The sequence below is a fragment of the Schistocerca piceifrons genome, chromosome 3 (genome assembly GCF_021461385.2).
Source record: "Schistocerca piceifrons isolate TAMUIC-IGC-003096 chromosome 3, iqSchPice1.1, whole genome shotgun sequence".
In the NCBI taxonomy this organism is placed as follows: Eukaryota; Metazoa; Arthropoda; class Insecta; order Orthoptera; family Acrididae; genus Schistocerca; species Schistocerca piceifrons.
Window position 1 is genome coordinate 915821822 of NC_060140.1, and position 72089 is coordinate 915893910.

The 72089-nt window shown below is 42.5% G+C and overlaps 3 protein-coding genes across 4 annotated transcripts; 2 read left to right on the forward strand and 1 right to left on the reverse strand.

Annotated features, from left to right (window-relative positions):
- Nucleotides 1-11963: 11963 nt before the first annotated feature.
- LOC124789809 (cuticle protein 16.5-like) lies at nt 11964-14706 on the forward strand. The gene is made up of 2 exons (XM_047257289.1): nt 11964-12029; nt 14127-14706. Exons 1-2 carry the CDS (start codon nt 12018-12020, stop codon nt 14553-14555), a joined length of 441 nt encoding a protein of 146 aa, XP_047113245.1. The 5' UTR covers nt 11964-12017; the 3' UTR covers nt 14556-14706.
- Nucleotides 14707-36007: 21301 nt separating this feature from the next.
- On the forward strand, nt 36008-39825 carry LOC124790065 (elastin-like). Its single transcript, XM_047257629.1, has 2 exons — nt 36008-36077; nt 39229-39825. Exons 1-2 carry the CDS (start codon nt 36066-36068, stop codon nt 39685-39687), a joined length of 471 nt encoding a protein of 156 aa, XP_047113585.1. The 5' UTR covers nt 36008-36065; the 3' UTR covers nt 39688-39825.
- Nucleotides 39826-47401: 7576 nt separating this feature from the next.
- LOC124789795 (cuticle protein 16.5-like) lies at nt 47402-68861 on the reverse strand. 2 transcript variants are annotated; one of them, XM_047257272.1, is made up of 2 exons: nt 68810-68861; nt 47402-47991 (listed from the first exon to the last, which is right to left on the reverse strand). In XM_047257272.1, exons 1-2 carry the CDS (start codon nt 68819-68821, stop codon nt 47548-47550), a joined length of 456 nt encoding a protein of 151 aa, XP_047113228.1. In that variant the 5' UTR covers nt 68822-68861; the 3' UTR covers nt 47402-47547. The 2 variants fall into 2 exon arrangements, with proteins under 2 accessions (XP_047113228.1, XP_047113227.1); XM_047257271.1 differs by lacking the exon at nt 68810-68861 and adding an exon at nt 50029-50100.
- Nucleotides 68862-72089: the final 3228 nt, after the last annotated feature.

Here is a 72089-nt window from a genome sequence, read left to right on the forward strand (position 1 = left end):
ATGTGACCTGGAGATTGTAACCTACATAGCTGTTTGTGGATGTTGCACACTACGTGATGGAGGTTTAATTATGGGATTAATTAAGCCCAGACACAAAATAACATCTAGTGTTTACTCACGAAGTATGCTGTGCAAAGAGCACACGGATAATATAGTCCGCATATGCCGTATAACGTCAATGAAGTAACTATTGCTGGTAGTAGCACATAGTTCCGCCTGATGTTCTTTGTAAAATTCCATTCGCACATCCCGAGTTATTTTCTTAATCGCATCAATTAATTCGGTCCTGAATTTGGTTACTGTTTCACACGCTTCCTGCAACACATAATTAATTCTGATTTTTCGAGAACGTTTCCTCAGTTTCGTGATTAGTATTTTCATACAGTTCTTGCTTTTTGCGATCATTTCGTTCAGTGCTAGCTAAGATTCTGAACAGTGCCTAATTACCCTTTGCACTTTATACATTCATTTATTGTTGATGTGACTACTGAATCTGGATCGTTTCCTTTGATCCTCGTTGACTCCGTACCTAGAGCAACCTTCTTTGACAATGTGCTACTGTCAATTCGGGAACATGGAGAGTATGTCTTCTTTGGTGTCCGCAGAACGGTGTGTTCCGAAACACTTGTGCTGCATCTGACGTCAGACCTGTCACAGACGGCCTCTGATGCTGCTTTATAGAGCGGGTAAGCCTCTGTCCTCCACATTCTGCGATCAGGTGCGAATGTCTACATTATCGCCTACTTATGGTTTCAGCGTGCGTACGCGATAAATAAAACAGCAGGTGAATAGACGTCCGGCTTCGTCACTAGCCTGATGCAAATTAAATTCACAGTGACCGGGCAATAACAACTTGCGACTTTTCAAAGTCATTTGTGTCAGTGGATTTTCTTGTTTGCGGCACTATATTGTCTGCTCTGCTTATAAACGTTCGTTATTGCCACATGTGCCCCAAAGGCTACCTGACGGCACTGAATCTGGTGTCATGTAGCGGTATAATGCTTTTCCTTATGTGTAATCCGTGATATTGGACGGCTAACCCCCTGGCGTATAAGCCTTTTCGCACACGGTATCCCACGAAAAGAGATTTTCCGTTTGCCCGTGACGAGGTGAACTGGAAACCATAGTGACACCATGAGATCGATAACAATCCCATGTGTTAGGATCATACGATGTACCTCGGAGAAAAGGCGTGTTACGTTACCATTTCATTGGGCTTGACTAAATCACAGCCGAAAAGCTCTATTCGTCATTGCTCCAGTTCTAATTCAAGTACAGCCAAATCCGCTATAATTTCGTATTATTTGCTTTATTATCGTCGTCGTTCGTCAGGCGAAAAATATTTTCCTATCTTCGCTGCCCTAAGAGGTTCCTGTCCCCTGATAGGTAAAACTAGTAATGACATAATTATATCTACCCTGTGGCAGTTTTGTCTGTACGTTATTGTCTAACAGCCGCTGCGTCCCTCGAAGGCGATTCCACGATTTCTTAATCTAATTTTTATTCAGTTGCTCGAAATAGCTATTTTGCGAGCCTCAGGACTTGTCACACATCAAGATTGTCAAATAAAAGTTTCAACTGGTTAAGCCTCCTGACGTACTATACGGTGAGGAGTATTAGCGATTGAAGCAAAATGTCTTTCGGTGATTTACAATATTACTTCAGTTTCTTGGAGTACTTAAACAAACTAAATATATTTCAAAGATTTGCTGAAAGTCTTTGAGCACTAACAAATGAAACATCGATTCCGCTCTATCTTTCAGGCCAATGTATTAGATTATACGAAGGCTTTAAAACTTAGTAGTGACAATATAATAAGAATATTACTTGCTCCTTCCCTAGCAGTCTGTTATCAGGTACACACTGAAGAAAGGTTAGCAGGCCTAGCTTGAACATCGATACTCAGGTGAGAGAGGCATTAGAGATTTTAGTTGCAAAAGAAAACGTTACCTAATTCCGTAGTCTCACTGTTCATATAGCTTGTACTAGCCGCTGCTCATGAAAAGACGTAATGAAACCAGTAACAAGGCAAGATGTTTTAGAATTATTTGTAACAATTTTTTATAAACTTCTAAAGTACTATAATAAAAAGCCCAAAGAAATGCATACCAGTTTTTCATGATGACTAAAATACTGAGAAGCTAAACGATTCCTGGCACTAACAGTCATGTTCAGGATAAAATATTCGTGGAGATACTTACGTTCACTCCGACTGTCATTTTCAGAAGAGTAAATGGGATATCCCATACATAAGGAATTAATTATTACCTCATGTACTTCGTCATTAGAATGGACAAGAGACAATATGGAAAACAACATATAGATGTGAAGAATTCCTATCTTATATTGTGCTTAAGCAATAAAATTATACCTTTCTCGTACACACTAAAACGATACAGCCATCCATTACAAAGGCACTTAATACATCAGTGTGAAATGCTATATTTATAAAATAATCCTTGTGTTCGGGCTTATGTTGCAATAAACAGCCATTCCAACAACTAACAATTTGAAACACACTTCTATTGATTTGTTCAATGTCATTTAAATGTCATACACATGATATCTCCCTGTCAAACCAGATACAAATATACAACATAGAAGACAGCTCTTTCAGAAACTATAACATGAAATGAGAGTTAATATAACTACTTAGCATATTTACCAAAAATAAGGAAACATTTTAAGCGAGTAATGGGTTGGAGCTAAAACAGAACAGGAGAAATGTAGATGGTACTCTTCTTATCTTTATAAGCTCAGTTTCATTTTCTAACCTTTTGAGTAACGAGGAATCGTTCTTCTGAAACGCTCTGCGTGAAATTACGCTACGTAGTATTTCAACCACAAAAGTTTAAGAGCGATAGATGTAGACGGTGTAATGGTTAAGGAACTGAGACAACATTCGGCAAAAGCGGAAATCAAATTTCATGAGCTTACGTTTCAGAAGTAGCATGGCTCAGTGTAACGCCATGTTCATTAGAAGGACTTCCCTTCCTGCTCTAATTAGCTGAATCTAAGGTACATCAGAAACTGGTCTTTCCGCTAATCGAGGTAGCCTAGATAACTCAAGAGTTTGAATATGCGCGCCGATACTACGTGGAATTAATCTACAGTGATCAAAAGTAACCGGACACCTCGTTGTGACCTAGTGTCCCATCCTCGTCTTTATAACGACTCGAACTCTATTGGGCACACTTCTAACGAGATGTCTGAATGTTAGTGGAGGAATGACAGTCCGTTATTCCTTAACAGCCGAATTCAGAAAAGGTTCTGATGCTGGACGCTGGACTCTGGAGCGAAGTCAAAGTTCTAACTCATCACCAAGGTGTTTCATTGCTTTCAGATACGGACACTGAGAAGGCCAGTCCTCTTGATGAATGTTATTGTCCACAATCCACAGCCTCACACTTGGTGTTTTATGACTGCATGCATTGTATTTTTGATACAGTTCTTATCTCCGAAATGTTCCTCTACTTTACGCACTAAACCACATTGTAAAGTATGTTCATATACCTCCTTGTTTAGCGGTTTCTTAACCACAGTGAAGGGACCACATTATAACCACGAAAATTATCACCATATCCTAACACAAACTCCTCCGTACATCATTAATCTACATCTACATATATACTCCGCTAGCCACCAAGCGGTGTGTGGCGGAGGGCACAATTCACGCCAAAATCATATTCCCCCCTCCCCCCCCCCCCTCCGTTCCATCGCGGATCACGCGAGGGAAAACGACTGTCTGAACGCCTCAATACGAGCTCTTATTCGCCGTATCATTGAATGATGATCATTGGGCGATTTGAAAGTTGGTGGTAATAATATATGCTCTACATCCTAGGCGAAGATCGGATTTCGGAATTTAGTGAGCAGCCCCTTCTGTTTAGCGCACCGTCTATCTGCAAGTGTGTCCCACTTCAAACTTTCTATGAGATTTGTAACGCTCTCGCGATGGCTAAATCTACCACTCACGAATCTTGCTGCTCTTCTTTGGACCTTCTCAATCTCTTGAATCACACTCAACTGGTAATGGTCCGATACAGACGAAGAATACTCCAAGATTGGACAAACTAACGTATTGCAAGCTATTTCCTATGTTGAAGACTGATCGCTTCAGGATTCTACGAATAAACCGCAATCTAGAGTGTGCCTTACGCCGTTACTTGTGTAATCTGATCATTCCATTTGTGATCATTTCGAACAGTCACACCCAGATATTTGACGGACGTTACCGCTTCCAAGGACTGGGCATTTATTCGGTACTCATACATTAATGAGGATTTTCGGCTTGTTATACGCAGTAGGTTACACTTACTTATATTGAGAGACAACTGCCAGTCATTACACCACGCATTTATGCATTTATTTTCTGCAAATCCTCATTGATTTGTTCACAACTTTCGTGTGATACTACTTTCCTGTAGACTACAGCATCATCGGCAAACAGTCTAAGGCCGCTGTCAATACCATCAACTAGATCGTTTATGTAAATCGTAAAAAGCAGAGGACCTATTACGTTGCCCTGCGGCACACCTGAATTTACGCTTGTTTCTGTTGAAATCACCCCGTTCAGGACGACATACTGCTCCCTATCTGTTACAAAACTTTCTATCCAACCGCGTATGTCATCGGACAGAACTTAAGCGCGCACTTTTTGTAGTAAGCGACAGTGCGGAACTGAGTTGAACGCCTTTCGAAAGTCGAGAATTATGGCATCAACCTCGGAGCCGGTATCAAGAGCCTGTTGTATATCATGCACAAAGAGGGCCAGCTGTGTGTCGCATGACCGCTGTTTCCTAAAACCTTGCTGGTTTCTGCAGATGACCTTCTCAGAGTCTAGAAAGGTCATTGTGTCTGAACACAAAATATGTTCCATGATTCTACAACAAATCGATGTCAGTGAAATTGGCCGGAAATTGTGCGCATTCGATTTTCTACCCTTTTTAATAGATTGCTATTACCTGGGCCTTCTTCCAGTCCCGGAACTTTCCACTGTCCCAATGATCTCTGATAGATGATGGATAACAATGGTGCTATATTTGTAACATAGTCAACATTGTATGTTACGGGGATACCGTCTGTGCCAGATGCCTTCCTGGCGTCTAAGGATCTCACCTGTTTTACAATCACAGATACACTAAACACTATGTCAACCATCCTTTCGTTTGTTCAATAATTAAAAGGGGGAATGGTGCCGCAGTCCTCCACAGTAAACAAGTTTTTGAAACCTAGGTTTAGAATTTCGGCCTTCTGTTTATTATTATCCGTTACATTATACGTACTGTCAGCAAGAGAAGGTATTGAATTATTTGTAGCGTTCATAGATTTTGCGTGCGACCAAAATTTTTTAGGGTTATTTTTAGAATCTGCAGATAAAATATTGCTTTCAAATTCGTTAAAAGGATTTCTCATTGTCCTCCTGACAGCTGCTTTCATTTCCCATAATTTAGGTTTGTCAACTGGGCAGTGACTACGTTTAAAACGACTGTGCAAAATTCTCTGCTTTCTCAGCAACTTCCTAATATGTTAGTTGTACCAAGGTGGATCCTTTCCCTCCCCTATACTTTTGCTAGGAACATAACTTTTCTAGCACATTGGTGACAATACCTTCAAATTCCGACCAAAGATGCTCAATATCTTTGTGTCCTGCGGTGAACGCTTGGAGCTGACTATCGAGATATTCGTTAATGACACTTTTATTTGCTTTCGCAAACAAGAAAACTCTACGCTGTTTCTTTGGTTTTTTTGCAACTTCCACTGACATAGAAGCCACAACGACATTATGGTCGCTAATACCTTCTTCTAAATTAACTTCCTTAAAGAGATCAGGTCTGTTTGTCGGCAATATATCTAATATGTTTCCATCTCCAGTTGGTTTTCTAACCAATTGCTCGAGGTTGTATGTTGAGATGGTGCTAGACGTGATGGCAGGTAATGCTCTCCAGGAATTTGTAAAACCCAGTCCCTTCGATCGGATTACCACAGGGTGTAGCTTGATTCATCACTCCAAATAACTAGTTTCCAGTCATCCAGTGTCCAATGGCGTCGCTCTTTGCACCACCTCTAGCGTCGCTTAACAATGAACACAAATGTGTGGCTTGTGAAGACCAGCGCAACCATTATAGACATTTTTATTTTAACTCCCTACGCAGAGTCATTGTTCTAGTTGGGTCTCGGGTATGACTTTGGAATCCACGAGTGACGTTTACTGCTGATTTCATGCAGCTCTTTACACCCACCCTCCGCTACATTCAGCTGTCCCGTTCGTCAATGCATGAGGTCCGCCTGGTCTTAATTATCTGTGGTTTTTTCTTCGCGTTTCCACTTCACAGTCACATCACCAACAGTCGACTTGTGCAGCTTTAGAAGGCTTGAAGTGTCTCTGACGGCTGTGTTACTCAGGTGACGTCCACTGCGTAGTCCACCTTCGAAGTCACTACTTTCTCCTGAGCGACTAATTCTTATGTTACTGCGTTTATACTGACGTTATAGAAACATGCCTCCTTTTCTGCTGTCGGGTCTACATCTGGTGACATCTAGTGTATAATTCCGCAATGCTCAGAGTTGTTCGGAACTTTTGATCTTATAGTGAATTTGCAGGAAGTTACTGTACATTGAAATGTCGGATGTGTTTACAGGGAACTGACAAAATCCTGACCGTAAAAATTCAGCAAAGATAATAGAGTTTTCGCGATCAGAAACATCAGCACACCATAGGCATAAACTCACGTTCTGCTTACCAGCTATCACCTAATGACACAACACAGGAGGACATTTGTATAACATTAATTTCACACAATCCGTTTTTACTTCGGCAATGCCCAGTGACCGATCCGTATATCAGAACTACATGTCGTGGTATGACGCTTTTGTGTGCAAATGGGTTAGGAAAAGTATGTTGTGTATGAAATTCGGATATTTTTGGTAGGCCTAAGGACTATGGGACCAAACTGCTGAGGTCATCGGTCCCTAGGCTTACGCACTACTTAATCTAACTTAAACTAACTTACACTAAAGAAAACCCACACACCTTTGCCCGAGGGAGGACTCGAACGTCCGACGGGGGGTTGTGGTGGGGAGGGGTGGGAGGGGTGAGGGAGGAGCCGCCGCACGAACCGTAACAAGGCGCCTCAGACAGCATGGCTACCCGGGCAGCGTTGTGTATGAATTCAATCAGTAAACAAATAAATTTCGTTCACGCACAACATCAATCTGGTCACGGTTGCCGACTGCGAAAGCCAGTAATTATGGGGAACTATTAGACCAATACATTCACTATTCATGCTGCTAAGTTTATAAAAATACTGTTTTTATTAGGCTTTGAGACAGTTCTGAGGAATGAATACTAGAGAATACGTTAACAGTGTACTTACGGCTAATCACCAGAGTTTGTATTGCCGGTTTAACCAAAGCATCCGAGAGTACACTATCAATCAATCATGCCGAGAAAACCTGAGAAATTAGAAAGTAAATTTAAATACACACCCATCCCAGATCCTAATTCTCCGTAAAATTTCTCAGTTATAATGCTAAGTTCACGCGAATCGAATTACGTAATGATCACTACGAGGAAGTTTCAAGATACAATATTTCTATTTAGATCTGAGAGATAATGCTTTTCATGTACATGTATGTAGATCCAGATGCCGGATTTGGCCACAGCCGAGACGGTAAACAAAGCTGTGATGGAAAAGGAAGTGTTAAAAAAACAGCCTTCATTTGAGCTGTAATGATTTTCTGAAGTCTGTTGAAGTGTGGTGGAGACTTTAATCAGTGGGTTTTGATCAGTGCTACTTTGGTAGGGATAACGAGAGGTGACTTCGATATGTTTCTGCGGCATCTATCATGTAAGAGTGGTAGGTAACGGCTCACCATTGTTCCATATCTCCATATCCCACGTCACTGGTTCCAAATAACATCCCTTATTTCCTAGAGCTTGTGTCAGTATTCTTCGGATATTATTGCTGCTAACGGTACCAAACAACAAAAACACACAATTCTCGTACCAGATTTTATGATCGCCACAGGTAGTAAACAGAATGCGTGCAAAGTCAATCCTTATAATTCAGTGATATTTTTAGATTTCCAGAAAGATTTCGACACCGTTCCTAGCAAGCGTCTTCTAATCAAACAGTGTGCCTTTGGAATATCGCTTCAGTTGTGCGTCTGGAGTCGTGATTTCCTGTCAGAAGGGTCACATTTCAAGTCATCGAGTAAAACAAAAGTAATATCCGGCGTCCCCCAAGAAAGGCCCTCTATTTTTCCTGATCTATACTAACGTGATAAGAGACAATCTGAGTAGCCCTCATAGATTGTTTGCAGATGTTGCTGTCATTTACCGTCTTGTAAAGACAACAGATGACCAAAACGAATTGCAAAATGATTTTGATAAGGTATCTGTATGGTGCGAAAAGTGGCAAATTACCCTGAATAAGGAAAAGTGTGAAGTTATTCACATGAGTACTAAAAGAAACTGAAACTGAAGAAACTGCAAAAAGGTGGGAATTTAAGGAGATGGGACCTGGATAAACTGAAAGAACCAGAGGTTGTAGAGAGTTTCAGGGAGAGCATAGGGGAACAATTGACAGGAATGGGGGAAAGAAATACAGTAGAAGAAGGATGGGTAGCTCTGAGGGATGAAGTAGTGAAGGTAGCAGAGGATCAAGTAGGTAAAAAGACGAGGGCTAATAGAAATCCTTGAGTAACACAAGAAATATTGAATTTAACTGATGAAAGGAGAAAATATAAAAATGCAGTAAATGAAGCAGGCAAAAATGGAATACAAACGTCTCAAAAATGAGATCGACAGGAAGTGCAAAATGGCTAAGCAGGGATGGCTAGAGGACAAATGTAAAGATGTAGAGGCTTGTCTCACTACGGGTAAGATAGATACTGCCTACAGAAAAATTAAACATTGGAGAGAAGAGAACCACTTGTATGAATATCAAGAGCTCAGATGGTAACCAAGTTCTAAGCAAAGAAGGGAAGGCACAAAGGTGGAAAGAGTATATAGAGGGTTTATACAAGGGCGATGTACTTGAGGACAATATTATGGAAATGGAAGAGGATGTAGATGAAGATGAAATGGGAGATAAGATACTGCGGGAAGAGTTTGACAGAGCACTGAAAGACCTGAGTCGAAACAAGGCCCCGGGAGTAGACAACATTCCATTAGAACGACTGATGGCCTTGGGAGACCCAGTCATGACAAAACTCTACCATCTGGTGAGCAAGATGTATGAGACAGGCGAAATACCCACAGACTTCAAGAAGAATATAATAATTCCAATCCCAAAGAAAGAAGGTGTTGACAGATATGAAAATTACCGAACTATCAGTTTAATAAGTCACAGCTGCGAAATACTAACGCGAATTCTTTACAGACGAATGGAAAAACTGGTAGAAGCGGACCTCGGGGAAGATCAGTTTGGATTCTGTAGAAATGTTGGAACACGTGAGGCAATACTAACCTTACGACTTATCTTAGAAGAAAGATTAAGAAAAGGCAAACCTACGTTTCTATTATTTGTAGACTTAGAGAAAGCTTTTGACAACATTAACTGGAATACTCTCTTTCAAATTCTGAAGGTGGCAGGGGTAAAATACAGGGAGCGAAAGGCTATTTACAATTTGTACAGAAACCAGATGGCAGTTTTGAGTCGAGGGGCATGAAAGGGAAGCAGTGGTTGGGAAAGGAGTTAGACAGCGTTGTAGCCTCTCCCCGATGTTATTCAATCTGTATATTGAGCAAGCAGTAAAGGAAACAAAAGAAAAGTTCGGAGTAGGTATTAAAACCTATAGAGAAGAAGTAAAAACTTTGAGGTTCGCCGATGGCATTGTAATTCTGTCAGAGACAGCAAAGGACTTGGAAGAGCAGTTGAACGGAATGGACAGTGTCTTGAAAGGAGGATATAAGATGAACATCAACAAAAGCAAAACGAGGATAATGGAATGAAGTCAAATTAAATCGGGTGATGCTGAGGGGATTAGATTAGGAAATGAGACACTTAAAGTAGTAAAGGAGTTTTGCTATTTAGGGAGCAAAATAACTGATGACGGTCGAAGTAGAGAGGATATAAAATGTAGACTGGCAATGGCAAAGAAATCGTTTCTGAAGAAGAGAAATTTGTTAACATCGAGTATAGATTTAAGTGTCAGGAAGTCGTTTCTGAAAGTATTTGTATGGAGTGTAGCCATGTAATGAAGTGATACATGGACGATAACCAGTTTGGACAAGAAGAGAATAGAAGCTTTCGAAATGTGGTGCTACAGAAGAATGCTGAAGATTAGATGGGTAGATCACGTAACTAATGAGGAGGTATTGAATAGGATTTGGGGGAAGAGAAGTTTGTGGCACAACTTGACTAGAAGAAGGGATCGGTTGGTAGGACATGTTTTGAGGCATCAAGGGATCACAAATTTAGCGTTGGAGGGCAGCGTGGAGGGTAAAAATCGTAGAGGGAGACCAAGAGATCAATACACTAAGCAGATTCAGAAGGATCTGGGTAGCAGTGGGTACTGGGAGATGAAGAAACTTGCACAGGATAGATTAGCATGGAGAGCTGCATCAAACCAGTCTCAGGACTGAAGACCACAACAACAACAACTAAAAGAAATCAGCTAAATTTCGATTACAGGATACGTCACACAAACCTGAACGCTGTAAATTCAACTATATACTTAGAAATTACAATTACAAATACCCTAAATTGGAATTATCATATAGATAATGTTGTGGGTACAGCAAACCAAAGACTGTGATTCATTGGCAGAACACTTAAAAGGTGCAACATGTCTGCTAATGAGACTGCTTACACCACGCTTGTCCATCCTGATAAGGAATATTCCTATGTGGTGTGGGATCCGCATCAGATGTAACTGACGGATGACATCAAAAAATTTCAAAGGAGGGCAGGTCGTTTTGTATTATCGTGAAACAGGGGAGATAGTGCCACCCGACATGATAGGTGAATTGGAGTGGCAATCATTAAAACAAAGGCGCTTTTCGTTGCGACGGGACCTTCTCAAGAAATTTCAGTCACCAGTTTTCTCTTCCGATTGCGAAAACATTCTGTTGGCACCCATCTACGTAAGGAGAAATGATCATCACGATAAAATAAGAGAAATGAGGGCTCGCACAGAAAAATTTAAGTGCTCGTTTTTCCCGCGGTCCGTTAGAGAGCTGACCTGTAGAGAGACAGCTTGAAGGTGAAACTTCTGGCAGATTAAAACTGTGTGCCGGACCGAGACTCGAACTCGGGCCCTCAGTCGGTAGAGCACTTGCCCGTGAAGGCAAAGGTCCCGGGTTCGAGTCTCGGTCCGGCAAACAGTTTTAATCTGTCAGGAAGTTTCATATCAGCGCACATTCCGCTGTAGAGTGAAAATTTCATTCTAGCTCGAAGGTGGTTCATTGATCCTTCTGTCAGGTACTTTGTTGTGAATAGCAGAGTAATCACGTAGATGTAGATAGGATCTCTCTAGCAAGCTGAGTACAGTTGTTTAAGGGCAAATGTTTCATAACTTCACGTGTAAGTCAGTAGTGACAGAGAAATGCGTGATATTGAACAAGAGTGATAGTCAACTGACTAGGAAAGGCGTCCTAGGAGCAATGTGCAAAGTATATCAGTAGTGCACGGACACTCCGTTTTAATGCGTGAGCGAATCAAAGACTCCCGGGGCAGTTCACGATGTCAGGCACTCAGCTCTGTTGCGTAGGCGTAGCGTCCGTCTTGCGGTCAGTTAGAAAATGCAAAGGTCACCACAAATTGTAGGAGAACATTGCGAAACCTCTAGTAGCTAGGCTCCGTAGACTACTGTGCTGTGAAGTAACGGAAATGCGCTGCTCTAGCAACTGGCGTGTCCAAGTCCACGCCCATCGGGGACGCGGCAGAAGGACAGCCACACCACTTTCACCGCCATGCCGCCCGTCTATATAAACTGAACATCAGTGATCGGGCGGCACAGTCCAGCAGCAGAAGCAGCAGCAGCAGCGGACATCCACCACCGACACCACCATGAAGTGCCTGGTGAGTGTGATAGCGGGACGGACAGTCTTGAACGTGAACGTTAGGCTTTACACTAGGCTTCCTATCATGTGCTAAGTACTCTATCCGTCCCATTACACAGGTCATCCAAGCCACCATCATTTGCAGCAAGACTGACTATATCGCGTACAAACGATAATATTGGATTGGCTACTCCTGATTCTTTATCCACCTTTTAAATTTTAACGCGTCCATCATTTGTTCTTCGACATACAAGTTAAGAAACAGGCTATACGCTAAAACTTGATGCTTCAGTTTTGTTTCTAAAGAGCTTTTGTTTTCGACCTTCCACCTACGTTTACCTCACTTCACAGATCACTTGTACGGCTTTCTCCAAGGTTAACTTTGGCTTCCCATTAACAAGAAATTCTTCAGATAATGAATACTGACCAATCGAAAAAAAGAAGGTTGTCAAAGGAACCATACTCATAGAAGGGGGCATTATATAGGCATGCAATGATGCTAGGATTGAACTGGACCAATATACGAACGTTTCACTGAGCGTCTAGGAACAAGATTTGTTTCCTGTCGGGTACAAGAGGCTGAAAGTGGGCGCTGCTATTGCTGTGTTCCTCGATTAAAAGAAAACCACTCATCTGAGTCACACAGCAGTAGTTCACTGTGCATATGAGTATCAGACCCAAGGTATGCTGCAATTTACACAGCAAACATTCGGTCACTGTGAACTCTTCACTGAGTCTTGACTAATATTCTTTGGCAGTCGAATTATTGATATATTTCTAAGAATTAATGAAGGACGCTCACCACTGCTATCACAATGCCAGCGCTTACTGATTAAATGATTTAACGTAAGAGTTCAGTGATAGCAGTATATAGAACTTTACTTCATGTCGAAAGAACACTGCAACTTCAATGTTCTTCACATGACTATTACAAAAAATGAAAACTACGAGTTTGTTGTCAAAAGTCCATAAAACTGTTCCCAACTTACAATCCAGACACTTCAGCCAGTTCCCCTATAATGCTAAGATTTATTTTGAATGAAACTGACTCTCGTAGATTTTCACAGTAAGTTGTTAGACAAGAAGATAATGGATATCCAGCAAAATCAGTTCATAACAGGACAACACTTGTCTTGATCAGTTTGATGTAGGAAACAGCACAAGTTGCGAAATTCAGTGTTTTTTATTTAACTGATGGCTTGTTTCGGTCGATTTGACAATGGGTTCTGATACCTGAAACCGATCATCAGTTAAATAAAAAGAACAGAGTTTCGCAACATTGGCTGATTTCTACATCGACAATAATGTCTACCTTGCACCATCAGTATGAGTTCCAGTTCCATGTCCTTAGACTGATAAACAGTTTTAGTTATTCTAGCCCCTCCCTGCAATATTTAGATCTACTGGTCTATCCACTGACGATATGAACGTTCGTGAATGTCCAAAAAAGTGTCCTACATTCTATCTGTTGTTCTACTGACCCTCTTGCATGAACTTCAGTTATATTATGTAGTGCAGTGAAGGTATTCATCGTTTTTACTAAGCGAGAATCATATTGGTTCATTCAGTTCTCTCTTCATTCTCTGCCCCTTTCTATACAGTCATTTCCTACTGTATATTTGATAAATTGCACAGTTTAGAAGACTTAGTTGTCACTTTGATAAAAAAAAGGTTGCAGATAATAGATCTCATTTGTTACAAAACCCAGATAGTTCGTGGACTATTTTAAAATCAACAGCAGCTCCTAGTTTCCTGACTACTGCAGTTAACAGTACATTTATTCATAACATATCCCTAAAAAAACATTTTGATGATTTCAAATACAAATCAAGTCTTGAAAATACCCTCGTATATGCATAATTAACAGTGATTCTTTCTTGTTGTTGGTAATTTATCGTGAGGTATTAGGCTGCTCCAGATTCCTAGTCAAACTCAAGGTTTCGACCCGCCGTCTGAGATGATTTCCGGGAGTCTTGTAATGTGTCCAGGTGGCTCTACAACTGACAAATATTGGAGGAGTTTGAAGAATATGATTTGACCTAGCAACTATTACTTTACCATCAATGACAACGACTTAGTAAGCCTACTGACGCATGTTTTGTTGATGTATTTGTAGATCGTCCTGAGTGCTCTCGTGGCTGTGGCCCTGGCCAAGCCCGGCTTCCTGGGGGCGGGCGTCGCCGCCCCCGCCTACGCGGCAGGCCTCGCTGCTGCCGTCCAGCCCGCTCCTGTCTATGTGGGCGGCATCCACCCTGGTCTCGCTGCCTACGGCCCGGCCAACATCGTCGTCGGACCTGGCGGCTACAACTTGGACACCCCTGACGTGGCCGCCGCCAGGGGCGCCCACCTGGCCGCCGTCGCCCAGACGAGGGCCCGCGACGCCGCCATCAATGGCGCCGCCCTCGCCGCCGCCTCCGCCGCCGCCTACGGCGCCTACGCCGCCCCCGCTGTGGTCGCTGCTCCTGCTGTTGCTGCCGTCGCCCCTGCTGTCTATGGTGGACCTGGCGCTGCCTTCCTGGCTGCCAAGGCTGCTTACCATGGTTAACTTGACTCCGCTGGACAACCATTCCGTTTTATATGACACTGGAACAGATTTATATTGGCATCCGAGATTCCACAGCACAGACAAGAGGCTAATATATACTGGTTTCTGTACATAATAAATTAAAACTAGTAAATTATTTTTTTACAAGTAACACTGTGTTATTTTTCTAGCAAGATCTAATGAATCCCACCCTCAAGATCCTCAAAATGGTTCAAATGCCTCTGAGCACTATGGGACTTAATATCTGGGGTCATTAGTCCCCTAGAACTTTGAGCTACTTAAGCCTAACTAACCTAAGGACATCACACACATCCACACCCGAGGCAGAATTCGAACCTGCGACCGTAGTGGTGGCGCGGTTCTAGACTGAAGTGCCTAGAACCACTCGGACACATCGGCCGGCTCAAGATCCACCAAATCCTGTTTGCATTCATAAGGATATTATACATTCTCATATATTTTGTACTTTGTTGCATTACAGTGTCTTTTAGTATTTGTTCAAAAACACTAGAACCTAACGAAATTGAAAAAAAAAACGTACGTCGTATAGGTATTAATGTCTAAAACCCCGCGAAAAATATTCAGTGGGCATTGATTTTTATTTTGTATGCAAGTATAGGTATTTATTAGCTGGTCGAGTATGTCAGTAGCCCATTTAAATCTATTGTACTGCAGAACCGTTTCTTTGTCGTCACCATTACCGTCGTGATTCATCAAATTCAAAATTCACAAATCTGATACCGTTTTTTTTTTTTTGTTTTGTTTTTTTTTTGTTGAGGGGTGGCATATAACTGACTACAATAGCATCTTGTGTGTAATAAAATTACAATTTCTCTGCTGCTTATTTGCTACGGAATTTCTGACCTGCTTTGCTGGTGTAGTTGGAATACACAGTCAGAAGGAACATAGATAGCTCAAGAATTCATGCTATACAATTGCAGGTTCTACATGACCGTCATCTTTCTATAGAGAAGATCGTCAGGAACACGTATTAAATGTTCTTCTGCGGCGACCTCTTACATAACAATTTGAAATGAAATTATGATGAACACAGAAGGCGAGTGAGAGTTTGGCTAACAGTACCTAAATACTGACGTAATGTTGCTTTAAATACATCTCAAGTTCTTGTTTCTTGCTGTGTGTATCGGGGGTATAGTGATTCAACAAAAAGCTTGTGTGTAAGAAAAGAGGCCAGAATGCATGTCGAGCAACAAGTCTAGTCGAAACATTTAATAAAATATCTAGTGCTACGTTCTGAGAGCTAATCAACCGGAGAAGTAAAATCGCTTAAAGACCAAGTCCCTACAGTATTAGTGAAGAACGGGTGGATGGCAGTTCCAAATACAATCCTGCAATAAACGTAATCGTTGATGAACAGTTACGACTCTTACGATGTGTCAGCAATAAAGCTAAACAATTCCATTGTTAATATGAATCTAAATAATGAAAGAATATTGGTTTCGGGTAATATAGACCCAACAGAACTTTAGGGCTAATAAAAATTGTTAATAAACTAATAAAAATATATAATATGAATTTTATGGGCACAACAAATTTCTGTACACCCGTAATGTCCATTCCATCGTACGCCAGATCAATAACACAAAAGCAAAAAGATGTGGAATGTAGATTATATAACTGCAGCACCTTTATAGAGGCACAGAATGCACGGCACTTTCTCGTGGTGTTACGGATATCAACGTGGAACGTACAGCGTCACATATATACCACTATCAATCCCATTTTTTCTCCCAATACATGCTTCAGTATTTAAGTCAAATGTCACGAGCCAGTATTTTTACTTCCGCAAATGTGTCCAAGATGAACGTTACGAATGGCATTATTAAAATCAGAATACTATTCGCCCTACAGAAATTAGCTGCAAAAAATGAGTTTTGCTACATCAATTCCGTGACAGAAAGCGTGTTTTGGAATCACGGAAAACATTTGGTAGCTTTTTTTGCTTTTGTGTGCGTGATAGTAAATGCAAACCTAGGAATGTGAACTGACAACCTAAATATGCTGCTTAGCTCAAAGCCACGTCATTTACATGAAATTGAAATGAATCCTTCTTGTGTGAAAACTGAACTCATTGATAAATAAATGAGCAAACCAATAATATCACGCTCAGCAGACTCGGTCAGTGCGAACTGTTTGAAAAACTTAATTCTATAAAAGAAAACAAGCTGTAATGTCGACCTGTGGAAGAATATAACCTGAAACACACGAAAATTCCTGCACTGGCATATGGCCCTGGTAAAATAAAGACACTGACACAACGTACATTTGGCAAAAGAAAAGAAGAAACAATCACATATTATGAATTCACCTGCAAAATGAAGTACTGGCAGAAACTGAAACACAGAAATTCTCCGCAACAGCTAAAAAAGTACTGCTAAAAACCAACTACAGTTGGTCCAGGGAAAATGGGTTCATAATCTTGACACAGAATGCCAATGAAACTCATGACTCAGTTTATCAAAGAAAACAATTGTAGGCTCTAATATGAAAATTAATTTAATCTAATAACTTCCATGGTACAGTAAATGAACTCAGAAGATCATCCAATAGAATATTTACCATAAACTCGACTGTAACGAGGGTGAAGTGGATCAATAATACAAGTCTACAAAAATAAAATAAACTTTTTACCTCATCAAATAATTTCTTGTTTTCGTTTCAAAACCTTTTCATGTCCGTATGCTATCGAACAATTGTTCTGAGTCACCATTCCTCCTCGTAATATATCTGCAACTCAAATAGTTCCAGCAGTTCGTTAACGCATTACACTGCACGCTCCACGCCCGTCTTCTGTACACCGCAGCTATCCACTACTGATTGTCAAGAATTCTATGACATCACAGTGCTGCCATGGGAGGCACAGACACTATTGCCTAACAACTGTTTCTCTGACTACAAATCTTAAGAAATCCTATTTTCCTCCACAAATATTAACACATCGAATAACCTCATTAAAAACAGCCGTCTTATAGCTTCTAATCCTGGAAGTAGTGGAGTTTAAAAAGCTGATTTATGAATAAGAAAGGTGGCTAGCTCAAGCAATATACGTCGCAAAAAAATCACATTTTGGCCACTTTTGCATAAGCGAGTCCTGAAAAAACGGACATCAGTTGTAGTTAGAACCAAGATTTGAATACAGCAAGAAAGTTCAACAGCATGTAGGTAGCAGTAGCTATGTAGAAACTAATATTCTTCCACAAGATAGACTAACATGTTGAGCTGCATCAAACCAGTCTTTTCCATTATAATTCGCTTTTTAGTTCTGCTTCTAGGTATTTAATAGTCGTGACTGCTTCCAATAACACACTTCCAACTATGAAATTAAACAACAGTGGCACTGCATTCGTGCCAAATACTTCACGTTTGTTTGAGTAGTTGGCAAACGCTTAATATACTTTAAGCGTGTATTCTGTGCACATCTTCCTATATCTAGCTCTAATGTTCTGGGGACTTACCTTAATAGAACAGAATCATCCCTGAACCACATAGGAAGTTTTTTTTTCATCAAGTAATTTTTATATATCGTTCATACTAGTGGTTCTAAAGACTATCTTTTGGATACGTTTAAAGCTACTTTCAGATCTGATGGTCTGTCTCCATTAAGAAGGAAGCAATAAACTATCCCTAGTGATTTTGTTGAATGGGCACATACTGCAGGGAACGGTGCCTGAGGGGGTAAGGACTTAAACCGGTAGTACTGTGTATGGTTGTGGTACAACCCTTATGATGAATTTCTACAATTAATTGTTAGATGACATTTCACACTGATGTGTGATTCCATGTAGCAGTTACAAGATGTCAGCAAGTGGTACAAGTGTGTTTTTGTAACTTTAACTGAGAATACGACTTCGTGAGAAGCTGTCGAAACAAGTTTGAGCATGCTGAGGCTTGTGTTATCCCCACACACCACTCTAGTCCTACAAGAGGAAGTTGTCAACATATAGCTGTTTTATTGCAATTTTGTATGTCAGATATGATATGTGATCATACAGTTAATAGCAAATATTGTTATACATGGACTGTTATGGGCCACAAGGGGACAAAGTGCGGGCATTGATTCATCAAGTACTTGATGAGGGGCGAATTGATTACGATGATGGAGATGAAGAGGATGCTGTTATTGTCAGTGATCGCGACACATCATCAGAACTGGGAAAAGATGAAAACGTTGAAATAAGGTCAGTGATATTTATTACCTGGGAACAGATGGAACGACCAAATGGGGAAAAGAATTTTCACGACGTAATATTAGAACAAGGTCGCATATTATTACCCATCTTCCAGGAGTCGTTAGTGATACGCTATCTCTTTATACTTTCTTGTATTATAGATGGAATTGTTTTGTTTACAAATAATAGCATAGAGAGTCAGATGTTTCATGAAGAAACGTAATAAAAGCTTTAACCAAACACGAAATCATTGCAGTGGATTCGTGTATTTAAACAAGAACCTACAAGACAACTAGATTGCATTTCGAAGACCTTAAGGCGTCTGAAGGAACTAGAAAAAAGATATTTTGGTCTATTATGGCCCCTGTAATCGCCCCCCTCCTTCTTAACTCCAGCTGTCGCCCACAATAAGCAAAGTGTTTTATGAAAAATTTGAAAGTAGCGATAATTACAAAATACTTTGTAGTTTACTTATCTTTTTGTGTAGAGTTGGCTCCAGTTCTTCTTGTCTAGGGGCCTGATTCTTGAAACTGAAATTCTCCCTTTTTAGGTCATCATCATTGAACTGATCTAAATATATTTGAATATTGTTGTTGCAGAATTTTTGTTGTTACATTAATATGTTTTGTCACTTTTTAATATATCATACAGTCTTTCGAATCTTCACAGTAACAAAGCCGAAGTTACATTGTCCGCCTAAAGCACAGAAATACGTTCGATCACATCAGAGGCATGCTTACTACTCCTTCACTCTGCGTTGCTGACCATATTCCAAAGGGTTTACAATTATTCTTGACAAATGAATTTCTATTATTATTTCGTAAATGAATCCAGAAATAAATATAGTATACAGTACGAGATTGCGTAATTAATAATAGAAATTTTGAGTTTGCCAAATAATTCGTATTTTCAAATGTTTCTAAAAAAATAATTTTTAGCGTAGTTTCAAAGCTATTGTCGATTGTGAACTCGAAAAGAAAGTAATTCCTTCTCATAAATTTTAGCTTGAAATAAAACATATTCTGTATAAAGTTATACGAAAGTCTTCAGAAAAGCTGCTGAGATAATATTGACCTGTCCAAAATTCGAAAAATAATACTGGTATCGACAACTACTTTCGAAGAAAAGTAATGCTAGAGGAGGATGTCCCGTTACACTCCGCACCCTAAAGATCGCGCAGTGCTAGTTTTGACGACCAAGATACTCGAGCAGTTAGGAAGGAAGTAGAAACAGTGGTTTCAATGACAGACATTGTTGACCAGTTTCTGAGTAACTGCAACAAACATTTCTGTCACTGAATGTGTTCCAATGGATGAGAAATCAGAAGCAAAAGACTCAAAATTTGCAACTGTTATGCGACTAATCATTAATAAATAATAATCAGTTTTATTGTTATCGCTGTGTATTAATATTGTAGAATAGTATTGATCCATAGTAACAGTAAATATTCAAAATATGCGAAAAACTGGATGGGGTGTTCTACACCCCACACACCACTAGCGTTAGAATTCCAGGCCACACCACAGCCGGGTTAGGGAACGAAACAGTCGTATGGTCACAAGACCGGGCACTCATTCCAATGGAGGTACATCTACTTGATGGCGGAGTTAAAGATTTGTAACAGTCACTCTGTTATCAGCGCGAAGCAGGTGCCCCACCAGCATGGTGTAATACAGAATATGTTGCGGAGCATTCTCCACGACAACTTCAATTAGCTCTATTACGTACTTACAACGGGCGCGGGCCTCATTACCTATGGACTTTCCCCCAAGTTGACAGTTCTGTCACTTGTTCGTCGCATAGGCCACCAGGGTGCTGAGATTACTGTCATTCATCCTATTCACAGGAGATGCTATCTTTACACACCACGGTGTCGTCGACTTTCCCAAGCCCACCTAGTGGCTACAGAGAATGCCCATGTTTTGATGGCATCAACAATCATTACCAGTTCAGTCTCAAAAGTGCGGGAGGCGGTTATGGCGACCTCCTCGTGGGACTACTCAACCTTCCACAACGCCTCACAGATGAGGAGTATCTGCAGTCCCTGCGTGTGATCCTGTTGCCGGTGTGGGAAGACCTCCCTGTTGTGACACGGCGGTTAACGTGGCTTCTACATGAGGTTACTCCGGCTCATAGTCTTCATGATTATGGAGTAAAACACTGTCAGAGACCATTTATAGCCGCTTTCAAGGAGACGTTACGCGTTTGGAACGGAGTCCCAGCCATATGTCCATATGATCACTTTTTTTCAATTGTATGCACTGCATATAACGACTCATGACATTCAACAAACACAGAAACAAACAGATCACCACTGTACACTGCCTAATGGTTCTTATGGAGTAATACAGCGAGGTCCACAGGATTACTATTGTGGAATTCTATGGAGAGACCGTCAGTGAGAGAGCACTTCGATTTCCTGCTGCTAATAAGGCGAGTACACCGTTCGCTTGTTACACATTTTTACGAGCTTCAAACAGGTACAACTTATTTTCAGTTATCTGGGTAGTTACTATTTTATTTTTGTAATTTCTTGCGTGTTTGAGTGCCTACTAGACACAACCGTTTATTTTAATAACAGTGTAGTGTACAGTATCGCCGTTGCTACTGACCCTCGTATCGTACAGGCTTTTGTTTGTTTGGTTAGAACAGCTCAGTGTCGGTTAGACCGTCAGTGAGAGAGCACTTCGATTTCCTGCTGCTAATAAGGCGAGTACACCGTTCGCTTGTTACACATTTTTACGAGCTTCAAACAGGTACAACTTATTTTCAGTTATCTGGGTAGTTACTATTTTATTTTTGTAATTTCTTGCGTGTTTGAGTGCCTACTAGACACAACCGTTTATTTTAATAACAGTGTAGTGTACAGTATCGCCGTTGCTACTGACCCTCGTATCGTACAGGCTTTTGTTTGTTTGGTTAGAACAGCTCAGTGTCGATTAGACCGTCAGTGAGAGAGCACTTCGATTTCCTGCTGCTAATAAGGCGAGTACACCGTTCGCTTGTAGGGTAAACATAGTCATGTGTAGGGACTGTGGTTGTTGTGAGCGGACGCAAGGAGAATTGGCCACTCTTCGGGGGCAGGTGGAGGCTTTGTCTGTTAGGCTCATCGAGCTCGAGGCGCAGGCGTCGGCTCGTAGTGGCGTTGGGGCAACTGTGGTGAGACCTATGCCTACTTCGGTGGCCTTGGAATCACATGGAACCCCTGATGTCGCTGCGTCTTCCGGCAGTGAGCATCTTACCGGTCAGCCATCACTCCAGGGTGAATGGCGGACAGTGGTGGGCTCGCGCGTGCCTGGCCGAAAGGCGAAGGTGGGATCTGGCCGCGTGGCAGCTGCCTTACCCCTTTCCAACAGGTACGGGGTGCTTCCTAGTGGTGATGACATCGTTTCCGAGCCACCACAGGATGCCTCGCCTGTTGGGCCAGTGGCCGATTCTCCGGCAAGGTCCCGACAGTCACAGAGGGCGGGCCTATTAGTTATAGGGAGCTCCAACGTTAGGCGGGTTATGGAGCCCCTTAGGAAAATAGCGGGTAGGTCGGGGAAGAATGCCAGTGTGCACTCGGTGTGCTTGCCGGGGGGTCTCGTCCGTAATGTGGAGGAGGCCCTTCCGGCAGCTATTGAACGCACTGGGTGTGACCGGCTGCAGATAGTAGCACATGTCGGAACGAATGACGCCTGCCGCTTGGGTTCTGAGGCCATCCTTGGTTCCTTCCGGCGGCTGGCTGATTTGGTGAAGACAACCAGCATCGCACGCGGAGTGCAAGCTGAGCTTAATATCTGCAGCATAGTGCCCAGAGTCGATCGCGGTCCTCTGGTTTGGAGCCGTGTGGAGGGTCTAAACCAGAGGCTCAGACGACTCTGCGACTATAATGGTTGCAAATTCATCGACCTCCGTTATTGGGTGGAGAACTGTAGGGCCCCCCTAGACAGGTCAGGCGTGCACTACACACCGGAAGCAGCTACTAGGGTAGCAGAGTACGTGTGGCGTGCACACGGGGGTTTTTTAGGTTAGAGGGACCCCCCCCCCCCCTTGGGCGAAACGATAAAATACCTGACGGCTTACCAGAGAGGACATTATCATCGTTGATAAAGAACGTCCGTCCTCAGAGACCAAAAACAGGAAAAGTCAACGTAATATTGGTAAACTGCAGGAGTATCCAGGGCAAGGTTCCTGAATTAGTATCTCTTATTGAAGGAAATAGTGCGCATATAGTATTAGGAACGGAAAGTTGGTTAAAACCGGAAGTGAACAGTAACGAAATCCTAGACACAGAATGGAATATATACCGCAAGGATAGGATAAACGCCAATGGTGGAGGAGTATTTATAGCAGTAAAGAATTCAATAATATCCAGTGAAGTTATTAGCGAATGCGAATGTGAAATAATCTGGGTTAAGTTAAGTATCAAAGGTGGGTCAGATATGATAGTCGGATGCTTCTATAGACCACCTGCATCAGCAACCGTAGTAGTTGAGCGCCTCAGAGAGAACCTGCAGAACGTCGTGAAGAAGTTTCGTGATCATACTATTGTAATAGGGGGAGACTTCAATCTACCAGGTATAGAATGGGATAGTCACACAATCAGAACTGGAGCCAGGGACAGAGACTCTTGTGACATTATCCTGACTGCCTTGTCCGTGAATTACTTCGAGCAGATAGTTAGAGAACCAACTCGTGAAGCTAACGTTTTAGACCTCATAGCAACAAATAGACCGGAACTTTTCGACTCCGTGAATGTAGAAGAGGGTATCAGTGATCATAAGTTAGTGGTTGCATCAATGACTACAAGTGTAATAAGAAATGCCAAGAAAGGAAGGAAAATATATTTGCTTAACAAGAGTGATAGGGCACAAATCGCAGAATATCTGAGTGACCACCATCAAACGTTCATTTCTGAGGAAGAGGATGTGGAACAAAAATGGAAAAAATTCAGAAACATCGTCCAGTACGCCTTAGATAAGTTCGTACCGACTAAGGTCCAAAGCGAGGGGAAAGATCCACCGTGGTATAACAATCATGTACGAAAGGTACTACGGAAACAAAGAAAGCTTCATCATAGGTTTAAGAGTAGTCGAATCATAGCTGATAAGGAAAAGCTGAACGAAGCGAAAAAGAGCGTAAAGAGAGCAATGAGAGAAGCATTCAACGAATTCGAACATAAAACATTGGCAAACAATCTAAACAAGAACCCTAAAAAGTTTTGGTCATATGTAAAATCGGTAAGCGGATCTAAATCCCCTATTCAGTCACTCGTTGACCACGATGGCACCGAAACAGAGGACGACCGAAGAAAGGCAGAAATACTGAATTCAGTGTTCCGAAACTGTTTCACTGCGGAAAATCGTAACACGGTCCCTGACTTCAGCCGTCGCACGGACGCCAAAATGGAAAATATTGAAATAAACGATATCGGAATTGAAAAACAAGTGCTATCACTTAGTAGCGGAAAAGCATCCGGACCAGACGAGATACCCTTAAGATTCTACAGTGATTATGCTAAAGAACTTGCCCCCTTTCTATCAGCAATTTATCGTAGATCGCTGGAAGAACGTAAAGTACCTAGCGACTGGAAGAAAGCGCAGGTCGTTCCCATTTTCAAGAAGGGTCATAAATCAGATGCGAATAATTATAGGCCTATTTCGCTTACGTCAATCTGTTGTAGAATAATGGAACATGTTTTGTGTTCTCGTATTATGACGTTCTTAGATAATACAAATCTCCTTCATCATAACCAACATGGATTCCGCAAACAGAGATCATGTGAAACTCAGCTCGCCCTATTTGCCCAAGAAATTCACAGTGCCGTAGACACTGGCGAGCAGATTGATGTCGTATTCCTGGACTTCAGGAAGGCATTTGATACGGTTCCGCACTTACGTTTAGTGAAAAAAATACGAGCTTACGGAATATCGGACCAGGTTTGTGATTGGATTCAGGATTTCCTAGAAGAAAGAACACAACATGTCATTCTTAACGGTTCAAAATCTGCAGATGTAGAGGTAATTTCGGGAGTACCGCAGGGAAGCGTGATAGGACCTTTATTGTTTACAATATACATAAATGACTTAGTTGACAACATCGGTAGCTCCGTGAGGCTATTTGCAGATGACACGGTTGTCTACAAGAAAGTAGCAACATCAGAAGACTCGTACGTACTCCAGGAGGACCTGCAGAGGATTAATGCATGGTGCGACAGCTGGCAGCTTTCCCTAAACGTAGATAAATGTAATATAATGCGCATACATAGGGGCAGAAATCCATTCCAGTACGATTATGCCATAGGTGGTAAATCATTGGAAGCGGTAACGACCGTAAAATACTTAGGAGTTACTATCCGGAGCGATCTGAAGTGGAATGATCACATAAAACAAATAGTGGGAAAAGCAGGCGCCAGGTTGAGATTCATAGGAAGAATTCTAAGAAAATGTGACTCATCGACGAAAGAAGTAGCTTACAAAACGCTTGTTCGTCCGATTCTTGAGTATTGCTCATCAGTATGGGACCCTTACCAGGTTGGATTAATAGAAGAGATAGACATGATCCAGCGAAAAGCAGCGCGATTCGTCATGGGGACATTTAGTCAGCGCGAGAGCGTTACGGAGATGCTGAACAAGCTCCAGTGGCGGACACTTCAAGAAAGGCGTTACGCAATACGGAGAGGTTTATTATCGAAATTACGAGAGAGCACATTCCGGGAAGAGATGGGCAACATATTACTACCGCCCACATATATCTCGCGTAATGATCACAACGAAAAGATCCGAGAAATTAGAGCAAATACGGAGACTTACAAGCAGTCGTTCTTCCCACGCACAATTCGTGAATGGAACAGGGAAGGGGGGATCAGATAGTGGTACAATAAGTACCCTCCGCCACACACCGTAAGGTGGCTCGCGGAGTATAGATGTAGATGTAGATGTAGAGAAATTGTAATGAGCGAGTACAAAACGTTATCTCTAATTCTACAACTGACTGACAGCAATGATATAGGGCAGTATCACGCTCACCTGAACGACAATACTTCTTGAAAAACAGAACAGTCTGCACCTTACCTATGTTGTGTAGTTTTAGTAGGAGTGCAATGTCACACATATTTAGGTGAGCCAATCAGCCGCATTGAATTGGTATGAAGGGAGATGAATTTCCTTGTGTGGCTGATGATTAGCTGTGTACCTTCAGGGCCAAGGGCGCGTCGGGTCTGTTACGTCAGCCAGGTGCAGAGGGGAGTAGCAAAGGGCCGCATGTGGGTAAATCGCAAAGCTGAGAGTTTCGACAAGAGTCATCTCCCTTAGCAGAATGCGGAATGATCAGCAATGGCGGGCTTTGAGACAAACTATAAGATCAATTACAGTTCTTTGAGAACCTACAATAATTTAAAGGAAATCTGAATACATTTGCGAGCTCAGAGAAACGATGCTCATCCAGTGAGACAGCAATACTTTCAATAAAAAAAAATAGCTCTGAGTACTATGGGACTTAACGTCTGAGGTCATCAGTCCCCTAGAACTTAGAATGACTTAAACCTAACTAACCTAGGGACATCACACACATCCATGCCCGAGGCAGGATTCGAACCTGCGACCGTAGCGGCCGCGCGGTTCCAGACTGTAGGGCCTAGAACCGCTAGGCCACGCCGGCCGGCAATATAATTTAAATAGCTTTAAAACAACAATATTTAATAATTTACAGCAAATAAACATTTCACAATGAACCTCTGAATTAACAACTTTTAAACGCTTCATGCCATATCAACTGCATTGCGCTGCAGCTGCCATCTCTGAAAGCTACGTATATTTCTCTATTCTATTTCTTGATTTATTGCGTTTATTATACATTTTCATTACCCAAATATTTGTCAGAGAATTGTAGCCTCCACAATTACACAGCAGATGAATACATTATGAATAACTCACATTTTGTCATAACTGTGTATTTATCCGATCCACAGTTTACATTGGCAGAAACTTTATTTAAATATTAATTACAAGTGGTAATACAAAATCATGGTGATTTAGGAAGTCATCAATCACATGTTTTAACTGACACCACCTTTGTAAAACAGTGCCAAGAGACGCTTCTGACAAGAAGGCGTAAATAATTTTTTAAATAATGTTTAACGAGAGTCTGTTGTCATTTATCGTTAGCGCATGTGCGCAAGAATACTGGCTTATTTATTTATGGACGAAACTATACTGACTATTCTGATATTTATTGTGAGTGATATGATGTGACTGAATGTTATAACATTTCTCTACTTCTTATCTGTGGAACATAAGAACGAAGTAATTCTGGTGGGAACGCCCTACAGCCAATTGGAAAACACACAGTGGCGTAACACTATCGTAAATGGTAAATGTCGAGACTGGCATTTTGCCAATGAAGGGCACGAGTGAGCGATTCCGGACTCTGACGTTTGTACTGAAAGCAAAGAGACCCGCCGGAGGTAACGTGCGTGATTCGGATGTGTAGGCGATAGATTCTGTATAGTTGAGAGTAGCTACGAGACTTCAACTTTTCAGGAATTTTTCGATTAGGTCTTGGAGGGGACATTTGGATATTCGTTCTGGAAGTAGGCATATCTGCCTGTGGTATCGTGTGGTTTTTGATGAATTGGGTTATAGATTTTGAACTATGGACGGCAGCTACCACACTTTAACTTCTGACGGAACTTTATATTTCGAGAGGCTGAATGTGCTCCCGAGTAAGTCTCTAAGTCTTGCCGCTTGTATTACGGCACTGAGGATACAGTATGAGTTACTATTCTTTGAATCGCGCGTGTTGATTTGCAAAACATCATGCCGAATTCTGAACTGTTCTGAGTTGGCGAATATTTTATGCATTGTGATTACGAAATGGACTTAGTTTTCGCGTATCTTTGATGACTATTTAAGTCGTGGATTTTATAATCATGTTAGTACCGTTCCCAAAGTAACATTACTGTATTTGATAGGGGTATTTTCTTTTTGTATTTCAACTGATTATCGTAGGAGTACTTTATGTTTATCTGAGATTTCCTTTCTTGGACAAACATTATTCAACATAATTCTATGTCGTCTACATCAATTACAGACTTTAGAATAAAACCTTTTTTATTAAATTATTCATTTAACTTTTGCTTTTAATTTCCGTGTATTATATTAATTCGCAATTATAGCCAATGCGTAGACTACTTGACTACAGGATCATAGCTTCAGGTTTTTATTTGCAGCGAATTAGCTGTGGTGCATGAAATCAGATGTGAGCGGCTGGACCCTGTGACTACATCGAGCTACTGAGACGCGCATAATCCGAGTACGTGAAGTAGAGTAACAGCAGGTAAACACGCAACTTGTTTGCTCGTAAGGAATACGGTTAGGAAGCGCAAGTACACTAGCAGTAACAGCAGGAGCAGGAAAGGAGCAATTTTGCTAAGTGATACAGTTTAGCAAGACAAAATTTTTATCTTTCAACCTATTTTCTGCCTTGGTGATAGTGGGATTACTCAGAGCATGGGTAGAGTTCGTTTACCCATTTACTGTCTTAATGAAAGCACCGAAAATCTTTGGGTTTTTCATCTAATCGATAGATCCTCAAATAGTTAAGTGGATAAGCGAAGGTTAAGATTGTGAATTTACACCCTCCTGGTGTAAGGAATGATTCATTTCAGGGTATTCGTATATTTCTAGATGACGTTTTCTCTGTTTCTTCTAAACTGTGGTTTAGCCTATAGTGGCTTTACTTTCCCAAATTTGATGAGAAATAATTTGGCCTTAGCGAATGCTACATAACGTTGAACTGTATAATTTAAATATTTCACGGTAATTTAAACAGTTTCCTTTGGTTCGGCAACGATTTTGGCTCCGTTTTGCGAACGAAATGGAAGGAAGCCCTAAGATTGTCAGACTGCCGTTTTCCGCCTGTTCTTACATGTCCTTATCAAGTTGTAGACTACTACTGGTCAAACCGAGCGCGGTGGCACTGCGGGTAGCACACTGGACTCGCATTCGGGAGGATGACGGTTCAATCTCACGTCCGGCCATCCTGATTTAGGTTTCCCGTGATTTTCCTAAATCATTCCAGGCAAATGGATGGTTCCTTTGAAAGGGCATGGCCGACTTCCTTCCCCATCCTTCCCTAATCCGATGAGACCGATGACCTCGCTGTTTGGTCTCTTCCCCCAAACAACCAAACCCCAGTACTGGTCAAACATTCCGGTGTGCGATCGCCAGTTTCCTGGATGCTCCTCTTTTCCCTCAGTAGAACAGGATATGTTTTGTAGTACGTCTGGCATCCATCCTACGCCAGTTCCCGTAATGATCCCTTTTGCATGTGCACAGGTGGGACAATACCTCGAACCAGTCACTGATGGCGCAAATATTATACTAGGCAACATTCCTTCGACTACAAAGCCTGGGCGCTAAACCTCGGACGAGGTAATGAAATTCGATGTGTGAGTCAATCTACGGGAGAGCACAGTTTCTGAACACCACACAGAAACGCAAGTGTGACTACCGTGAGCAACTGAATGCTTAACCATGCAGACACGGAGCACGGCATGGCGAGAAAGTCAGATCCGAGTTAGCTGTGCACAGCGTAGAAACTCAGCTGACCTGGTCTGTTACCATCGACTAGTTAACACCCAGGACTGACCGTACAGTGCTTCACACACGTCATATGTGACAGTGTGGCGAAGTATTCTCCTGTAATACCCATACCATCTCATCCGCATCCGTATCGGTGGCCACTGACGGGGATACTAAATCCCTCCCACTGAAAAGGGCACATAGTACCGAGCGTGGCCACACTTCTGCCGCAACTTCTGGTGGAAGACCTGAAGGGGCGTGAGGTTCCCTGGCGGCAGGGGGGACCACTGAGATTGGCAACTTCGATGAGGCCGACTCTGCCTGAATGGCATAAGATTGCGGAGGCCGGTGTAATGGCTGGCCCGCTTGAGTGGGCGGGGGCGTGGACCCATCTATGGGCAAGTGGAAAAAGGAGGGTACAGGTTCTAAATCCATGGTCCCGTTCGGACACCGCGGGATCGATCGCCACCGACACAGTATTCCACAGGCGAAAGCAGGAGGGCGGTGGACGCAATGGGAGTGGCCGCGTGTGGGCAGTTAAGATACTCCCGCCGGTAAAACGCCACGAACAACAAAGCTTGGCTGGCGCATATTAGATATGGTGGCAGTACAAGGACTAGGAGGCGCTGACATCCACAACAAACTGTCGTCGGTTGTGACCTATCACGACACCAGGCAGCCACCTAGGTTGCTGGCCGTAGAATGCACCCAGACTGCAGCCCCACGAGGAAAACGAAGAGACCGTGACCATTCGGGGCATGGTCATCAGGATGTAAATATTCGAGGAAGTCCTGCGGCTGGCACCCATGCAATCGCTCAAACTGCTCCAATCATCCGGCATTGCCCGACATGTGGGTAAAACGTTTGACAGCGCGCCGTCGCATGTTGGAGTATTGAAAGTTCTCACGGACAACTCCACCTGTAAGTTAGAAGCCGGACGAAGCAGTGATACCGTTGTGGATGTACAAAATCCTCAAACCCCCACGACACACCAACTGTTATTGGAGACGAGAGTTCAGTGAAAGTACTCGAAAGCGTGTGAACTTCTGCAGTCGACTTTGTGGAAGACAATTCAATATCCTGTGGAAAATTGGACAACACATCCACAACCAACAACCACATGATTCCCAAAACCTGTCCCATGAAATCATTGGGCGTCGTGTTACAGTGGTTTATTCATTTATTTATAATATAATTAAATAAATAAGTAATGTTCCAAGGCTGCTCCAGGACTCAACAAGGTGAAAGAGACGTGGTAGATTAGCCTGATTCTGTATACAGGCGGCGAAAGACCGCGACATGTTCGGTATCGTGATCAATTGCCGTCCAGAGTGTTCATACCAGACGTACCCCAGTGCTATGCACGTGGCAGCTGGAGTATGAGGGTACGCAACGCCGGAGAGACGCCAACTCGACAACTTTTCTCCTCTGCGGCAAGACGTCCTAGACCACACGGAGGCAGTCAAGCAGGAGAAAAAACCTGTGCTACTGAAGAACACGAGTCAACCAACATGGACTGCTGAAATGATTTTCCGAAAAAGCGTGTCCCACTGGCATCAACGATAATGTATCAGAATTAGAATACTGAGGGGTGGACCGGAAATGAATGACTTAACAACAATTATTGAGAAAGAGCACCCACTTCCGTAGTAAATGGGCAGTCCTATCTGGTGGTTTGGAACAAAGGCTGAATGAGTAAACCAGCAGCTTGTGGTCAACGATGAGTATCAGCTTCACTACAAAAGAAAACATGAATCTTTTTAATGCTGCAAATTATGGCCAGTACCTCTTTTTCCACCTGTGAATAAGTTAAGCTGAAATGGCTCTGAGCACTGTGGGACTTAACTTCTGAGGTCATTAGTCCCCTAGAACTTAGAACTACTTAAACCTAACTAACCTAAGAACGTCACACACATCCATGCCCGAGGCAGGATTCGAACCTGCGACCGTAGCGGTCGCGCAGTTCCAGACTGTAGCGCCTAGAACCACTCGGTCACCACGGACGGCCAATAAATTAAGCCACTGAAAGCTTCTTTGGAGCTTTACAAATGGGCTGCTTGGTCCTACTTACGTTACGATGCGACAGGACGGTCTGTATGCCACACTGGGTTGCCTCGGCGGTCAGGGTTAACGGTATACCCGGCATAAAGGAAGACAGACAGGGAGTGGAGCACAAACAAAGTTTTAGTGACTGAAAAGATCTTTGCTACAATTCATGGTGAAACATTCAGCTCTCCTTTATATCGCACCATTCGCCACTAGTTTCGGTCAAATGACCATTGTCAGGCTAAGCTGGCATAAACATCAGGAAATTTTCACCATAATTTGAACAAAAGCAAACTGCTCTTTTGAGTCCATCACAGTACTTAATAGAGTTTCTAATGCTAACCCTAAATACTAATCAATAATTAACAACAAATCACAAAATCGTTTGCCCTTCGTGATGAGAACTTCCTGAATATGGCCGCAGATGACTGACAAAAAGTCACCTTTAGTATGGTGAAGAAGGCACTACTCCGGAGTTATAATGGATGGCATTGTTTCAGGGTCGTTGCGGCCTCCTTTTACAACAGAGCCATCGTAGTCTTACTGTTGCTCTTCTATAGCCATATTCCTGAAACAACCTTACAGTGCATGAAAGCGGGGGAGCATCTGAAATTACTCGAAAGAAATGTGTATGCACTGCACTGTGCTTTGTACAATAACTGACATAGGGTTTCCGCCTTTCCTGTTACGAAGTGACGAACTCCAGTAGTTTACGGCTGGCTTTGTAATCGCGAACTGTCTTTATACTTCCCTTTGTGATGGGAATTATCTCACATTTATCCAAATTTAAGTAATCTAGAAACCATCTGAAAAATAATGCTGTTTTCCATTTCTTTACAGTTACGACACGGTGATATGGTCGAAATGGCTCTGAGCACTATGGGACTTAACTTCTGAAGTCATTCAGTCCCCAAGAACTTAGAACTACTTAAACCTAACTAACCTAAGGACATCACAAACATCCATGCCCGAGGCAGGATTCGAACCCGCGAACGTAGCGATCGCGCGGTTCCCAACTGTAGTGCCTAGAACTGCTCGGCCACGCCGGCCGGCCGATACGGTGATATCTTTCTGCGGGTAACTGCTTCACCTAGCGAACAGTCTGACTGCTGCTAATCCTTGATGATTCACTATTACATTATCTGTCCTTTTAAGAGCACAAATCTTACGTTACTTTTCTTCTTTTACGAAGTTTGCTGTCCAGTATCAGCTAAGAAGTGTAGTCACATAGTTCGTTTCATCGTGTCAAAGAAAATATACTAACGTAATTAATTACTGGTACGTTTCTGCAACTGCGGTACATGTGGAAGTACCCGCACCAAAGCGCCATAGAGGAGGAAACGATATGGTGCAGCTTGCAGCCCATTGATTAACTGCACTATCCGACTGTAATTGTTTGCTACATTAAAGGGAACAACGCTCAATCACTCCTTGGTAAATTGGTGGTGGTTTAAGTCAGCAGCACACTGTCTTATAATTTTCAATATTTAAGCAATAATTTCTATCAGTTATTAGCAATTGTTATTCGTGCCAAATCACGTGCAGTTTTTTCAATGCACGCCACTCAGCATGCATAATTGCGGATTTCATGCGACTTACACACGTGGTGCTCTGTATACAGAAATTACCTTAATTTAGAAGCTAGTACGTAAATCAGTTGACGAATTTTATCCCTGAAGTTCACACTGGTGTTATCTGAGAACCAAGACTTGTTGTTTTATTGTTTTTGGGGTGAAGGTTTGCTTGAGAAGAGGCAAACAGCTTGATACTAACGTACTTTTTCAATACGATCTGCATCAAGTAAGGGTATACTCTTGGCTTCTAGTGTTTTAATCCTCATTCGCTGTTTCGGTTTTACTCCGTTTTGATCATTGTCAGTGTGCCACATCAGTGTTTTGTTTAGTGCTGTTCTACTGCGCGTCAAGAGGTGTGATTTTAATTGTGTGCTGGCCTTGTGCTTAGTGCTACTGTCAGTGATTGTTATGTGCTAGGCCATCCGTCGATACTTTTATGCTCCGGTAATACTGCGCCTTGTGTTCTCTTAATTGTACCAGTGTGTGGTTTTTTGTGTGCGCTACTTTTTTACTGTTTTTATCTCCATTTTACAGTCGCCCCTTTTTTTGTCTATTGTCTTCCATGATGTTCCTCCTTTTTTATATCTATGTACACCATGTTTTCTCCTTTATGTTGTTTTTAAATGTCTTCTATTGTTTGTTCTGTCTTTCGGCTGAAGAGCAGTGCATATGCTGCTGCCAGCCCGTCCCGATGGGGAATTGAAATACAATAAAGGAAAAAAAAAATCGGTTTTACTTGAACATTTTGTAACCAATATGTAATTTCTCGGCGTCACAGTCACCTTCTAAAGAAGAAAATTTTGTAGTTACCGAAACTTAGGTCAAGGGCTCAAATAAACCCGTGTCACGCAAATAGCTGGTTGAATTTATCATCCTTTGGAAGACTGTCAGGTGAGGCAGTGATTAGGTGGCATAGGGTCCTCCAGTGTTTGAAACAAGTCTAAGTGATGAAGAACGAAGTGGCAGTATGAAGAACCGGCAACAGTAATAGCTGTGAAGGCCCTGTTGCTGTACTAGCGCCGTGTCGGAAACGAGACGACTGTAAATAACATGAAAATCAGTCATGGATCATCTCTAGGCTGCTCGTACTGCATTCTGAAACTGACGAATGTCGCTGAAAGTGCTCACGCACAGCATCTCCTTCTGCGCAGGACACAGTTAAACATGCTGCTTCTTTGGGCTGTCAAATTTTGCCTCGATCACCGTGTTTTCCTGCCATGGGACCCAGCGACTTCTTCCTCTCACCTCAGCAGACGGAACCATTCAGTCAGCATCGTATCCACAATGGTGACGAGATTATTGGCGAGGCGCAACTTTAACATTCAAATTGCAGGTTTCCACAACCGAGGCCTCTGCCAAGCTGGCCATCGTTGGGAAAAAAAAAACGTGTCGCATTGAACGAATACGCAGAGAAGGACGGAAACCATCATAAAATTTCAAGGCTCTGCTACTTTTACTGTAGGTGATAACTGAAAACATATGACTGCCCGTATTAATTTCTTTTGAAACACAGTCATATACACTACTGGCCATTGAAATTGCTACACCACGAAGATGGAGTGCTACAGACGCGAAACTTAACCGACAGGAAGAAGGTGCTGTGATATACAAATGATTAGCTTTTCAGAGCATTCACACAAGGTTGGCGCCGGTGGCGACACCTACAACGTGCTGACATGAGGAAAGTTTCCAACCGATTTCTCATACACAAACAGCAGTTGACCGGCGTTGCCTGGAGAAACGTTGTTGTGATGCCTCGTGTAAGGAGGAGAAATGCGTACCATCACGTTTCCGACTTTGATAAAGGTCAGATTGTAGCCTATCGCGATTGTGGTTTATCGTATTGAGACATTGCTGCGCGCGTTGATGGAGATCCAATGACTGTTAGCAGAATATGGAATCGGTGGGTTCAGGAGGGTAATACGGAACGCCGTGCTGGATCCTAACGGCCTCATATCACTAGCAGTCGAGATACAGGCATCATATCTGCATGGCTTTAACGGATCGTGCAGCCACGTCTCGATCCCTGAGTCAACAGATGGGGACAACAGCCATCTGCACGAACAGATCGACGACGTTTGCAGCAGCATGGACTATCAGCTCGGCGACCATGGCTGCGGTTACCCTTGACGCTGCATCACAGACAGGAGCGCCTGTGATGGTGTACTCAACGACGAACCTGGGTGCACGAATGGCAAAACGTCATTTTTTCGGATGAACCTAGGTTCTGTTTACAGCATCATGATGGTCGCATCCGTGTTTGGCGACATCGCGGTGAACGCACGTTGGAAGCGTGTATTCGTCATCGCCATATTGGCGTATCACCCGGCGTGATGGTATGGGGTGCCATTGGTTACACGTCTCGGTCCCCTCTTGTTCGCATTGACGGCACTTTAAACAGTGGACGTTACATTTCAGATGTGTTACGACCCGTGGCTTTACCCTTCATTCGATCCCTGCGAATCCCTACATTTACGCAGGATAATACTCGACTGCATGTTGCAGGTCCTGTTCGGACCTTTCTGGATACAGAAAATTTTCGACTGGTGCCCTGGCCAGCACATTCTCCAGGTATCTCACCAATTGAAAGCGTCTGGTCAATGCTGGCAGAGCAACTGGCTCGTCATAATACGCCAGGCACTACTCTTGATGAACTGTGGTATCGTGTTGAAGCTACCTGTACACGCCATCCAAGCTCTTTTTGACTCAATGCCCAGGCGTATCCAGGCCGTCATTACGGCCAGAGGTGGTTGTTCTGGGTACTGATTTCTCAGGATCTATGCACCCAAATTGCGTGAAAATGTAATCACATGTCAGTTCTAGTATAATATATTTGTCCAATGAATAACCGTTTATCATGTGCATTTCTTCTTGGTGTAGCAATTTTAATGGCCAGTAGTGTATTACAAGAGGGCTAGGAGACGCCCCGCTAAATGTCGTCGACACGCACCGTTATACGCCTAGTTGTCTGCGTCCAAGAACTAGCCGGCAGAAGGCCGGAGGCCACTTTCACAAGGCGCTGACCGTCGGCCTCAGCGTATATAAACGCGCAGAAGCTGGTTCCAGGTATGCACTGGCTAACAGCGGCAGCAGTAGTAGCATTGGCATAACAGACGCGCAGCACCACCAGCAAACATGAAGCTCCTGGTGAGTTCAACTAGCACAGGCTCACTACGTCTTACCAAAGGCGGAGCGCAACATCTCTCAACTTCTTACTGCTAGCGTTGAGACTTTATAAATGTATTTGTATCATTTTATGTTGAATTTACTCTCGCAGCCAGTGAGCACATTATTACAGACACTATTATACGCATACGATATCAGTAGACTGTTGGTCATTACCGATATAACTTAAAATATATCTGGAAATAAGCCGGGGCTTTATGCACTTCTTCCGCTCTCTAGATAAAAATTACTGGGAGAATAAAAGGAAAGTTAAATGAAGCGTCTATAGCCTGATTATTAAATTGTGATGAGGAGAGAGTTGACTGTGATCCACTGGAAGGATTAATACAAGCTTTCAAAAGAAGCAATTCAGAGATATTATGAAAAAATGTAAATCAAAATATGCGAACGACGATTTGGACTCCCATGAATGTAGTTTAAATCCCTTAATCATTACACAAAAATGGTATCAGAGCTTAAATGTAGACAGGTTCATGGAGATGCAATTGTAATTTGTTTAGTGCTTCAGCTGGTATCAGAGCTCTGCGTGTAGATAGGCTCTTTGGAGCTGGTGTTGGACAGTATTTTATCGCGGAGATAGATATACAAGAAAACTATGCAGTTAAAAATGCTCGACATGCGACATTCTGTTTCCCCGCATCGTTTCATTCTATGCTGAGTGGTGTACGCAACCCCAGCTACGAACAGGTCTAGGGGGAGATTATCAAAAGAAAGTTGTTGTACATCTGTAGCGTGATGGGTTACAACGCTAGGCTATAATAGGCGCAGTTCCAGCTTTCTTGTGTGAAAGAGGTACTTGGTCACAAACGGGCAGAATATTGTTAAATCGGTGTTACCTGTTATAAATGACGCTCTTAAGCAAAATTAGAGACCTTTTCTGTGACTTACCTTCTTGATACGTAACAACAAATATTGCATATTTCTTTCAGCCCCACTGGCGCTCTTATTATTAGTAAACATGTGACTAGGGCCTCTCGTCGGGTAGACAGTTTGCCCGGGGCAAGTCCTTCGATTTGACGCCACTTCGGCGACTTGTGCGTCGATGTGAATGAAATGATTAGGACAACACAACACACAGTCCCTGAAAGACCCAGTCGGGAATCGAACCCGGGCCATAAGAATTGACATTCTGTCGCCCTGACCACTCAGCTACGGGGTTCTGTGTGGAACCTTTCAGGAGGATTTTGTGAGTGGGTAAAAGTTGATTCCGATTTTTTTTTAGAAAGAAAGGAAGAACTTGGATTTTCCCGGTAGACACGGTGGTTAGCAATGTGACAGAAAGTTTTGCGGTATGTTTAAGTTACACCACTTTATAACCCACAGGAATAGTTCTCTAGTTATGAAAGTTGTGGCTCTTACTGCAAGATATTTTCAGGATTCTGCATCAATTAGGTGTCATTCTGTATGTCTGTCAACACCCTTTCTTCTCAGGAACTGGAAAACGTAGCAATTTGAAATTTGTGTCAATTACTAAGGTGAACTGTCCCTTGGTGGTGTGAAAAATTTAAACTTCTAAGCCAATGCAATCAAAAGGTGCGGCCACTTATGTCACATAATATGATACTCGCAAACTATTGAACTGTTTGTATACGCAATTACCTTCGTAGAGGGCCCCCAGGGTGCGAGATCCTCGCACTTGTTTTGTTCAGAAAGCATTATCATGATGTATAATATCCGTTTTGGAATTAATTTACAGGGCCCATGTATTTGCTCCCTTCTAGTGTACAAGGGCTATGAAGTGGTACTCGGATTAGATAATCCTAGGACACTGATTTGCCGTCGTTCACGGTATATGAAAATGTAGAATTTCGAATATTAAGAGAAATGGTCGTCATAAAACGGGAATTTGGCAGCGCTCTAATCACGCATACGCCAGTATCTACGAACTGCAATACCATAAAGGACCAGTGACCGTTAGTGTTGTTGGAATGAGCGAGAGATCGATTCCTTGTCTAGCCACAACGGCCTTTATTTGCTGACTTTTATCTGTTCGGTGCTCTCTCTGGCTTCTTAATCGTTATACTGGATTTGCAGCAGTCTGTGAACCAAACACGCGTAAACACTTAGTAAGTACAAAGAAATACGTGTACAGTCATTTATATTAGTACAATTTTAAGACACTTTTGAACTTAAGTATTCGATCTGTCATCTCCCTCTCCAGTTTCTACCCCATGTATATTCAAAATATACATAAATGACCTTGTGGATGACATCGGAAGTTAACTGAGGATTTTTGCGGATGACGCTGTGATATATCGAGAGGTTGTAACAATGGAAAATTGTACTGAAATACAGGAGAATCTGCAGCGAATTGACGCATGGTGCAAGGAATGGCGATTGAATCTCAATGTAGACAAGTGTAATGTGCTGCGAATACATAGAAAGAAAGATCCCTTATCCTTTAGCTACAATATAGCACGTCAGCAACTGGAAGCAGTTAATTTCAGAAGTTATCTGGGAGTACGCATTAGGAGTGATTTAAAATGGAACGATCGTATAAAGTTGATGGTCGGTAAAGCAGATGCCAGACTGAGATTCATTGGAAGAATCCTGAGGAAATGCAATCCGAAAACAAAGGAAGTAGGTTACAGTACGCTTGTTCGCCCACTGCTTGAATACTGCTCTGCAGTGTGGGATCTGTACCAGATAGGGTTGATAGAAGAGATAGAGAAGATCCAATGGAGAGCAGCGCGCTTCGTTAGAGGATCATTTAGTAATCGCGAAAGCGTCACGGAGATGATAGATAAACTCCAGTGGAAGACTCTGCAGGAGAGACGCTCAGAAGCTAGGTACGGGCTTTTGTTGAAGTTTCGAGAACATACCTTCACTGAGGAGTCAAGTAGTATATTGTTCCCTCCTACGTATATCTCGCGAGACCATGAGGATAAAATCAGAGAGGTTAGAGCCCACACAGAGGCTTACCGACAATCCTTCTTTCCACGAATAATACGAGACTGGAATAGAAGGGAGAACCCTCAGAGGTACTCAAGGTACCCTCCGCATCACACCCTCAGGTAGCTTGCGGAGTATGGATGTAGATGTAGATATGTTGCTGCCTATCATGCATAATATGCTGGCCCATTGTTCAGTGCTTGTTCTGATCTGCCTACAGATCGTCCTGAGTGCCTTGGTGGCAGTGGCTCTGGCCACGCCCGGCTACCTGGGGGCGGGCGCCTACCTGGGGGCGGGCGCCTACCTGGGGGCGGCAGGCGTCGCCCCCGTCATCGGCTCGGCTCCGGGCCTCGTCGCCCCACAGCCGCCGGCCCCCGTGGTGGTGGGCGGCCTGGCAGCCTACGGCCCCGCTAACATCGTGCTAGGACCGGAGGGCGTGCCCCTGGACACGCCTGCGGTGGCCGCCGCCAGAGTGCAGCACCTGTCCGCGCGTCTCGCCGTGCAATCTCGCGGGTCGGGTAGCGCAGCCGCCGCCGCCGCCGCTGCCGCCGCCGCCGCCGGCGCCTACGCCGTGCCCGCAGCCGTCGCCGCCCCCGCCGTCGCCGCCGTCGCCCCCGCCGCCTACGGCGTTCCTGGACTCGCAGGCCTCGCTGCCGCCAAGGCTCTCTACCACGGCTGAAACATCTGCGAGCCGATGTTGAAACGTGCCCTGTAAAGCAGCTTGTGTACACAATTCGGCGTAGCTACTGCAGATGTACACAGTCTTTGTATATTACTAGAGGACGCCAGAGGACGAATAAATTATGATTAATAGCTATGTTTCTGTTGTTTTTTGCCTTCCGTTGTCCTACTATTATAGCATGTACTCTCCAATATACTTGTAAAGCTTATCCCAGATATATTAGTCACAAGACTTATGTTGAATGTCCTAACAACTCTACAAGAGAAAATAATCACATTTAGAAAAAGAAGAGGAATATCGGTTAAACGGCGGTAAAATATGCCGACCCATAATATTGGGAACAGTTTGGACAAGCACTAGCCAGTAGCCGGCCGGGGTGGCCGAGCGGTTCTGGGCGCTACAGTCTGGAACCGTGCGAATCCTGCCTCGGATTTGGATGTGTGTGATGTCCTTAGGTTAGTTAGGTTTAAGTACTTCTAAGTTCTAGGGGACTGATGACCTCAGAAGTTAAGTCCCATAGTGCTCAGAGTCATTTGAACCATTTTGAACTAGCCAGTAAGACAATTCGCTCAACTAATCTTATAGATGAACAGTACAGATAAATGATATAGAACAAGATATAGCAAGAAGGCGAATGCTACAAATCTTTTGGTATACAGACGGACAGACAGACAATTCGGAAATGAAATATTGTACTGCGAACAGTTTACGCGTACAAGAGACGACAGAGACTACGATGGGCTGAAAAAAAAGAAAAAAAAAACAAAAACAAAGGCAACCTATGTCTATAGACAGCGTCAACAATGAACTATTAAGGAACGTGACTTTCTGTATAATACTACTAAGTCTGTTCAATATGCTAGCAAGGAAGGCTCATAGCAAGAGCATACAAAAAAGTACAACTTATATCGCCTTTCATTGAGGGAGAAAGAAGAACACGCCAGAATTATAGGAAGACTGACTTACTTATTCAGCATACTGTTTCCCTGAGCAGCAGATTAAAAGTAATGTAAGTATATACTAAGTGAGGAACTATAACAAATGCAGTATTTCTGATGAAACAGGTAACTGAAGAACATGCAAAATTTAATTCGGAGAGTCAATAAGCATTTTTTTATTAGGAAAAGCCTTCGATAAAATTAATGGAGAACAACTGTGGTACCTAATGAAGAAAAAGTTTAGCTTCGAGCGATGAAGTAGTGAAAGTAACAGATTATCACATAGGTAAAAAGGCAAGGCCTGGTAAATACTCCTGGATAAAAGAGGAGAAACTACATTTAGCTGACGAAAGGAGAAAATATAAAATTATAGCAAATCAAGCAAGCGAAGGGGAATATAGGCGTCTAAAAATATAAGATTGACAGAAATGGGAGAATCGCTAAGCAGGAATGGCTAGAGGACAAAGCAAAGCGGTACAAGTATGCTTAAATAGGGGACAAATATATAGCATTTTGTCAAAAACTGACATTCTGAAATCGTGGCTAAGTACAAAATACACGTCGATTTTTGTAAGAAAAAGAACAGCAACCAGCCGCTCTTTATAATGCCATTTATTTATTCAAATGGCTGTTCACGTCTAGACACACACTGGTTGATGTCAACGTAAGTTTTCGCTTTTTTATTCCGCCTTGTCGCGGAGGTTCCTTGGGGTGATGGTGCCTTAAAGCTAAATCGATGTTAAAAACGACCTACTTAGACGTAACTATTCCTAATAACGATTGAACATAACGTAAAGAAATCTTTAAAGTTCAGTTATTATACATATAGTTTATTTATGGGAATTCTCCCGTCATTCTGTTGCAGTTTTATTGGTTTCTGTTCACTAAATGCTGAAGATTATTTCAAGCACTTATTTGATATACATATATTCACATAATGTAAAGCACAATACACGACCAACAAGTTTTTGTCACATGGGAAAATGAGTACAAAAATGGCTATTGCACAAAACTGAAAGAGTCAAAGAATTTCTCTCTCGGAGACATCTCAACAAGTATCTGATGTTGCAGTAGAGCAACTTACAAACTACGAAAGTTTAATTGCATGCAATTTATTTTCAATAAACATTAATTACAAATAAAGTAAATAAATGGAAAAGCCAATCTGTTAGACAAAGTTACTTACGTAATATTACTTAAATACTGTGGCACACACTCGTAACATAATAAATGATCAGAAATAAGCGTATGTATAAATATTTCGACAGTGGACAGTTCTGTGTCACATGGTCGCTACTTGAAAGTTTAAACTAATTTAACTATTGTAATAATGCGTGAGTAAGCAGGCTGTTATATTTTAGTATAGGGTTTCAGTCTTCTTATTTTTACCGTCAAGGCGAGTAGTGTTTATTCATGTTTCAAATTGGGAAAAAGATGATTGAAATTTTGTAGAAAGATTGCATTTGATAGCTCAAACTGTTCATTAAGGATTTGTAACGCCACCTTTCTCAGAATGATGCAAGATCGGGATGTAGTCTTCAGTGCATTTTACTGCACGTCTGTCGAGAGTTGTGTGCATTTCATACGTAGGTTCTGATATTTTATTCGAAGGACCACTTATAAGGACATTTTCCTGTTGCTTTTCGTAGCCATACATTTACAGAGACAACAATAACCGTACATAACTGTTAAGTTTGACCCCTTTCAGAACTCTTTCATGATGTTTGCATAGCAGATAATATTATGTCCTCTGTCTTTTTTTTTTTTTTTTTTCATCAGCTTACCTGCACGATCACGGGAAACTTATTCTAAGCCTGTTTCATCAAGAAAATTAAGAGTAAATTCCACAGTGCAAATTTGTGAGTTCATTTTAGTGAAGCAGAAGAGTTATGAGAGGACAGTGCGAATACGAAGAGATAAAATTGGATGCCTGTGGTGAGCAGCTGGGTAAGTGACACCATGCATGGAGTCACGGTTCTGAATCCGCGTAGCCAGGCAGGTGACCGCGATAGCAAACGAGCGACGACTGTTCATAAGGCATCCTGTTAATTCCCGTAACAATCCAATAAAAATATTGTACATGACATATGAAATTTTTACACTGATTTTCGAAGTTTCTGGAAGAGTGACGAATGAAAATCCAGGCATCAGAGATAAAATAGAAAAGAAAATGCCTCACGAACTAGTCCATAAGCACAGTCGCTTGTCGTTCACAGTTTCCCAGACACCAGTGTGATTAGCTACAGAGTATTTCACTTTATTTCAAACAGTAATTTGCCACCGTTCAATATTCTACATTATTTATAAAGAGAAACATGATGAGATGCAATGTATGGATTTCAATTTTACCTGGCGTGCTGCTTTTCGTATACGCTGTAAGACAAAAAACGTAGAGCCACGAAGGAATTACCAGAATGGGACGGGAACCTGTAGACGTGATCTACATGTACACGCAAACAAATAATTACAATCTCAGAAAAATTGGATGATTTTTTAAAGAAAAAAGCTTGATAAACTCAGCATATCAATAACGCGTTGGTCCTCACCGGACCCCCATACAGACAGTTATTTGCCTTGGCAATGATTGACAGAATTATTTTATGTCCTTCTGAGTGATATCGTACCACATTCTGTCAAATATGTGAGCGTTAGATCGTCAGAATCCGAGCTGCTTGGAGGCTCCTTCCCAGAATGCTCCAAAACGTTCTCAGATGGGGAGAGATTCGACGATCTTGCTGGCCATGGAAGGGTTTTGCAAGCACGAACAGGTAGTTGAAAGTCATGCAGTGTGCGGGCACGCATTATCTTGCTAAATTGTAGCCCCAGAATGGCTTTCCATGAAGGGCAACAAAGCGGGGAGTAGAATATGATTGTCGCACCGCTGTGCTGTAGCGATGCTGCGGATGACAACCAAAGAGGTCCTGATTTGAAAAGAAATGGCACTCCAGACTATCACTCCTGGTTGTCGGGCCGTACGCCAGCCGACACGTTGATATCCCACCGCTGTCCAGGGGGTCTCCAGAAACATTTTCGCTGGTCATTGGGTCACAGTTTGGACCGTGTCTTATCACAGAAGACAATTATACCTCAGTCAACGAGATTACAGGCCGAATAAATGTCTGGAGACCCCCCCAGACGGCTATTGAATATCAACCGGATTGCCGCCTGCAATATGGTGCGACACTCAGTGCCATTTCCTTTCAGAGCAGGACCTCTTTGGTCGTCATGAGCGGCACCTTTCTATCACAGCGGTAGGTCGACCATATTCTAGGCCCTGTTTTGTTGCCCTTCATGGCAAGCTATTCTAGGCTTGCATTTCAGCAAGATAATGTCCGCCCGCACACTGCGAGAGTTTGTACTGTTCATGCTTGTCAAACACTACCTTGGCCAGCAAAGTCACCGGATGTCTCACCGGATGTCTACCCAGTGGAGAAAATTTGAAGCTTTATGGGCAATGCCCTCCAGGAAACTTGGATTTTGACGATATAACACACATATTTGAAAGAACGTGTACGATATCACTCAAGAGGGCGTCCGCCTCCGGTAGCTGAGTGGGCAGCGCGACGGAATGTCAATCCTAAGGACTCGGGTTCGATTCCTGGCTTGGTCGGAGATTTTCTCCGCTCAGGGACTGGGTGTTGTGTTGTCATAATCATCATTATTTCACCCCATCGGCGCGCAAGTTGCCGAAGTGGTGTCAACTCGAAAGACTTACACCCGGCGAACGGTCTACCCGAAGAAAGGCTCTAGTCACAAGACATTTACGTTTTACTCAAGAGGACTTCCAACAACTCTGTCAATCACTGCCAAGGCAAATAATTGCTCGTATAGGGGACAGAGGCGGACCAACGCGTTATGGATTTGCACAGTTTGTCAAGCTTGAGTGAATCATTCAATTCCTGTGAAATTGTTATCATATGTTTGTGTATACACGTGCACCACATCTACCTATTCTGTCCAATTCGAATAATTCCTTGATGGGGCGTCGTAATCTTTATCTTAGAGTGTACATGTGGAGTTAAGTTTTACGTAAGACTTTCTCATTTGTCCACTTTATTCTCGTCTCACAGTTTCCAAATGATGATCTAGTCGTAAACACGACGAGTTGTGTGAAATACTTAAATAAAAGTGATCTTGTATCAATGACTTTTGAAAGGAACGAATGGGAGTGTTCTGCGGCAATCGCGCCGTGGCTGTTTGTGTAATGTGGTAACTTCCTGATGTATGGATACATTACTTGTATTGAGGATGTTGTATAATGAGTTTCACTTTAAAAGGCTTTATAACTATATTCTTTTCGAAGGGACGTGCAGAGCATTCTTCCCTCATTTAAAGGTGGCTTAACTTCATCTGTACATATTAGTTTCATAAATATCAACCATTGATTTCAACGTACGACACATTCTACTTATTTTTTAGAGCCAAATTCGTAAGCTATTAATGATCACTAGTCATACTTTCGTTATGATAGTAGATCTGTAATGATTGGTACAACACATTACAGATATACAGCTGCCGATTTCGCTTCCTGTATCCAGTTCAATCCCATTTCTCTGTCCTAATAGTTCCCACGTCCCCCATTATTTCCCAAGCCTTTTTACACGTTACATTTTAGGTAAGTGATTGAGGTGCTCCAGAATTAGGAATGATTGAATCGGATGCAGTGGGAATCCTGATTTGTCTGTTACCAGCGAACGATTCAGAAACAGACTGTTGTGCCATGTGCTTACGTATGTCAGCGTGCACTGTACAGTGACCTTTACGTTCGGAACGTTAGTTCTGCTGCAAAAGTTCGAGAAATAGTTGGTGGGCACAAGGATACATTTTTGTTTCTACGTTTAATGTCCGTCCCCCGTTCACACGGCACCCGACTTACGCAGAAAAAAAAAGAAATAGGAAAATGGCAGTTGTGGAGTAAAACAATTTCTCATCTGAAGCGACAGTTATTAAGAATTTCTAAGAAGAACTGTGTAAATCTCTTTAGAGATCCTAAAAGAAATCTTGAAATCCAGTGGGGAATATGCGCCGTTTTCAAACTTCCTGGTAGCTCATAACGTGTTCTGTAATTTGGCTCGAAACTAGAATCCTGCTTTCCATTGAGAATACTCTTAACGACAAAGCTATCTACACTCATCTGGTCAGACCATTGCCTGCGGAGGACAAGAGCCAAAGTTTGAGAGACGATCCAGTATTCAGTTTTAATCCATATGGAAGTTTCACCTGTAAATATTAACTTACGTTAGAGTCGCTTGATAATCCATTCATAACATCGGGTGCAAATGATGTGTGTGATTACAGATGGTCGTTGAGAGTTGTATTACAATACTTCTTCAGAGTAGTGTTTCATGAAAAACATTGCACAAAAAGCTTGTCACCCTCACGAGGAATAGCGTGAATAAAATGCAACATCTGCTATTGTCTGACTAATACCCACGATTCGGAGATGAAGAGAGTCAAAAAGTTTGTTCACGTATGCCTTATCAGACAAGAGCCTACCATTGATGATTTAATTCCGTAGACCTACCAAAATGCACGGGTGTTGCTCTATACAGATATCTTCTATGGGAGAATGATAAAGCGAATTTGTGGGGCCAGTTGATGTGTGATAGGGTGCCTGAATCCTCAACGATCGAGGAATGTCAGCTTGCAGTCGTGTGATGTGTCAAGTAAGCACTCATCGCGATGTTGTGGAGGAAAGAACACGAGATGGTCATCAAGAATGTTGACATTGCTATCATGGTTCGTTTCTACCGTAGCCTGAGTATGTGGGACTAAGCTATCATATGAACAAGACCTGTAAAATATCAAAAACCACCTGCGGTCCTAAATACAGCTTCCACATTCTGATTTAAAGAGCTGCTTGAGCCTTTAGTGCATTTGATGACACGCATGAACTGAAATTCTGTGTTGTTTGGCCCATTTAACAAGTGTATCTTAATATTTCGAAATTTTGCAAAGTACCCAACTCCAAAGTTGGACTGGATGCAGTTACCTACATATTTTTGAATAGGAAACTGCTCCATAAGGAATTTATTTACTAATAGTAGCAATACTTGAAGAGTTTGAATTATCATTGACAAGACATCACACTCCTCTTCAGCCCCCATTCACTGGCATCTTTTTATGACCACTGATCTTACACTGTGTTACATAACTGCGAATGGTCTTCAATCTTTGTAGTAACATCGGCTAATCCATGTCGAAACACTAACGAATCAGGAACGCCATTCGAATTGTGGTCAGGGTCACGTCCAAACACGATAATTTATTTCTGCTATTCTAACACATCTCCACTTCAACCAGTGTAATGCTGCATCCATTCAATCTATTGGATCATATGCGCTACCTTCACGGCGTAAACGATCTGTGAAGGTTTAGGCAGCAGCTGTGGCCGAGCGGTTCTAGGCGCTTTAGTCCGGAACCGCGCTGCTGCTACGGTCGCAGGTTCGAAGCCTGTCTCGGGCATGGATGTGTGTGACGTCCTTAGGTTCGTTACGTTTAAGTAGTTCCTAGTCTAGGGGACTGATGACCTCAGATGTTAAGTCCCATAGTGGTAGAGCCATTTCAGCCATTTTCTGTGGATGTTCACATGAGCACCAGTCTCTCACCATCATAATGCTCCACGTTTCCAACGATCTCTGTTATGGAAGCGACTAACAATTTCGGCAAGTAAGGTTAAGTACTCCTATGCTGTTGATATTTATTCAGTGTAATGTTGTGTTTGTGTTGTAAGGAAGTACAACAATGGTATTCACTCAATAACAACAGAATGATTAGAATGTAAAGTATAATTTATTATCTTTTGCCTTTTTCTGTACAGTGTAAACGAATACTTTATAGTTCGCGCTGCTTTCTCCCTTTTGAGTAGTCGGTGAGGTGATCTGTTGCACGGTGTTAACCGTCGTCTAGCGTAGTTGTTTTAGCCGTGGTAGGCAGCCTTGAGGGCAGCCAGGGATCCGGGAGCAGCCAATAGGCCAGGAGCAGCGACAGCCGCAGGAGCGACGGCGGCGACGGCGGGGGCGGCGACGACAGCGGGGGCGGCGTAAGCGCCGTAGGCTGCGGCGGAGGCGGCGGCGAGGGCGGCACCGTTGATGGCGGCGTCGCGGGCCCTCGTCTGGGCGACGGCGGCCAGGTGGGCGCCCCTGGCGGCGGCCACGTCAGGGGTGTTCAGGTTGTAGCCACCTGGCCCGACGACGATGTTGGCCGGACCGTAGGCGGCGAGGCCGGGGTGGATGCCGCCCACATAGACAGGAGCTGGCTGGACGGCGGCAGCGAGGCCTGCGGCGTAGGCGGGGGCGGCGACGCCCGCCCCCAGGAAGCCGGGCTTGGCAAGGGCCACGGCCACGACAGCACTCAGGACGATCTGAAAGTAGGCTTCAGCTGATCATTTCAAAACTACCACAGATTTCACAGATTTCAATTGTACACTATGTTAGGAAGTAACTTTGCTACAATAATCTTATCAAAGTTGTGCTATTATCTGTAAAACATGGCTTTCTTTCTATGATCGTGTTGTCACGAAGAAAATTTATTCATATTTAACTCACTTCAAGGGTGGTGCAAAAGAAATTATTGTTATCTCGTTTACTTACCAATTACAGATTAAGAGAAAAGTGAGGAACAGAGTAAATACATTGTAGTGCATCCACTGTGCAAGAAGATAGAGACTCGAGTGCATGTTCTCTTATACCTTTTTCAATATGTGTCATAAACATTCATGGCCACCTCTGTAGCTGAGTGGCCGTCTATGTGGCTGACTGCTGTGCAGAAGACCTGGGTTCAATTCCTGGTACTGCTTTGGATTTTTTCTTCAGGGAGGTTTGTGCAGTCATCCTCCTAAAGCCAGCTGAGGAGCTGCTTGACCGTTCGGTAGCGGCACCAGCCCTGATAAACTGACAGCAGTCAGCAGTGTGGAGTACTGTCATGTGCCCTTCCATACTGCATTCACATGACACCAGTGGCTAATGGTTGATATGGAGGTGGAACAGACGTAGATGGCTTGTATGTGGCCAGAACAGTTCTACCTTTCTTGTATAGACATTGATAAGCAGATTTCTGTTGTTTTATTTCAGCAGTGTTTTCCGTAAGAATGCTGAGAAACAACGTAACTGAGCACCTGGAACTTACCATACAGATCTCTTCACTGAAGTAGATACGTACTAGAAATATACTCCCGTTCTTATTCATAGTCAAATTTTCCAGTTTCAGCGAGCCGTTCCTGACGCTTTCCTTATATAATTCTTTTTCTAAATTCAGTAGCCAAATCCTGATCATTTTCTATGTTCCACAAGCCCACCTCCATCGAAAAATATCTTGTCGCTTTGTATCATATGCGTGATAACTTTCATATTTATATGTTCGAAATATTAAATCGTTTTTAGCTGATCCCGGTGGAGGTTCGAGTCCTCCCTCGGGCATGGGTGTGTGTGTTTGTCCTTAGGATAATTTAGGTTATGTAGTGTGTAAGCTTGGGGACTGATGACCTTAGCAGTTAAGTTCCATAAGATTTCACACCCATTTTTAATTCGTATTTAAATTTAAAATCTTAGTGTTTCCTTGTATTCTTCCTATGTCTTAAATACTTTGAGACAATAATAAATGTTAACGTTTACTTCTCCCAATAGCTTGAGCGAGCGAGGTGGAGCAGTGGCTAGCACACTGGATTCGCATTCAGGAGGACCACGGTTCAATCGCGCGTCTGGCCTTCCTGATTCAGGCTTTCCGTTATTTCCCTAATTCGCTCCAGGCAAACGCCGGGATTGTTCCTTTGAAAGGGCACGGCCGACTTCCATTCCCATCCCTAATCTGATGAGACCGATGACGTCTCTGTCTGGTCTCCTCCCCCAAACAACCCAACCCAACCCAATAGCTTGGTACAGACAATTGTCGACGTAGACTGCATATTAACGTCTTTGAATGGTCTTGCATCAGACACTAATATACCAGTAAATTTTTCGTGGACTTCATCCACGTGTTAAACTGTTCTGGAGTGAAACTTCGTAGCAGATTGAAACTGTGTACCGGAGCGAGACTCGAACTGGTGACCTTTGCCTTTGGCGGGCAAGTGCTCTACCATCTGAGCTACCCAAGCACGACTCACGGCCCGCCCTCACAGCTTCACTTCTCCCAGTACATCGTCTCCTACCTTCTGCAGTACCTGCAGGAAATGTGTACAAAAAAGGGAAATACAAGAGAATAATACGGGTCGTATATCCATCGCTTAGTTTAGGTGAGTGAATCAGGAGATACTCGTGTTAATCCCTAAATGTCTTGGTTTTACTACAAGATGAACGTACTTCTAGAAGCCTAGATGCTAATAATGTCAGAGTGAAACATCCAGCTTGCAGATGTGTCACAGGGACGAATGTTAGACGTCGCTAGAATGCTGTATCACACTCACCAAGCACTTCATGTTGGTGGTGTAGGTTTCCAGTGCGACGACCGCTGCTACTGTTGCTCCCGCTGCCTGTCTGCTGCTGGACTGTGCCTAGGTTTGCCTATGGTCCGTTTATATACCCGGCGATAGCTGTCAGATATGCGTGAAAGTAGTGCAGGCGTCCTTCTGCCGCTGCGACCTGAAGTAGCCGTTGGCACACAACCGATGCTGGAAAATGGGTACTCCACCAGCCTTCCTGCTACTCGGGGTCTCCGCATGCAAACTGCTATTTCAGCAGCTGCTCTGACTCTTTGATACCAATGAAGAGCAAAGATAACCCTTTCTAATGTGAACACATTTCTTAAAAAAAATGGTGAATTAAGTTGAATTCTCTGAATATTTTGTCATCTTCTCGGGGTCGCCATGTGCAAATTGCTATTTTCGCGGTTGCTCTGACACTTTGATACCAGTGAAGAGGAAAGATAACCCTTTATAATCTGAGCACATTTAAAAAAATGGTGAATGAGGTTGAGTTATGTGAATATTTTGTCATCTTCTCGGGGTCTCCGTGTGCAAACTGCTATTTTCGCAGTTGCTCTGACTCTGATACCAATGAAGGGGAAAGACAACCCTTTCTAATCTGAACAAATTTTTAAAAAAAATGGTGAATTAAGTTGAATTCTCTGAATATTTTGTCATCTTAGATGATGAAAAATAATAACGAATTTTACGCCCTACAAATTTAATGGGGAAGGCGGATCGGGTTTTAGTTCATCTTAACAGTCTTTTGATGTAATGTAGAATATTTGATATTTTAAGGAAAAGCTATGAATAAAGGCTTGTGTTATTTTACTTTTGTGGGGGAAAAATGTTACAGAGTTTACAGTTCATATTTTACGGCACAAAAATGTAATAATTACTACAAATTTATAACTTTGTAATACAAAAACATGGTGCAGATTGCTTCACTTTTTGTGGAAGCGTCTGAAACAATCCTTTCCCTTTGGAATATAAAGTGTTTCACTTGTGCTATTTTACTGCTCATACAAGCATCATCTTGATGACAAAATGTCACCCATGCTGTCATAATAACCAGGGTATCACTGATCCAGACCGCGTTTTTGGTGAGGTTTATATGCGTCTGCGTTTTTTGAGGAGTCAATACATATCCTAACAGTTACTCACGCTCTCCTTCCCCCTTTTTTCCGTCTCTGCCAGAGGCATCCTACGTTAAGCAGACCCGTAATGGTCTTTTCCGCACTCTGGTTTTCATGGCAAAGCTCTTTGTACAGAGACCAGCTGCTGATAGCTTGAAGATCTGCGAAGTTCCGTGCAAATGACAGATCGGTAGTCGTATCACGCTCCTCTGACAGAGAAATAGTATGATTTTCTCTTAGGATTGAGTATCATAATGTTAACGTACATCAAAGCTTTCCCATAAAACAATAATAATCAGAGGGAACAGACAACTGGATCAATTAATACCTAAAGCAATGCAGTGAACACCTAATTCGCACAGTCGTGCTAGTACCAAAATTTCACCAAAGTTGCTATGTATAGACATTAGATTACTAATAACCGTCGATAGTACAACATCATTCAAATATTTAAATGACTATATGGCGTAATTTCTTTTGGAAGTGCAACTGTACCAGTTTAATTTTTTGGGCCAGTTGGGTAGTATTAATGAAGTTGACATGCAGCTAGTGAGTCTTGGGCCTTAGTAATGCTGACACTCTCTGTTTGGAATCTCACAGCTTGTCTATTTCGTGTCAGAAAAACCCTAAAGGAAGAGAATTGCAGTGATGAGGTGTTCAGTTATAGAAGAATGTTGAATTTAGAAATTAGATACGAAATAAGGAGACTGTTCGAAAAATCGTCAAGAAAAAGAATATGTGGAAGAGACTGATTAGATGAAATGATATGACGACAGGACATGTGCTAACACATCAGCGAATAACAGCCACGGCACTACAAGGAATTGTAGTGGGTAAACATTCTAAGGGATTGCAGAGATTGCAATATGTTCATAAATGAGGACGTGTGTAAGTTCTGCTGGTAAATGATGAGGTTGGAGCGAGAGGGGACGTGTTCTCGGCTCGCACCAAACCAGCAAAGATAAAAACGGAGACTTTCTATCCCGTTGGAGTCGTGTGTTCGGCTGTCATAGTCACAGCCGCTATTTCAGCAACGAAGTGGATGGATCACAAACTTCGCTTAAAAAGGGATGTCAATGTCCTGTTCGTTTCTGTCCCGCAGGGAAGGAAGACATTATAAATTCACGAAATGGAGCTAAACTGCCAAAAAACCGGATTATATAAAACTGATGATTTAGTATATGACGTTAACAGTTCAAACCTAGCAGATATCGCAAATGGAATATTTTGTATCCCGCCTGGAAAGCGGCCCGTGGGTCTGCTCCTGAAAAGTGAAGGGTAGGCCGAATGTAAGAAGTGAGTAGGAGGAGGAAAAGGTGAAACACATCGGTACTGCGTTTAGCTTTACAGAATATTTTATAGAGAATAGCATCCAATGACATACGTAACTTTGCACTGAAGAGCACGTAGGTGGGAAGCTGGATAGGCATCAACGCTAATAGCCACTAGTTGTAGGACAAACTATCAATGAAGTAACTGAAGCAACGAAGTCTGTAATGGCTAGCCCCCTATGAAGTAGAAGCTAAGTTGCTCGGTCGTCAGGTCGGAATCAAATGGGTAGAATCTGGAGCGGCGCTCGTAGAGCTGCACAGCGCCGGCTAGAGGGCGCTGTCGTCTGTGTCGGTGTCGTAGTGCCAACCTAGCAGAGCGCACCTACGTTGTGGCATCGTAGCTACCGATACCACAGAATACATCTAACCAACCTGAATTTAAAGAAAATGTTTTATTGCTGTATTAGAATATCCAACAAGCGCAGCTCCGTCGGACTCCAATCATTCTTGCAGCTCTGACTCTTGTTTACTGTTCACTCTTCCAGCTGCTGTCTGCGTCTTGTTACTCATTCCAGTTTCCTCCACATTATACACAATAAATTAATGGGATGGTACCTCTGTCGGGCAATCCTATTTTTGAATGGAGACTTGAATAATGCAGTTTCACCTGTGCGAATGAGCGTTCAGTTACATATCATTTTCCTTTGCTAAGCATTTGTTATAAGCTACTTCATCTGCTCTTGTAAGGACTGTTAAACCAGGAGCTATTCCATAACCCACATCTCCAGGAAAAGAGGCATTAAAAATACTGCCAGTCATGTGGTCCATTTCGTTGCTGTGCAAGCTGCTTGAACGTTACCTCTGGATTTCCCTTTTCTCTTGATGTGGTCATCTCCATGTCATGCAGTTTCTTCATTAACATATGCCGGCCGCGGTGGTCTAGAGGCTCTAGGCGCTCAGTCCGGAACCGCGCGACTGCTACGGTCGCAGGTTCGAATCCTGCCTCGGGCATGGCTGTGTGTCATGTCCTTAGGTTAGTTAGGTTTAAGTAGTTCTAAGTTCTAGGGGACTGATGACCTCATAAGTTAAGTCCCATAGTGCTCAGAACCATTTGAACCATTTGAACCATTAACATATAGGTAGAATCGGCTGACCGGAAAGCAGCTCGGAATGAAAAGCTTTTTGCTGTTTCGTCTTGGCCGTTTAAATAACAATTGTAATCGTAGGACATTTTATCTAATCCGACATTTTATTTATTACTGCGGTCGCTGCTTCCCAGAAGGTGACTGATACCGTGTGCTGAGTCGGATGTCCTCAGGGAAACAACAAACACTCAAAGTACCTTGGGGTTACCCTAGATAGGACACTAACATTCAAAGAACACCTGACGAAAACTGTAGCGAAACCTAAAACACGCAACAACATATTGCAGAAGCTCTGTGGCACCACTTGGGGCTCCACAGCATCTACCTTAAGAACATCCGCACTTGGCTTGGTGTATCCAGTGGCAGAATACTGTGCCCCAGTGTGGCTCAACAGCAAACACACACACATGGTAGATAGCCAACTTAATGCAACAATGCGTATCATATCAGGTACAATCAGGCTAACTCCTACAGTGTGGCTGCCCGTTCTCAGTAACATAGCCCCTCCTAACCTGCGCCGTGAACACGCTCTGGTTAGAGAATTTCAAAAAATCCTGACCAACCCTCAATTACAAATCCATGAAGATACTCACGACATCCAAGGAAACCGACTCCGGTCTAGGCATCCTCCACTAAAGACCGCACAGGCTCTGCGCCAAACCAACTTTAAAATAAATGACCGATGGAAAGAGGAATGGGAGAGCAGAACAACAGTAAACAGCCACAGTATGCCATGCATCTTTAGTAAACCAAAAGGATTTGATTGCCCTCGCAAAGTTTGGTCAACTCTTAATCGCATCGGAACCAACTGTGGGAGATGCGCCGACTCCTTACACTGATTGGGTAAACTTTCTTTGGGCTCTTGCGACTGTGGCGCTGAGAGACAGACGGTCAAACACATCGTGCAGGAATGCCCACTAAGGGTATACGAGGGTGACCCACAGGATTTCCTAATGGCGACCCTAGAGGCAATCGACCATTTATTGTCTACGCTGGACGTCAGCTTGTGATTGCTCTTCTGTGACTGTAAATTTACAATTGGCGGTGTCCTTATATACAAACTGTTATTTATTGCTCTGTTTATACATACGTGATTTTTTTAAATCGTGTTGTTTCTGTAATTTTTACTGTGATGTTATGAGCCATACGCTAAATAAATAAATAAAGCAGGGGAACAATATTGAAAACCAGAGTCTCCTTCATGTCGTGACACACAGACGTTGGTTGGTTGGTTTAAAGGCGGAAGAAGGGAGCAAACTACGAGGACATCGGTCTCTTCATATGGGATACCTCCGAAAAGCCGGCAGGAGCGGCCGAGCGGTTCTAGGCGCTACAATTTGGAACCGCGTGACCGCTACAGTCGCAGGTTCGATTCCTGCCTCGGGCATGAATGTTTGTAATGTCGTTAGGTTAGTTAGGTTTAAGTAGTTCTAAGTTCTAGGGGACTGATGGCCTCAGAAGTTAAGTCCCACTGTGCTCAGAGCCATTTGAACCATACTTCCTAAAATCGTGTCGGACGTCCTTTTTTCCGGCTTAGTGCAGGAGCTTGATGTGGTATGGACTCGACAAATCATTTTAAGTTCCCTGCAGAAACATTGATCCATGCTGCCTTTATAACCGTCCACAATTGCGAAAACGATGCCGGTGCAGGGTTTTGTGCGCATCCTGACGTCTCTGTTGCATTCCATAAATTTTCAATGGGATTCATGTCAGGTGATCTGGGTGGCCAAATGAACCACTCGAACTGTCCGAAAAGTTGTTCAAACCAATCGCAAACAACTATGGCCCGGTGACGTGTCGCTTTGTCATAGATAAAAATTTCATCGTTGTTTGGGAACACGAAGACCGTGAATGACTGAAAACGGTCTACAAGAAGCCGAACATTACCATTTCCAGTCACTGGTCGGTTCAGTTGCACCAGAGAATCCAGTCCATTCCATATAGACACAGCATAATGGAGTCACCATAAGCTTGCCCAGTGCCTTGTTGACAACTTGGTCCATGGATTCGTAGGGTCTGCGCCGTATTGGAACCCTACCATCAACTCCTACCAATTGAGATCGAGACTCATCTGACCAGTCCACGGCTTTCCATTCGTCTGAAGCCCAACCGATATCATTAAGAGCCAATAAGAGTCGCTGTAGGCGTTGTCGTACTGCTAACAAATGTACTGGGTGATCAAAAAGTCAGTATAAATTTGAAAACTTCATAAACCACAGAATAATATAGATAGAGAGGCAAAAATTTTATTGGAACAAAAAAAAAAACACCCCATATTGCTAGCTAGACGCATGAAAGATCTCTTGCGCGCGTCTTTTGGTGATGATCGTGTGCTCAGCCGCCACTTTCGTCATGCTTGGCCCCCAGGTCCCCAGATCTCAGTCCGTGCGATTATTGGCTTTGGGGTTAGCTGAAGTCGCAAGTGTATCGTGATTGACCGACATCTCTAGGGATGCTGAAAGACAACATCCGACGCCAATGCCTCACCATAGCTCCGGACATGCTTTACAGTGCTGTTCACAACATTATTCCTCGACTACAGCTATTTTTGAGGAATCATGGTGGACATATTGATCATTTCCTGTAAAGAACATCATCTTTGCTTTGCCTTACTTTGCTATGCTAATTATTGCTATTCTGATCAGATGAAGCGCCATCTGTAGGACATTACTTTGAACGTTTGTATTTTTTTGGTTCTAATAAAACCCCATGTCATTCCAAGCATGTGTGTCAGTTTGTACCTCTCTATCTACATTATTTCGTGATTTATTCAGTTTTCAGATTTATACTGACTTTTTGATCACCCAGTACTCGCGTCGGTCGTCTGTCAAATTTCGCTGCACTAATGACACGTTCCTCGTACGTCCCACATTGACTTCTGTAGGTAGTTCACGCAGTACTGCTTGTCTGTTATCACTGACAACTCTACGCGAACGCCGCTCTTGGTCGTTAGGTGAAGGCCGTCGGCCACTGCTTTGTTCGTGGTGAGAGGTAATGTCTCAAATGAGGTATTCTCGGCGCGCTCTTGACATTTTCGATCGCGGATATTGAATTCCCTAACGATTTCCGTAATGACATATTCCATACGCCTAGCTCCAGTTACCACTCCGCGTTAAAGTCTGATAATTCCTTTCCTGCTGCCATGACCACGTCGGAAATCTTTTCACAATATTTAACTGAGTACAAAAGACAGCTCCATCAATGAACTGCCCTTTTGTGCTTTGTGTACATCTGAATATGTTCATATCGCTGTTCCATGACTTTTGTCTCCTTAGTGTAGCAGATTCGACACATATTTTCATATCAATAAAACCGAAAGGTGGCTCGCGAAAGAGAAACCAGGTTCACAGTTCTGTAAAGCAGTTTACATCCTGCCTCAGCGCAAGAGAATGCGGAATTGATGCCATGGCTGACTACAGTCCGTTTAAGATTACAGGATAAATGATGTCAGTCACTTGGCGCTACACTGTTGTCACATCGGCTACCGCTCGGTTAAAGGCGACACACAAACACGGCAGGTCACGTCGCAATTGCTGGAATGCTGCTCGTGCAGTGCTGGGCAACACTGGAAGCTGCTGCCATCAGGTATGGCGGTAACGTGAGATCCTCTGTCCACAGCTGATTGTAAATGGCCGAAGACTGAACTGCCGCAGACAACGCGTATTGTGCCGTGGCCGACCGGTTTTGGACGCTTCATTCCGGAACTGCGCTGCTGCTACGATCGCAGGTTCGAATCCTGCCTCGGGCATGGATGTGTGTGTTGTCCTTAGGTTAGTTAGGTTTAAGTAATTCTAGGTCTAGGGGACTGATGACCTCTCAGATGTTAAGTCCCATAGTGCTTAGAGCCATTTGAAACATTTGAACGCGTATTGTAGCCGGGTGAACTTATACTCGTGTCCTAACCTAACCACAACCTTTTGATGTGCAAAGTATCCCAGAAAACAGCCTGTTAACAAGCAGCAGCAGAGCTATTAATCACGCTCGCTTTGCTTATGGTGACTGTAGTTGACCTGTACGAGCAAACTGAAGACTGAAAACAATTCGGTTTCAGCGGTAAAAGTGAACTCTAACATCTTGTTTCTGCTATGCGAGCTGACATGATACCGACCGGTGAGTAGTGCTGTTTGCAACTCATTTATAGTTTATAGCCAGCACAGACAGATTCCAGAGGAAGAAGAATGTTAAGTAGAAAAGAAAGCAAATGAAAAAGAGAATATGATGATGAAAACTATCCCATAAAAGATTAAAAATGACAAAAATAGACTTAAATTAGTTAATTGAAAGTAATAGTAATCATAGTTATTTTGGCAATACTTTGTAAAAGAAAAGAATATTGTGCCCCAGAAACTGGGACGGTACCCCTCAGCTACGGAAAACCTTACAAGAATATCGTTATATTTATTTATCTATTGAACGAGTTGCAACGATAATTTCCTGCCTTGAAATAGCTCAGTTTTACACCATGTCGTGTAAAGTTTATCTATTTTAGGCCGACCTTTGTGATGATAATTGAATATGATAAGCAAAATTGCGTCTTGTGCGAAGGAATCGAGTAGTCTTTGGCTAGTGGTGTGGACGAAATGTGCGTATTTGCTTACCATCGTTTTGTGTGTGAGTGTGTGTTGTTTTTGGGTGAGCTTATCAAGTGTAATGAAATGCGAAATAAAACGGCCGGACTCAGGATTCGGGATCCAAACATAACAAGGTAAAAAATCCAGACAAGGAACTGGAATTTAACTGCCCATTTGTTGTGGCAGTTTGGCTACGGCGAACAGTTCAGGCTTGACTTGTGCGGTCTGAGTGGAGCAAACCTCCTCCAATACGTAAAATGTCAACTACCGAATAATTGTAATCAGCATGTAAGTAACTGTGTTTCCATCACGAATAAGAAAATAAGCTGTAAAGTCGTTACTGTAGAATCTAAATTAATAAACAAATGCACAAATTCTCAAAATAACGTGTAAATTTCCATAATGATCATCATTGTTGAAAGAACAGTCCTAAGTGAGAAACGGCACATTGGAGCTTGGAGTTTGCACCATTACCTCCTTTCTGCATAATTGTTGTCGTGTGGAATTAATTTCAGTTATTTCGTGTAAGTCAGTGCAGATTCCTACGTGCAGTTTGAAATACGCGTGCAGACCTCAGTCGCAACCTACAGCGATGATAATGTAACATAGCAGTTTAAATTCCGAAAATTGTTTTTGGAACACCACATATGTTTTGAGCACCAGTAAATGTTTCTTAAATATAAATAGCGTGACTTAATCTCAATTCGCAGGCAAAAAGTTATTTATTATTAATGGAAATATTACGCACTCTTTCAACGCAACATAAGCTGCAAGTAACCCATCGATAATTTAGAGCGTGAAATGATTTATTTTCCAGAAAATCAGTCTAAAGTTCTCAGAAAGAAAGAGTGGTACAAATACCTGGGTATTTTTGAAGTAATTGCAAAGAATTTCTTTAACGTTATCTCTTTAAGAATTGAGTTAACTTTTAACCCTTTGAATTAACTGAAAATATTCTAAATCAGAGGTGAAGCCTCACCTAAGCCTTGCGGTGTTAAATCTCTGAATAAGTTTCGTAATCAAAAATATTAACTAACTTTAATATTGAAAACTGACTGTAAAAGTATGTAAAAGCACTTAGATTTATTTTCACCTCAGAGTGAAGCTCGCAAACACTGAAATATTTGTTAGTACACGTAATGGCGGACTCAGCGCCACCGAAACAGTCGAAACCAGACAGCAATTGACAGCAATATTACTATTACCTCTAAATAAATTTCACCTGGAGGGAGGGCTATTTTTGAAAGTAAACATAAGATACTTTCAATTAATAATATATTGTAACCTTCAAGCTCATACAGATAGGTAGTAATAGATACATCGATCCACAGGAGAGAGAGAACGAACAAAAAACAGAGAACAGACAGGGGCGAGCAACATGGCTCTTGTGTATATATATCACACCAAGTTCCATGCTTTCATGAAACATGTAGTATTGTTTGCCATTAATGGAAAATATTTACAATATTTGTCACGGAACATTATCACACTCGACAAAATGACATATAATATTACAGGCATTATTTTCTGTTTTTACATTTCGTACATTAGACAGGCTTCCAAGTGACACCACAAGTTTTACCCTGAGAGACAAATGGCAGGGGACAGCAATATGCACACATACAGATAGCGGTATTATCGTGTACACAATGTGTAGAAGGGCAGTGCATTGACGGAGCTTCGAACACCGAATGGTAGTAGTTGGAGCTAGATGCCTGGGACGTTCCGTTTCGAAAATAGTAAATTCAATATTCCACGATCGACAGTGTCTAGAGTGTGCTGAGAATACGACATTTCAGGCGTTACCTCTCACCACAGACAACGCAGTGGCCGACGGCCTTCGCTTAACGACCGAGAGCAGCGGCGTTTGGATAGAGTTGTCTGAGCTAACTCACAAGCAACACTGCGTGAAATAACCGCAGAAGTAAGTGTGGGTCGTACGACAAACGTATCCGTTAGCACAGTGCGGCGAAAGTTGGCATTAATTGTGTGTGGCAGCAGATGACCGACGCGAGTTCTTATGTTGACAGCACGACATCGCCTGCAGCGGCACTCTTGGGCTCGTGACCATGATGGTTGGCTGGAAAACTGTTTTCTGATCATAATACTTCCGATTTAAGTTGGTAACAGCTGATGGTAGGGTTCGACTGTGGCGCAGACTCCTCGAAGTCATGCACCCAAGTTGTCATCAAGGCACCCTGCAAGATGGTGGTGGCTGCATAATGGTATGGGATATGTTTACTTTGAATGGACCGCGTCTTCTGGATGTGCGGCTACTTGTAGTCCATTTGCAGCCATTCATGGACGTGGTATTGTCAAACAACGGTGGAATTTTTATGGATGACAATGCGCCATGCCACCGCGCCACGATTGTTCGTGACTGGTTTGAAGAACATTTTGGGTAATATGAATGAATGATCTGGCCACCCAGATCGCTCGACATGAATGCTGTCGAACATTTATGGGACAAAATCGAGAGGTCAGTTACTGCACAAAATCCTGCAATCGTTGGAAGAACGAAAACCAACTCGAAAAAGTGGGGATTTGCATGCGACTCCACAGAATGTGAATGCGGTGAAGAAGAGACAATGAGTCAGCTTCTTGTCTGCAGCCAATGCCTAACGTCTTGCTCGCCGCAGAATGTCATCGATGCCACCAAGGAAGCATGAGAAGTTGCTGCATACTGGTCACGCCGCATTTAATTGTAAGTGTAATGCTTATAGTGCCATGTTTTGGAACATTTTGTATAACTTGTAAGCTATAGTGTGTGTGTTCCTCACAAGATGAAATAGATCCTGCAACGATAGCACTTTCGCAATTGTGGGCGGCGGCAGGGACAGCATGGCTCAATATTTCTGAGGGGACTCACAACGACCCTTTGAGTCCATGGCATGTCGAAATGCTGCACTACGCCGGGCAAAACGACGTTCAACACCATATTATTAGGTCTCCCATAACTTTGGTCACCTTAGTGTAAGCCTGCTGGGTGGGGTGTGGTGATAATGAGCAGCTGTTGAATTTGCAGTTTATGTGACACTTGAGCCATACATTATCACTGACATGGAACTGATATGAGACTCAGGAAATGCAAACATCACTATTGATACCATTCACATACCGTTGACCATCAACTAGTATCGAGAGCAGTCTTCATGATTATTTTGATCTTCGCATATGCAGTATATCCCACCTCCATTGGTCGACATGTGGCGGAGGATTCACATAATGAACACGACGATTCCTGTGGTCGTCTCGCAACCTTCGGTAAGGTCGTGAGTTCCAAGTTCAGGGAAGAATTCTCATGTCTTAATTGCATCCCTCAGCTACTTGTGGGCTGTTCAGAGCCAGTAATCGTATCTTACAGAAAGGAAACAAGTCAAATTTTCCAAGAATAGTACCATAATGAAATCACCTAAGATTTTCGTTCGAGTGGTCGAATCTACATCTACATCTACGTGGATACTCTGCAGATCACATTCAAGTGCCTGACAGAGGGTTCACTGAACCACCTCCACAATTCTCTATTATTCAAATCTCGTATAGCGCCAAAAAAACGAACACCTATATCTTTCCGTATGAGCTCTGATTTCCCTTGTTTTATCGTGATGATCGTTCCTCTCTATGTAGGTCGGTGTCAACAAAATATTTTCATATACTGAGTAGAAAGTTAGGATTGCAATTTCGTGAGAAGATTCCGTCGCAACAAAAAACGCCTTTCTTTTCATGATTTCCAGCCCAAATCCTGTATCATTTCTGTGACACTCTCTCCCACAGTCCGCAGCTCGTGGTCGTACGGTAGCGTTCTCGCTTCACGCGCCCGGGTTCCCGGTTTCGATTCCCGGCGGGGTCAGGGATTTACTCTGCCTCGTGATGACTGGGTGTTGTGTGGTGTCTTTAGGTTAGTTAGGTTTAAGTAGTTCTAAGTTCTAGGGGACTGATGACCATAGTGCTCAGAGCCATTTGAATCCTTCCCACATTTCGTGATAATACAAAACGTGCTGCCTTTCTTTGAACTTTATCGATGTACTCCGTCAGTCCCATCTGGTAAGGATCCCACACCGCGCAGCAGTATTCTAAAAGAGGACGGACAAGCGTAGTGTAGGCAGTCTTCTTAGTAGGTCTGTTACATTTTTTAAGTGTCCTGCCAATAAAACACAGTCTTTGGTTAGCCTTCCCCACAACATTTTCTATGTGTTCCTACAAATTTAAGTTGTTCTTAATTGTAATACCTAGGTATTTAGTTGAATTTACGGCTTTTAGATTAGACTGATTTATCGTGTAACCGAAGTTTAGCTAGTTCCTTTTAGCACTCATGTGGATGACCTCAAACTTTTCGTTATTTAGCGTGAACAGCCACTTTTCGCAGAATTCAGATATATTTTCTAAATCGTTTTGCAGTTTGTTTTGATCTTCTGATGACTTTATTAGTAGATAAACGACAGCGTCATCAGCAAACAACCGAAGACGGCTGGTCAGATTGTCTCCAAAATAGTTTATATAGACAAGGAACAGCAAAGGGCATATAACACTAACTTGGGGAACGCCAGGAATCACTTCTGTTTTACTCGATGATTTTCCATCAGTTACTACGAACTGTGACCTCTCTGACAGGAAATCACAAATCCAGTCACATAACTGAGACGACATTCCATAAGCACGCAATTTCACTACGAGCCGCTTGTGTGGTACAGTGTCAAAAGCCTGCCGGAAATGCAGGAATACGGAATCGACCTGAAATCCCTTGTCAATAGCACTCAACACTTCATGTGAATAAAGAGCTAGTTGTGTTCCACAAGAACGATGTTTTCTTAACCCATGTCGACTGTCATTCTTCCATCCATCTCTTCATGCAGAATTGGTTACTCTCATTTCTTGCAAGTAATTTCAATATATGTTCACGGAGAAGTGAAATAGAAAGTACAGTATCCCCGTTGCGAAACAGCCTAATAATTTCAAGACAAGTTCTCAAAACACCATCTTTAGCACCAGTGCATAGACCGCTACCTACTTCAGAGTTACATGTACGCTGAAATGTAGCAGAATTCACTTTCTCACCCCTTTCAATATCTATGCAGAATGGGCTGCGCCACTGTAGCATATCGGTTGTACTTCATACGACGCTGTAGGTTCGCCTGCGGCGTCAGTGGTAACCTGTAGAACGCCAGATTTGCTTTTACGTTGTTAATAACATATTCTGGAATAGTCCCGCCCCAGAGAACTGAATGAGGAAAATTTCATCTATGGATGTTTCACGTAGAAGAATCATCATGATTATAAATGAGAAATGCATGCCGTTTGATTAGGAAACGAATGTAGTGTCTTCTTGCTTTTAGCTGTGAACGGTATGGACAAATCAGGTCCATATTTCCAAATATCACAATTTCATATCAGTTAACCATCCTGACTATGCCCGTACAGCTCTTAAAACAGCTACTGCAACTTTTCAGCCTTCTGGATAGATATTGCTACGATGCGGTATGTACTTAAGTTTCTCTACAGTCCCACATGATCATTAATCGTCTCCGTGAAGCAACAATAAGCGAGAAAGACACTGAATTACGAAGACAGTCTATTTTGAAATGCTGTCTAGTTTCAGTATAGTTAAGCCTCTAAACGTATATTTATTCCTGTGGAAAAACTAATCTTTTTTATTGCCAAATGCTTTATCACGTGCTTTTGTAAAAACAGAAACATTAAGCCATCAGTGAGTCATTACCTCCTCCCTTCATAATTTGCGAAGCGAAACAACGTCGTAAATAATATTGTATGGCAATTAATCAAATATTTGAAAAGATAGCCGAATGAAAGTGGTAAACTATGCACAAATTAAATGGTAGAAAGGTGAAGTCGTCAAACATGAAGTTAAACCCTCTTCTGCTAATATATACTTACCTTGATCAGAAAGTAGATACCTTTTGGCCATCAAAGTTGACAACTTTTTACCAGAATGATCTACCGAATAATTGAGATACTACAGTTAAATCGGAAGCCTCATGTTTTACTTTGACCTACAAATACTCGAAGTTCTACAAAAATTAACAAAAAGCTCCACCAAAATGAATGTATTCCTCTGAATTCGTATATGAATTTGGTAACAGATTGTAAAACTGTGAAATTGTAAATATCACGAATACAACCACTGTACCAAATAAAACATTGGGCCATTTCTATGTTGGGCCATTTCTGTGTTATGTGTAGAATTTTTTTTTTTTTTTTTTTTCTGGTGTGGGTAAATTGGGTGATCGTCGCTAGTGCATTTGCAACGGCAGCTGCAAATCAAATTTTGTAATTTTGTGACAGATTAATCGGATGCCTGTAAAAGGTTGCAGATTTTATCCAGGACTACTCAGGTTACAAAATTCAAGAGAAATGTGGAATTTCGTGAAGTCCATAGTGTAAAATTGGTACAGATATTTGCATCTTCAGTTTGGTGTAACGACTCATTTCAGTGTACAAGATCCACTGCAAATTTATTACCTTTTTAAATTATTTAGCATTATCAGTTTACGACACTGAAGCACTATACTAGCAAAAGCAGCAATAAGAGCAATTTCTCTTCTACGTGACGATGGACGTCAAATTGAACCCAAAACTAGAGTACAACACGTAATCGTCCTGTGTTTGTAATGAAATGTTAAAAGAACGATGCAATCCCATCAGGGCCTGACGCAAGACCAATCTGCAAGCATGACATCTCTTTAGTTGCTTGACTGCCACGAATTGTTAAGATTTCTGATAAACTTGTACTTTACTAAATGTTGAAGATTGTACCTCAAGCGAACAGTTTGTTAATTAGTGCATCAAGTGATGCTCTGCTATTCAATGACAGTTGTAAATTATCCAGTACTTCTGTGGCAAAGAAATGTGTCGAAGTTAAGTAAATCTTTAGTCCAGTTGTGTAATAAAGTGAACCAATATTTCACGTGTTCTAGTTTGATGAGCTTTCTCCCAGAATAATCAAAGAACCCATAGTTGTGGCTGGATGTAACTAATTTCATCTAATCACAACGGAAAAATCTTACTTGGCTGGAGTAATTATCGTAATTTCAGAAAAAGACTGCAGCACACTGGAACTCAACGCTGTAATTTCAAAAAAGAGTCAGGAAGTCCGAAAAGTGTTCCGAATTTCAACATTCTTCCCTGCCATAGTCTTAGTGAGTAACATTACCTTCTTTTTAAGACATGTCTGTGTTGCAAAATATTCTGTATTCCTTGACTGGGGCGAATATCCTGCCAGCAATTACAGGGGCACTACTTGTATTCCTTGTATGTCAAGTCCTTGATGACGTCACACATCCTGTTACATTAAGCCGATTTATTCGATTTTACACAAATATTACATTCATCTACTTGGATTTTTGTTGTTCTTTATATTCACGACTAATTTCATTTGCTAAAATGCTTCCTCGCACCATGTTGACTCACAGCACACATTTGACATTTTATCTTCTATGCATCTGAGACATGCAGTAGGCGGATATTTCCAAGATCCCAGTGATGTCTAACGGTGATCAAAGGTTTTAGTCGTTGATGACATACGAAAAGTAACGTTTTCGCGCTGATAATATTTTTATTAGAAATGATTAATATTTCCAATTACGCTAAGAGGAGCAAACATGGTAACTTATATCACAGCTTAATAATAAGTCTTAGAACGGTTTCACAGCCAGTCATATCATATTTCTTCCAGTTTCAACGGGCATTGTAGCAGCTCTCGAGGTATCATACAGGAAAACCGACCACTGACTTGCTCGACCACTAGACATTAGGGTCCTTATGCGAGGCTATGTTATTAATTTTCCCCCTTGTTACAGTGCCTATATTAACCAATGTTCAATAGTACATTACTGATAAATGAAAAAATGATAACCAATATCGCGACACAAATATAAAAGTTTCACTATTAGGAACCATCGCAGTATTATGACTGTAATGTGCTGACTACAAAAAAGTGGTAGCACTCCAAGGGCGAGCATTGTTTTAGAGGTGCACCTTATGAATTTCTGTTCCCAGACTAAGTAAGCTTCTCTGCATGCATGATGACAGAAGCAACTGCAGTAACACATACGTTATTGCAGTTTGGGTTCAAAGGCCATACATGTCTACAGACATGAGAAAAAATGATTTTCACTATCAATGATATTAGTTATGATTAAATGTTATTTCACGCATGTGCCTTTTTAATAAAAGATACATTTACTAGTAAAAATAAAAAGTAGAGGCTTTTTGTGTCTTGGCGACGGGAAGGAAATTCGGGCGATCTTTTAACCGACAATGATAAATATGTTATTAACCATGCCTTGCTGAAGTGGGCAAAAGTCACGAGAAAAAGAAGAAGAGTCTTACTGAGGTAGATCTTATTACAGGCAGCTACAGCTAGAGTATTCCATAAGAAAGAAAGACATATAGAAGTGGCTTTTTTTGCAAGACACCTTGCTGTACACGATGAGCTCCAAGTACAGTATTTAAATCCTAGATTCGTATCGAAGCACAGAGCCCATCGTCACTAGCAACTAATGCAGAGAATAAACAAATAAATGTATACATACCGATCTTTCTAGATAATAATATTTTGTACATCCAACAATGAAATTATACAGTATATATTAAGAACATCCATAGCAAATGATGTATGTGGGAATTACAGAACGTATATGATATCAAAATTGATGTGGATGCGGAAAACAGTACGTCATGACTACTTGAAATACACTCCCTAGAGTATTTCCTAGTCTTGGCAGTTGATGGTTGGAGTGCTGACACATAAGCTGCGCATCCAGTAATGCTGGCAACTGATATGTAATGCATGGGGATCATATCAACCTGTACCGCATCAAAAAAAACCTGATGATGACGCACCGAAGCGTTGAAACTGGTAGCGACAGAATAAAATAAAGTCATAAGGACGCCTGTAAGTGTTTTTTATTTGTCACGATAGTAAACGGCCGTCGTCCCACAGATCTCCTGCTAAAGTGATGGACACACAAAAACTTGAGATCTAATCATTACCTTGTCTATGTGAGCACGACAGGATCCAACATCTGTCTCACCTATGAAGCAAGGAGATCTTGGGTACACATTACAGCTGCCAAACATTAAATGGCCACGTTTCCTGGTCACAATTGGCATTATTGTCAAGGAGTGGAAATATGTAGTGGGTGATCAGGGTACACAGTCCATATTACAGTCTCTTATAGACTTTGACATCATATTCAAAACTATTTTTGACCTGCACTCACTGTACAAGGAAGGGTGGTCGTTTAGTATCTGACAGCTGTAACATGTACACATGTACACAATGACCTGTGTGCAGGAGAGATGGTAGAGATACAGGATCCTAAAATGCACCCATAGAGATGGTTATTATGGGATTTTAAACTGTCACCTTTGACATCACAGAAATTTTATGGCTGACATTCAAGTTCAAATGGTTCTACTGGCTCTGAGCACTATGGGACTTAACAGCTGAGGTCATCAGTCCCCAAGAACTTAGAACTACTTAAGCCTAACTAACCTAAGGACATCACACACATCCATGCCCCAGGTAGGATTCGAACCTGCGACCGTAGCGGTCGCGCGGTCCCAGACTGACGCGCCTAGAACTGCTCGGCCACTCCAGCCAGCGACATTCAAGTCACTTGATATAGTATTACGTATACAACTTATTTTTACGTTGCAGATATCGATACATAGGCGTGTGTTTCTTTCTCTGCCACATCAGATGCCACTGACAATGTACTATAGCATTAGAGCCGTCTGCAAGTTAAATACTTGCAGTTCATGATGTACTACTAGACGTCTTTTAGAATACAGCATACTTACAAGCTTTGCAGCACGCAACATACAAGATACAGGAGAGATATTTTCGTCAGAAAAATGGGAAACTCTAGGAAGCCTTACTAGGGAAAAAATGGTATGTTTGTAGTGTGGAACTAAATGAATTGTAAAGATAAAAAAAAGTGTTATTGTGCTAAAAATAATTTACTGCCCTTCACTTTTTGGTACAAGGAGTCACAGACTGTGAGGTATCAACATATTCAGTGGGATCAGGTGAACCATATCCCAGTGCTCCGCCTTGTTAACCGTGGTAGGCGGCCTTGAGAGCAGCGAGAGCCCCACGACCGGCGAGCAGACCAGGGGCGGCGACAGCTGCGGGGGCAGCGTAGGCAGGGGCGACGGCAGCCACAGCGGGGGCGGCGACGACAGCGGGGGTGGCGTAGGCGCCGTAGGCGGCGGCGGAGGCCGCGGCGAGGGCGGCCCCGTTGATGGCGGCGTCTCTGGCCCTCGTCTGGGCGACGGCCGTCAGGTGGGCGGCCCTGGCGGCGGCCACGTCAGGGGTGTCCACGTTGTAGCCGCCGGGACCGACCACGGCGTCCACGGATTCCGTCATTTGAAACTAGACGGATGTAAATGACATAGAGTTTCATATTAGGACGCATCAGCGGTTCCATTCCTTTGTGGCTGTCTCCTCTCTTAGCCACATCCAAGAACCAGTGCAAGCTGTACCAGTAATACTAGTACAAGACCACCTCTTCCATTGAAACTTGATTCTTTCTAATATACGGATTTTTCCTGTGGAAATCATTCAGGTCTTTAGGGTATTCCTAGACGTTGCCCAAGAAAAACCACCGTTCTACTACCGCATGGTGCGTGACACTCACGAGGCACTTCATGTTGGTGGTAGAGGTTTCTAGACTGCGTCTGCTGCTGCTGCTGCTGTCGCTGGACTGTGCCGACGTCTGCAGATGACCCGTATATATACGCAGGAGGTCGCCGGCAGAGGTTCGTGAAAGTAGTGCAGCCCGACCTTCCGCTGCTCGGCCTGGACCACTGAATGACACCCAGCAGGTAATTGCGCTAGCGCATTCCTGGTGCCCAAGGCGGCTTCCTACACAGTACCTGCGCTTGTCTGTAAAATCCGTCTTCAACACATACGGAAGGATTAAGAATATCTTATGAAACCTCAAGAATCTGAGTTAGGCTTGATTTCAGTGTCTACTAGGGATTCAACTTCATTATGATGCGCTTTCGGCTACTATTCAGCTGCCAATAGCTTCAATTATTGTAGCGGACGTGGTACGTTGCTGTTCCATCGTGTGTTTCTGTTTCAAGCTCTCTGGTGCTAACAGCCTCGGATGTCAGAGCGTGGCTTCTTCCCTAGAATCAAAGTAGAAATGTATAACTGGACGACATACCGAATGATAGAATACTAAATACACAGGCGAGGAAAGAAATCGATCGATGACCTTTAACAGAAAGAAGGACACGCCGGATAAGGAGAAAATGGCGATACTAGCAGTCGTCACTGACCAGTGACGAAGTGAACGTGCTCCAGATGTCGTATACAACTTGACAATTACAACGCTATAATATTTGTGACTCTTAGAAATATAATAAACAGTTTGGATTACGAGAATTTCCTACATTAGGAAAAACCAGTACCAATTACGCTAACTTATATTTCGTTACATTTATTTAATACGAGAAACAACTATCCTAAAAATCGGTTCTACAGCTGTAATGGATATTATGATAAGCGATAAATAATATGCGGTTAGTATCGAAAATAAACTTGAGCTATGTGGCTCCAGTGATCCACCCGGATAGCCGCGTGCAGTAGAGTGCCATTTCCGGGATGCGGGGAGACATGCGAGCACTGGGTCGAATCCACCTGGCAGATTAACGACGTGGGCCCGTGTGTCGGCCAGCTTGGGAGTCATTTTTGGACAGTTTCTCACATCCGATTAGGTGAATTCCGTGCTAATCCGCAGACACTCTTCGCAGGCAATATGAGTAGAACACTACACGTAGGAAGATGGGATACACGAATTTGTTCTGCGGATGAACGTGTGGCGCCAAGCGTTGCCTCCTGTCACCCTCTACTAGCAACAACGCCAAACCCAATAATTAACATGTCGACCCCGGCAGGATACTGGATGAAGGTCAGGAAAAAGAAGGAAGGAGCTGTTTGAATCAAGTGGAGAGTACGATACACACTAGGAAGTATATATACGTATCAGGAATAAGTCAAAAAGAGATTTTTAATTATTTATTTCAAATGAAGCGAATCGAGTGTCTTAAAGGAGTTTTACATCTCCTGTAGGGACCGCGAAACATTGTAAAAACTACAAATAAAACATACAAGGCGAATCGGGAACCCACCGATAAATTTTCAGATGTTGTTCAGCGATATCTTCTGAGTGTTTTCATACCAGGGACCCACGGTCTCCGTCGGCTAGTTACAGAGTAATAACGTATAAAACATTAATTCCGTTTGTTACGTCACTGAACTTTGTTTCTGTGAAAATACCTTCACAAAAGTGAAAAAGCCACTCATTTGCGTTTCCAAAATGTATAACGCAAAAAGAACAGTACAAGAAACCTTGGAAGCAAAAGTATTACCATGTGGTTGACGTAGCTGTAAGGGTAGCTCATGATCCAGTCATGTGATCGATTTTAGATTCACATGAATGAATGTAGGCTAGAGACCGCCCAAAGTAGCTTCCATCGTTTTTAACAGTTTTTGTTGTTGACAGACGTGAGGCCGTGTTTTGTCCAGCACTTGTAAATTTTTGAGTTCTGCATACGTAAGTGTTGTACAAGAAATAAAGATCCTCGTAATTAATGTTAATTCTTCAGTTACAGAATTTTATCGCAAATAAGATTCATAATTGTTGATACTAATTATGTACTGTTTGGATATTTAAGCCACATTTCGTCGGTTATGAGCGATCTTGTACCTTAAAACAAAATACATGAAGCACAAGAAAATGTTGAAGCACACAAATAATGTAGTATTAGCAAATTAACCAAGTTTCGTTAGTGTCTTAAGAGTTTGCGATGTCTTAAAAATGGAAATATGTGCTAATTTCCAGTAGCTTGAACTTTAAAAAATATTTCATTTGTAACCGGATTTTGATAATTCTTCCTCTTAATTTATTTCACTTACTAGTTATTGGTGTGCAGTAGACTAATAATATAACAGGCAAACGACTAAGTACAGTACTGACAAGATTTTGGTGACAGGAACGATTTTAAAGTTGAATAGCCTCTCTTTTCATAGTTATACGACCATGTTGTACCTTGGAAAATGTTTTCACATTTGGAAAATTCTTAATTTTCCGGAGAAATATCTGTAATTTCAGAAAAATACTGCACACACAAGAACTGAACGACGTACTTAAAAAAAAATGAATGTTAAAATATATTACTTTTCTGTTACAGTTCTGGCTAGAGGCGGAAGTCTTGAAAGTATTCCACGCTACAACACTCTCCCCTACTGAAAGCAAACGAACAGTAAAGTGAGCAGTACTGTTGTCAGAACAAGTTTGTTCCAAGTAAGATGCACAGCCCCCTATCTTCAGTGCAGTACATAATCAGAAGTAATTGGGGCAAGAAACCAAACGAAATCAATAACTTTGTAAAGCATTGTCCGCCAAAGTGGTTCACCCATACCCAAATTCACAGAAGGTACCAATGAACAACGTCTCAAAGTTTGTCACTGGAGTACTAGTTTAGCCCGTATATTGTAAAAAAATTCAAACAGGTAACGAACAATAAACTTCAGCTATGCATTTCAAATGAAGACTGCGATCACAGTTACTAATAAAAATGATTGTGTCCTAAATATATCGAAGTTCGTATCATTGTAGGAGTTCAACTATTTTTCGGAAAGAAAAAGAACCGAGAATCTTCAGAAAAAGCATTACAGCGTGGTGGGGACTATAATCACCGTCTTAATAATACAGTTAAAAAGGTGCACCACGATAAAACCTTAGACAGTATTGGTCACTGGTCAGGCCGACGGTTTCTACCGCAAATTACTCTTGACCCGACTCTTGCTATGGCATTCAGGAGTGGTTCACCTGGTCCTGGAAGCGGCGGAGGAGGGAACAGATAGTAGAGGCAGTGAAACACTAGAATATGCCCAAGATGGAAGTG